Source organism: Malus sylvestris, chromosome 15 (genome assembly GCF_916048215.2).
Source record: "Malus sylvestris chromosome 15, drMalSylv7.2, whole genome shotgun sequence".
In the NCBI taxonomy this organism is placed as follows: domain Eukaryota; kingdom Viridiplantae; phylum Streptophyta; class Magnoliopsida; order Rosales; family Rosaceae; genus Malus; species Malus sylvestris.
The window spans coordinates 42256900-42328988 of record NC_062274.1 but is presented as its reverse complement, the minus strand read 5'-3'; the positions used below and the strand labels follow the sequence as shown (position 1 = coordinate 42328988).

Here is a 72089-nt window from a genome sequence, read left to right as displayed (position 1 = left end):
TAGAAATCTATGCCTTCTTCTTTTGTTTGGCTTAACATATACGGATTCGAATATATTTCATTTATAATTGATGATAATCTGTGATGGTAACCCCAAACTGATAAGAACTGGGACATGTAAACACTTGAAAACAACTTGGATCTCCAAAATGTGGACTGTGGGAACTGCTGAAAAAATAGTCATGTTGCCTCGAACTCATGAATTTGGTTGTTTTGTTTTTATTGTGCAAGGAACCTTCATTCTGGGATAAGCCAGCTTCAACGAAGAAATCCTTGCAAAAGCTTCCACGAACCCTAGATCTGTGTATCTAGGATGTAAGAGTTCATAACCTTGCAAGTTTAATTGTTGTAGATCTGGTAATAAAACTGTACTCAGTTCTGTGATGTATGAGTATGTAATTTAACTGTGCTCCTTATCCATGCGTTGTAAAACTGAGTTGCAGAAAATAACTCCTCAGAATTATGCCGTGATACCGGATCTGCAACAATCACCCCCAAACTTAGCTATGTGAATGTGCTCATGTTAATTGCTTTAAATTCCAGCATAGTGTAGATGTGGTTGATGTTAATGTAGACTTGCTGCTGGGTGCATGATTCCAGTATAGGATTCTCTTTATTTTCTATGTATGCACCCTGCAATTAACCAATATGCGATAATAAAAAATAAAATCAATTAGTTAAATAAAAAACGAAAAGCAATGGTTTTTTGGATTTTTTTTGTTTTGTTTTTGTTTTTGTGATGATATGAAAACTTAGCTATGTGAATGCATCTAGAAAGTCAAACCAATAATAAAATTGAAAATCAAATGAAAAATAAAATAAGTAAAGAGTTTTAAAAAATTGGGTTGCCTCCCAATAAGCGTTTTATGTTAAGTCTGTAGCTAGACATCGCAGAGGTCCAGTGGCTAGCTCACTGGTTCATTCAGAGTCAAAGACTCACTTGCACCAATTTTCCGTATGAATGGTTTAAGTCGATGTTTGGTAAACCTTAAATGTGAAACCTTTGCTCTCAGCCTTGATGACCATGTTACCATTTTGAAAAACTTTAGTAACTAGAAAAAGGCCTTTCCACCAAGACTTTTGTTTCCCTGGAAATGACTTGAAATCTGAACTTAACAACCACACTTTTTTACCCGATTGTATTTTCTCACAACTTGGACTGCCTTGCATCTTTTATTCTTGCCTTTGACATTTGGATGTTTTGGTCAATCGGGTGGCCTGGATAGTTGTAAAAAAAGTCGGTTCTGTTTTTTATTTTTGCACTTCGACTAGCTGAACATTGTGTTGTTGTGCTTTACTATCACACTCACGAATCACATTTGGGGTCTTTATGGGCAGATCGTCAGTTCATAAATTTGGCACGAAGCAAACCATCTAATGCATCAACACGCATGCATTCATGTTTGTCACCTGGATGTGTGGTGACTTCAAACAAACTGAAAACAATTGCTTGATCCTCAACCCTTAATGTTAATGTTCCTGCTTCAACATCAATAAGAGTTTGGGTTGTTGCCATAAATGGGCTGCCCAAAATGATGGGTGTTGTCAAATCTTCATCCATGTCCAACATCATCAAATCAGTTGGTAAATATAAATTGTCAACCTTAACAATAACATCTTCAATGATTCCTCTATGATGGGTAATTGAGCGGTCAACCAATTGAATAATGTTGGAGGTCTGCCTCAGCTTGCCTTCACCTAAACGTTTAAAAATAGAATAAAGCATTAAGTTTACACTAGCACCTAAATCAATTAAAGCACTTAAAATCACAATTTCCAATGGTGCAAGATATAGTAAAACTTCTTGGATCTTTCTTCTTTGGAGGCAATTTGTGTAGTAAAACTGTGTTGCATTGTTCTGTTAGCATAATTTTTTTTCTATTTCTACTAGCTTTTTCTTCTTGGTGTAAACATCTTTCAAAAACTTGGCATAGGAAGGAATCTTTTTAATGGCTTCAAACAATGGTAAATTAAATTGAACTTTTACCAAGGTCTGTATGAAATCCTTTAACTGCTGATTCTTAGCTTTCGATATTAAATATTCAGGATATGGTAATTGAGGGTCATAAACACGCTCAGAAACTTGTTTTAGGACGGTTTTTACATCGGTCATATTTTGTTTTGCCGCGGAATTGGCAGGTTCGGTTGATGTTTCTGTATAATTTTTCTTTGCTGATTGATCGTCTTTAGTGCAATTTTCATGATTGTCATAAGTTTTACCACACTGTAAAAGCCGTATTGCACAACAATCCTCTATACCTCTTGGATTAGGCACCATTTGACTAGGAAATCTTCCTTTTTCTTTGTCTGAAATTTGGATAGCTAGTTGTCATAATTAATGCTTTGATATTTTGAAATCTTTGATTGCTGCCATCCACGAATGTTTATGTTGTTGCTGCTAGTTTAGCCAGTTGATCTTCCAAGGATGGTTTGGGTGGCACAAAAGGTTTTTGTGATTGTTCTTGCATTATTTTGATTGTCACCCCATTTTAAATTAGGATGATTTCCCCATCTTGGATTATATTGATTTGCATATGCATCATTCCTTAGCCTTTGATAGTTGTTCATCATATTAACATGTTGCTCAACTAGCTCTGGGTAATATTCCATATGCAGTCAGCCCATTATGTCGTGTGTAGCCATATTGCAGATAGTGCAAACTGTTGCTACATGTGGCTGCTGCTGTGTAGAATTTGCTATTTGTTGTAAAATAATGTCAAAATTTGCATCAATTTTCTTCTCCATTTTTTCAATTTGTGTAGACATGTTAGGAAAACCTACTGATAATTCAAAAATACCCCTTTTATGTGATTATTCTGCTGCCCATTGCTGAGATTCTGTGGCTATCATATCAAATAGTTCAAACGCCTTTCTTGCAGATTTATTTGATAACTATCATCCAGCTGAAGCATTAACATGGCTTTTAGATGTAGGATTAAGCCCATCAAAGAAAATATTCATTTGTGTATCCAAATCAATATTTGCATGTGGACATTTCATGTACATCTCTGCATCTCTCCCACGCTTCATGAAACTTTTTGTTAGGCTTTTGAGTGAATGTCATAATCTCCCGCTTGTAATTCAATGTTTTGGATGCTGGATAGTACTTGTTCAAGAACTTCGTATGTACTTGTTGCCAAGTGGTAATGCTATTAGCTGGTACAGTGAATAACTAAGTTTCCGCCTTATCCTTCAAAGTAAAAGGAAAAAGACGTAACTTAATAGTCTCGGCAAAAAAACCCCTGATCAAAATATTTTTGTAACCCACAATAAATTTTGCAATATGTATGTTTGCATCCTCGTTTGGCAGCCTACGAAAGGTTGGTAAAATTTCAAGCATGTGGTGCTTGATCTTAAAAGCATTGTCATCTTCCTAGGCATGATACACAATACAATTTGGAACATCGTTTGCATAAGCAGCCAACGACTCTCTGAGTGGTCTGCCTGCTGCAGGTAATGTTAACGCCATTTTAACCTCGCTGTCCACAAAATTAGCGAACAAATCTTGCAGAAATGTGTTCTGCAGTTAACAGTCCCACGCCGAATTAATTTCTCGCCACTGTTGTCACAGTGTGCATTCTAGTTTTGGATCAAACTGTGCAATCTGGGTAGTTCTTGATCTGGTCTAGATCATGTACTGTGCAGATTATGCAGTCAAAACAAAAATAGTAAAATAAATTGAGTTAAAATAAATTCTTTTTTTTTTGATGAAAAATAAGAAGTCAGGAAAGTTTAATTGATATGATTTTTACCGTATATGCAAATAGGGTCAAAGTCACATGAAATAATTGCAAGAATACAAGAATGTTGTAGTATAGATGCTCATGCAAGGTCGTTCTCCTCAAGGACTATTTTATTAATTTATGTAAAAACAATTCCTAATTAACTACTTAGAATTAAAAATTGAGAAAAGAGATTTTGGAATTGGATAATATTAAAAAAAAATTTTAATTAAAAATAAATATGATAAAAGAAAAAAGTTTTATATACCAATTTAGACAAAGCACTAGGGTTCCACCATCATCTAGCAATCGTATGCATTTTTACCAATTATTTATGATCTACACATGCCACTTTGAAGATTAGGTTTTCCTAATATATATCCTACTTGGAACCTCCAACATAGAACGTAGATCTAACATGCAATCCGTCCGGACGTTCGAATCAAATTTGAACATGAGAGACTCATTATGCTTTATGAAAACCCTTTGAAAAATTATGCAACCCTTAAGACGTGGTGTTCATCTTAAGTGAAATTACAATTATTAATCACAAGAAGCCAGCATCAATTTCAAGGAACCTTCCAACCAAAATTGCATCACGTTGCTTTTCTAAAGATCCTAATGATGATCAAGCATTAAGACGATTAGATAGTTTTAATCAATTACATATTCATGCTAAGGCTCAAGGTTTCGCCCTAGCAAAACGGTGTAGATGGCTACCTTTGATGAGGATTCTTGGCGAATCTCAGTGTAGATGACTACCTTTGAGGGTATAATCAATATCCACTCTACTGTACTTTACTTATGCTCTGACGTTATGTGTGAAATGGGTTCATTCCCGTTCACCAGCGCACTCTTGTATTTAAGCACTTTTAGGTTTAAATTTATTCACATTTTCCACATCACTACACTTTATGGCTTCGTCACATTCCAGGTGTTGGTCAGCACAGCTCGAATCAGAGTCTTAATGGACATTCCGGGTCGGGGTGTGTCATTAGATGTCATCTTGGGCTCCAAAAATGCTATTCAAGCTCAAAACGTCATTATTCCAACACTGCGCATAGCTCCTTATTCTATTGCCATAAAATAACCACTTGGTGGAAAAATCTGATATTTTGACACGATCAAGGCGAGAGACTCATGAACGTCTTCCAACTAGAATTACTCTAAAATTTATCCATATGACCATGTTTTGCTCTAGAGGAAGTCGAAAATCTTATATTGAAAATACAATTCAAAGTATCAAAATTCTTCTAAAATATTAACCAAAATATACTAAGAATAGGGTTAAATATATAATATAAAATATACTCATCATTAACTAAAGATGCTCAAGCATGGATGGATAAGTTTCTATGCCAGATTGGGAAGAAGAAGGAAGGAACTCCTGGACCTAGCAATTTTCATGTGAACACCTAAGTACTGTCAGTTATGTTTTGTGCAGAACCAAATCAACCATCAGTAATGGAGGATGATTATGTGGCACAAAAGCCAATGATGGCACTTGTAAATATTGAAGAAGTTTGTAAGGAAGAATCAAGCTTGGCAGACTTGCCCGATCCTACGCAAAGAGAACCCGAGAAGGTTTATTCTGACAAGATGGTGTTAAAAAAGCCAAGTCTAGCCTTAGCAAACCATCTAAAGCCCATATATGTGACAATTCATCTAGAATGAGTTCCTTTCAAAAAGGTGTTGATAGATGGGGGGCAGCAATTAATGTGCTACCACTTAAATTGATAAAGAAACTTTGCAAAGGTGAAGAAGACATAGTGTATAGTTTTTCTGGAGTCATCACCAAAACTCATGGGATACTGCCTTTAGAGGTAGACTTGGGATCTAAGAAGATTATGTTGGCATTTTTGTGGTAGATAGTAGCTCTACCTATGGGGCTTTGCTGGGAAGGGATTAGATACACCAGAGTCTATCTGTACCATCTACCTTGCACCAACAAATTGATGTGTATTATGAACCCCCCCCATTTCAGAATAATGATTTTGGGAGATAGTAGAGGCTAAGTCATGACCATTTCTCCCCACAACTAATGTTATTGAGGCTATTTTCTACAATCCCAATGTTAGGATCCTGCAATGTCTAGGTGTTGATCAAAACGGCCGCCCTACTAAGATGACGGCCCAAGAGGTCTTAGAACAAGGACTCTCTGTCACCTAGGAGGAATGGGGCATGCCTCATATTATCCCTGCTAGCCAACACCAATTATGACATACCAAAAGAGAAATGACCAAGTGATAGCAGTCAGGTCCTTAATCAAGAGACTGTTAGACTATAGGAAAGAACAAAGAGAGATCAATGAGAGCTTGACCAAATAAATGTAGAGTGAGGTGAATAAACTTCAGGCGCCAAAGATGACCATGAGAGGGAAATTTTGGAAGAAGAAGTGAAGGCATCTATCTACATCGTAGAATGTATATATGACTTGGATTGGCTAAAGGATAAGCCCGAGACTTCGAAATCAGTAGAATTTTTGTCTACGGAGCCCGATAAACCAGCACCTAAAGTTCAAGGCCCCTTGGAAACCATTAATTTGGGAACTGAGGAGGATCAGAAGCCAATACAACTCAGTGGCCTGTTGAAAGTCAAAGATCCAGCAAAGATAGTTGAACTTTTGCACGAATTTAAAGACGGTTTGCCTGGCATTACACATAATTGCCTAAATTAGACTCCAGTTTAGTGGAGCACATAATGCCTATTAAAAAATGGTATAGACCTGTGAAGCATGCACCGAGGAGAATGTCGAAAGAGATAGAAGAAAAAGTAAAAAAAGAAATTGAGAAGCTAGTAAAGGTAGGCTTTATTAGACTTGAAAAATATATAGAGTGGTTGGCCAACATTGTACCTATATTGAAAGCTGTAACTAATGTCATTCGATGTTGTGTCGATTATAGAAATATTAATGATGCAACCCCTAATGATGAATACCATATGCCTATGGCTGACCTATCCATCGATGCAGTTGTAAAGCACAAAGTTTTATCTTTCATTTACAAAGTTTTATCTTTCATGGATGGAAATGCTGGATATAATCAGATAAAAATGGCTAAAGAGGATATACATAAGACAACATTTAGATGCCCAGAACATATAGGAGCTTGTGAATACGTTGTCATGCACTTTGGGCAGAAAAATGTTGGTGCTACTTACCAAAGGGCAATGAATGCTATTTTTCATAATTTAATTGGGCACAGCATGGAAGTATACATTGATGACATCGTGGTGAAGTCTAAAACTGAAGATCAGTACCTGGAAGACTTTAGACAAGCGTTGCTGAGAATAAGAACCTACAAGTTGAAGATAAATCCTAGAAAGTATGCCTTTGGGGTTAGATCGGCTAGGGTTCCTGGTCCATCAAAGAGGTGTAGAAGTGGACAAGAACAAGGCTAGGACTATAATGGAATCACCAACCCCCATACACAAAGTGCAATTGCAGAGGCTGCTTGGGAAGATTAACTTATTGAGGAGAATCATTGCTAACTTTGCGGGCAAAATCCAACTGTTGACTCATTTGTTGAGATTGAAGAGTCAAGAAAAATTTGAGTGGGGCCCTCAACACCAAGATACATTTGATAAAGTGAAGACTTGCCTAGCCTCTCCTCCAGTGCCCATGCCTCCCCAGAAGGGCCCAGAAGGGGAAGCTTTTAAAGCTATATATCTCAGCATCCGAGAAATCAATAGGAAGTTTATTAGCTCAGAATAATAAAGGGGGAAAGGAGCATGCAATATATTACCTCAGTAATATCCTCACTGAGGTAGAAATAAGATATACCCAATTGAGAAGCTATGTTTAGCCTTGTACTTCACTGCCAGCAAATTAAGGCACTATATGTTGCTTTGCCATATCCATATAATTACCAAAACTGATTGGAAGAATTGGGAAATAGATCCTAGCACTATCAGAGTTCAGTTTTTAGTATATACCTTAGAGGGCAATGAAAGGACAAGCAATTGCAAACTTCCTAGTTGAGTACCAAGAATCTAAGGAGAAACTTGTCAACATCCCCAGAACTTTGGAAGTAGCTAGCCTCTGGATCCCACCTAGTAAAGCTTATTCAGGCAAGGACGAATGAATTTAGCAAGAAGTAAAAAGAATAACTAACCTAAGGATTACTCATTGGAGGTTATATTTCGATGGATTTTGCACACAGCATGCTGCAGAAGCTGGACTTGTCATCATTAATCCAAAGGGGATTTAGCATTGCTACTCATTCTTTCTGGATTACAAACATACTACCAACAACAGGGCAGAGTATGAGGCACTAATTATTGGCTTAGAAATTCTAATAGAGTTGGCGACCGCTAAAGCAGAAGTATATGGTGATTCTGAGTTGGTGATTAATCAATTAAATAGAGAATACAAATGCAGACATATCACAATGGCAAGGTATTACTTGGCAGCTACTAAACTATTAGATTATTGGGGTAATGAATAACAATTAACCATATTCTTAGAAAGGTGAATGTGATTGCCAATGAACTGGCGCAGAAGGCTTCTGGAGCACATGTTTAAGAGAGAGGGCCTGAGATGAAAGTAGAGTTCCAATGGAAAAGTCTTTCTTATATCTTTAAGAGAGGATTTAGCTTGGATGTAATGACTAAAAAGCCTAAGATAAAGCATTGGTGAACATCTATCATCTAGTACTTGGAAGACCGTTTTTTTCCCACTAGTAAGAAGATCAGACAACATGCAACTAAGTTTGTTATGTGGGATAAAACTTTGCTGAGAAACACTCCAGATGGGCTTTTGTTGAAATGCTTGGGTCTAGAAGAATCAATGAGGGTGATGGCTGAGGTACATGAAGACATTTATGGAGCACACCAAGCAGGAACAAGGATTAGAGGGTTGCTGAGAAGATATGGCTACTTCTGGCCCGACATGGAGAAAGATTGTAAAGCTTATGCTAGAGGATGTGAAGAATGTCATAGACATGGACCTTTCCAGCACACGTTGTTAATGCCCTTAAATCAAGTAGTAAAACCATGACTTTTCAGAGGCTGTGCGATGGACTTTATCAGGCAAATATACCCAACTTCCAGCAAGGGAAACAACTTCATAACTGTGGTGACTGACTACTTTACTAAATGAGTTAAGACTTCAGATGTGAGGACTATTAACTTAGCTATTGTGAGGAAGTTCATTGAGACCAAAATCCTGCATAGATATGGGGTGCCTGAAATAATTGTTACAAATAGTGGGCCATCATTTATTTATCTTAAAAGAAGAAGAGTTGTAACAAAGTTCAAGATAAAGATGATCCAGTCTAGCCCTTATTATCCACAATCTAATGGTCAAGTAAAAGCTAGCAACAAGATATTGGTGAACATCATTAAAAGAATGGTGGAAGATAGTCCAGAAAGGTGGCATGAGAAGTTGGGAGATACACTTTGGGCTTACAGAACCCATGTGTCAAGGAATTGAAGATATGGATGTTGCCCGAATTGAAGCTTTAAATAAGATCCAGTAAGGGAAAGAGGTTATTGCTCGAGCCTACAACAAGGGTAAGGCTGAAGACTTTTAAAGAAGGAAAATTGGTGTGGAAAGTAGTTCTGCCATTGGGAGCTTAAGTTAGAGGTTTTGGGAAGTGGAGTCCCATTTGGGAAAACCCGTTTACAATTATCAAAGTATTAGACAGATGGGGGTATTACTTGGCAGATTTAAAGGGAGACTTACAGAAACATCCAATCAATGCCAAATTTCTGAAGAAATACCACCCAACCTTTTGGGATGTTAGAGACTGTTACATTAGTGAAGTCTAATACTTAGAGAAAAAATGAAGGCCCTTTTTGTATGTTTGAAGCGGTTGTGCATGTTAGAAAAATAAATAATTAAGGAAACTAGTAAAGCAGTGAGAGATCTTTTCATTCATTAATTGAGAGAAGTGCAGATGCCTTAGCTTAATAGATTTACATCTTTAGCCAAGGTAGCTATCCTAAAATGATAAGTCTGCATGATGGTGAAAATATGACTCGACTCTTCTAAGGCTATATTGCTATTGGCTAACTGATATTTGAACTCCTCTAGTTCATGGTTAACTCTCTTCACTTCTTCGATTTTCTTGTATAACTTGTTGGAAACTCAGCCTTCAACACAGAAAGTTGCTCTTCTAGCTTTTGGATTTCAGCAGCTACCACCATTATTCGATCTTCCATGGCCAAGCTCTCTTCCACCAAGTACTACAGAGTAGTAGAGCTCTTGATGTGCTTCTCCTTGGAGCATCTCACTCTGTTTACTTGCTTCTCGGCCTTGAGATGTTGATCCCTCAAAGCCCTCAGGTTTTCGAATAAGAAGATGAAAGACTCATACTGCACCTTTGTCATCCATTGGGCTTCATATAAGTCAATGAGAGCTCTCTCAGCATCTTGAAGAGTTTTGAGGCAGAAGAAAGAAGAGAAGTCCCTCTGCATCCATTCTCTAAAGATCCTATGTTGATGTTGGAGGTGCTAAGGCTTAGAGGAGTGCCTTGGGGATCTCAGCTTTGTCCTGATATGCCTGAACTCTCTAACTAGTTTGGGCAAAGAAGCTGTAGCTAGAAGAGAAGCCAAATGATAAGGCATCACACCAGCACCACCAGAGGTAGCATCGACATAGATGGAAGGGAATGACTCAACAGCAGTACCCTTTCTAGGTCGAAGGATTGGGATCTCTGAAATTCCAAAAGCTCACGGAGGCCAAGGAATGACTACCCTACTCATAACGGGCTGAGGAGAATTGCACGAGCCCTCATCAGAGACTTGTCAGAACACAAAAAAAAGACAAATTAATATGGCAATCTGAACTAGAAGTTGGAAAATACAAGATTGCAAGTATGTTTTTACTTGAGAATAGCCTTATACTTTGGGAGGATGATGTGTTGTTGCAGCTGCCTCAGATGGAGTTGGTTGGTTTGTCTGAGTAGGGGGAAGAGCAGCTTTGGGATTGGTCACCTCTGATACAACTGGTATCTTAGGGATTATAGGCTCCTCAGTAGTTGGTGTTGGTTGATTGGTAGTCTCTGGCATGGGGGAAGACTGGCAAAGACAAAGTACAAAGCATAAATTCAAAGTAAAAAGACATTAAGAACAACTAAAAAATGGCTTAAGCAAAAGAAAACTTACATAAGCATTATAATCTTCTACAAAGTGGAGCATCTCTCCAAGAGGTGGGAATCACCACCATTGCTGGAGGAATGGAATAAGAAAGAGTAGCAGGTTCTTGCCCGACCTGAAGAGCTAGAGTGCCTCCCCTTACCTGGAAAATAGCAGAAGTAAAGTCAGCATCTAAAACATAGAAATATAAAGTTAACAAGTTTTTAGAAGGAGAATTTTACCTCTGAAGGCTCAGCCCGAGGAAGAGAAAGATGCATAGGTCGGGCTACAGATGAAGAATGCTCGGTTTGAGAAATCCTTTATGCTTTAGAAGCCGATTTTGGAAAACAACAAAAAACTAGTTAAGTACAAGACATGGACTTGAACATTAACTAAGTGCTCAAAGTTTAAAAAGCTACCTTCAATTCCTCCAAAATCTTGGCAAAGACCTCCTTATCATTTTGTTGCCCTTCCTCACTTGCTGGCATCTTCTAAGGAGAATGATTGGGCTTTTTGCTGATAACCGGTCCTAATTACAAGAAAATACATGATTAACTCATAATTTAAAGAGATAAAATTGAATAAAGAAAACCAAGTTTAGATCAATTATTGGCAGACTTCTGTTTTTTCCTACTCGATTCAGCAGGAAGAGATTTGGGGGCCTGAAAGGTTTGAGACCTGGTTCTCTTCTTAGTGGGAGTGGCTCTTAGAGTAGGAAGATTGAGTCTAGCCTAGGGTCTCACCTCGGGCACAGAGTCAGAAGATTCCACAACAGTAAATCTTGCTTGATGAGGAGCCATAGTCTCTGCTTCGGGCCCAACTTATGTCTCTGACTTGCTGAACAACGCAAAGATGTCCCCAGTATCCTCAGGAACATGGCTAGAGCCTGCTTCTTACCTAGCTGTATCCGCAGCCACCTCCTGGAGAACCAAGGCATCATTAACCTCTTCTTCTAGCCTGACATCCACTTCATTAGGGTTGCCTTGGGTTGCAAGATCAAGAAAAGAGTTAGCAATCACAAATCATGAAAATATAAAGTAAAGAAACAGATAGTAGTGTAAATTACCTATCAGCAGAAGTTAGTTTTTTGGTTGATGACCTCATTCCAACTTTTAAATTCTTTTTTCTTTGGAAGAGACTTGAAGAAGACCAGCCCGAAGATCCTATCATGGGCTTCTTTGAGATCTCTATCATACTTCCTAGACCACTTGGCCTCCCACCAAGTGGTGAACAGAGATGTACACTTGAAGATGAAGGTTGCGGGCTTGTGGGCTATCTTGCTCATCACTTCTATGTTGCGTCTTAAGGCTGGGGGCTTATGGCCTCCCACCAAGTGGTAAGCAAAGATGTACATCGGGACCAGAGTCGAGGCATGCTGGCCTTCACCCGAATGTGACGTAACTAAAAGTGTAAGTGATGTAAAAATGTGAATAAATTAAAATCGAAACTAGAACTTATTTAAACTAATAAAGTGAGTGCACGGTAGTGGTTAGAATCCATAGAATACAAATATTCAGAGCATAGATGACAAATGAGTGTACAGTCGAAACAAGTTAAGTACTTAATACACAATGGGATAAGTTCCTACACTTAAATAGGGATATGTCAGAATTGCTGGCTAATCCTCGTACGCCATAAAGTAATTCAGCTATCTAGGACCTAAAGGGGCGAAAAACAGAAGGGTGAGTGGGCAAAAACAAAGGTTTATAAAACACATTTATTTTCCAAACATACTAACCCCTCGTTGTAAAACATGTATAGTTTCTAGAAAATCATATTGCGTATAAGTATGAAAACTGTAAATCAACAATAATGCTAGAAATACACCAAACCACAATATCTCAACAATCGTATAAAGAAATCAGGTGCTCATGAATCTACACTAGCACACGAGTTCATGTAGCTAATTTCTGACATGAACAGGACTGGGTGTAATGTATATGTACGCTCTAGTAATACAATCACATGAAGATTGGTGATAATCGTGGTCAGATACGAGTTGAAGTTGTCTAATGCAATTTGTACGACAAGACTGTCACCTACTTGGATCCAAGGCAAGTGTACGGTGCAGATTTGAACATACACGTGAAAGATTGGCCCTGGCCTTAGCCCCGAGCGAGCACTCACACCAGCTGCAGCAATGATGAGCAGGTAAAATATGTATGAAAATAACTAAACTAATAAATTAAATAGGACATATTAAAAAAGGTTAGGTAAATCTCCCATATTTGGCTCAAACGGAAAGTTTAAATATATGAAAACGTTCTACTTGACATCACGGACCCGTACTTGTCAAGCACGCGCCGCCTAGACCATGGCCACATGCGCGCCCATACGCAGGCCATGTGCCTAGCAGAGATGAACGGAAACCAGGAATATTCCATCAAACTTGATGACGTTACCTAATGCAGTTAGAATATTCCGTCAACTTTGATAGAACATTCTTCGTCTTCTCTGGTAGAACACCATCGTCTGCTGCCGTCTAGTTTCATCGGAAACTGGAAAACTTCGTCGGTTTCTGGGGAAAAATTCAAATCTTCATATCTTCTTCATTTCTCAACCATTTTCGATGCACTTTCTATGGAAATGAAGCTTATGAAGAGTAGAACATGATTGTACCTTTCAAAAGTCCAAAAAGTGGATGGACATGGCTTGAAAAAGCCTCGAAAGGTTCGGCCTATTTTTTGACTCCTTGAAAACATGTGTTTTCACGTTGGTTCCAACTCAAAACTAGCCTAATGGCCTTGGGGAGTTGACTAGGTGCTTCCATAACCTTCAAAATGTCGTAACTTAACCGGTATCACATCAGAGCAAACTCGTCCAAGTCGGAGCTTCCGTGTAAACTCGTCCATTTGAGAATCGGTTGGTACGACTGGGTTTGAGTTTAAGATGAGTGTGATGATGTTGTTTTTAAGCTCGATCTGTAAGCTTTGATGCATGTTCTTGGTGGTTGTAGAAAAGAGAAAGTTATGGTGAGGAAAGAAGAGGAAGAAGATGAGAGAGAGAGGGGAAAAGTGATTTCTGATTGGTCTAAAAAGAAGGACAGAGAGGGATCTGATTGGGTAAGTGGAAATGGGAAAAAAAAATCAAATTGGTTAGTGAGTGTAATGGGGAACTCGGGACAGATTTTTAAAGAGGAAAAAGAGATAGGGTTGTACAATTGAAATTCGATGTAATCTTACGTACCCTATCACACCGATAGATTAGCACACACAATTGTACAAATCTACCAGTTGTTAATGTACTTTAATTAAGTGTAACTTTTTCGTTACAAGTCTGATCTGAGTTTAACTCACGCTCATGTTTTCGTAACAACAAGTACTATTTAATTACGATAATAAAAAAATAATTAAAAGCCGAACAACTACGTCCACATCACTTTGCGAACAAGGGCATAAATATCATATTACACACTCGGGAAGAAAATTACATAGAAATTTAGGGACGGGTTGTCATAGGTTGGTGCCTTGTCATCTCGTAAAGAAGATGGTAGAGGTGTGCCAGGATAAAGGCACCGATGGTGACATCATCGATGGAATGCAGCGTTTCCACCAAAGGGATCCATTCTAGCTTCATTCCTTTGAATTTATTGGGGAACACATGCTTATTCAACCAATAGAGGAGAAAGTACATGTGTTCCTGAGTTGGGTCAGCAGTGGGAGAAGACAAGCTGAACATCTTCTTAGCAAATGGAATGAAGCCCGACAAGGAGGTCCCATAACTTTTGAAAGTAGTGGAGTTGTACTCCAAGTTAGTAATGGATTGAGAGGCTTCTGAGCTTTCAGCAACATGACGATTGGGGGATGACCAATCATGTGTAATGTTTACACATCTGGCTGATGGTCTTAGACCAAAAACCTAAGCCATATCAAGAATTGTGGGAGTCATAGGGCCCACTTTGAAATCGAAAGTGTTCGTCCCTGTGTTCCAGAAAAAAAGAATTGTTGAGAGAAGCTCGTGCTTGATTGGGATGGTGGTTTTAGACATCACGATGAGCTCATAAATACCATTTTTCATCCATTTCTGCTTCCATATGGGCTCTAGTTCATCCACCCACTTAGACCAGGCTTCATCCTTCATTAAGGGGAAACCCCTCTTGAAATTGGACCACTTTGAAGTAGAAATTCCAGCCTCAGTCGTGTAAGGATTGGGGGTGAACCAGTTGGTAGCTGGCATGTTGTTCTCCACTACAACAGGGACTTGGGTAGTCTAACTAGGCCCCAGTGAGTGTACATCTTCTTCCTCAAAGAAAATGGATAGATTGAGGCCAACCTAAGGGCGATGAAGGCCATTGAGCCGATGACTCAGAGTGACGATTCCTTTTCCAGACTCACATGCAGGGGTGATTTATGGGCCATTGTTGAATTTGAAAGAGAGAAAAATGTGAAAGAGTGGCTGGGAATTAAGGCAAGAAAGGGCTGCAAATTCAAGAGATTTAGGAGCTCAGAAAGTCAAGTTTGCTGAAGAAGGTGGCCGAGAAAAGTTAAATGGAAGTTATTCAACAGGTAGGCAATTAACTTTGGAAATCATGGGTTAGTGCAAAAGTTTGTTTAAAACGGCTAATTAAGTGGTGCTAATACCCAGTTTCAGCATGCAATTTATTTAATCATTATCAATGTCTTGATTAGCGGACTTGACAATGATTAAAGAGGGCACTATTTAAGTGGATATTTAATACTGGTCTTAGTGAGAGTACAGGCCCAAGAACACAAAAAAGCAAAGGGAGGATTGGGCTTGAACATACAAGGCAACAGCCTAAGAAGAATTAAAAATCATTTTTGCCAAAGAATAGGTAATAGGCCTATGAGAGAAGTGACACTCAAAATGGCATCTCACTCCCAGCAAAAAGTACTTTTCAAGGGTATGGATGGGTAAATAAGTGGTGACTCACCATGTTCTGGAGGATATCGCCAAAAGGCAAAGCTTGGACGGTCAGGCTAAAATGTCTATAAAAGCATCCAGGGACCCTAGAGATAGGGACACTCAATCAATCAATCAAAAGACATCCCACTTTGCTCTCAGACAAGCAAGAAACTAGGAAGCTTTAGTTTGTCCAGACTCTATTCTTTTCGTCATAGATTCACCATAAAAAGCCATATTTTGTCAAGATTTAGAAGCTATGCTACTTTTCCCCAGTGTTGTAGTATCGAATCCCTTTAGTAAAACTTGTTTTACCTTTCATTCTCCAAAAATTACAACAATTGTAAAACACAAAGGGAAGGGGCTGCAAGAAGATGAACCTTGCAGACAAGGTTATAATCTTGCGTGAGTCTCTTTTGTTTGTACTTACGTAAAGTAGATCTGTTGTTTAATGCATCTTCCTTCATGTTTTAATTCATTTTCAACTGATTTTCGTTCAAAGTTTTAATTTGATGATTAACCGGGCTGAACTAATTAACCTTGAGTCTTTGATGTTAATTGTAATAAAAAAAAATAGTTGAAAGGGTCCTAAACTCCCTTTACATGGACATATAATATCATGAGTAAAAGTCATTGTTTACAAGGCAAGAAAAAGAACCTTATACAGACTTAACTCATCTGTAACAATCCAGTAAGATCAAAAAGTCTAAGTAACTTGTGACGCAAGTAATCAACCCAATTAAAAAACCAAAAAGAACAATCTGTTATACAAAGATAACTGTGGCAGGCTTAGATCTATATTAGTTTTGATTGTGAGTCTCAAGGCCTAACAAGGGCACCATTCAAACTAATAGCAAACTCATATTGGAGCACACTGTTGCGAAAATTAACTTAACACATAAATTAAACCCTCTTGATGTCAAATTGTAGTATAAATGCAAGTAGGGAATGTTCTAAACCGGGGATTAGGAGGGCTTGCTAAAACCTCTAAACTGACTTAAAAACATATAAACAAAGTTAAAAACACTAAACTAGACTCAAAGAACTTAAAACAAACTCAAAGGACTCAAAACAAGCTAAAAACGCTCAAATCTGCCTAAAAACACAAACTGGACATATTTGGACTCTAACACACCTTTGGGACACCTAAAAACACAAATCAAAATAGATTTTGACCAATAAAACACTTTAAAGTCAAGGGGGTTTTGGTTTTGACGAATTTGAAAACAAAACAAGTAAATTAAAGAACTAATGAAATCTGCACGAATTTGAGTAAATTGAATGGATGGAAGGCTAGCTAGGAGGTTCTTCTCCACACATGACATACTTGCACATAAACCAATTTTCAGTTGTTCTTTCGATCAATCATGTAACTCAACACCCCAGGTTAATTAAGTCCGCTTAAATTAACCTTCAAGTTCTCCTTAAGTTATTGAATTGGATGGGAAAGCGCATACAACAATTCAAGCATTCTTCAAAAGTTCTTTACGTGAACAGCACAATAAAGATATAATCAAAGATCATTAAGCATTATGAAAACTATAAGTATTAACGAGGCATTCGTTACTATGATGAGCATGAAACTCCTGCCAAGAATTTATTTAACGCGATCGTTTATAAGCGACCTCCACTACTTATGAATATAAGTTTGTAACTATTAGGTGAAACTCCCTTATACTCTAGCATCATATTCATGCATGCAAACTAAGTGTGCACTCTTAATAAACATACACGAATAAGTTATCAATCAAGCAGTTAAACAAATTGAATTCACAACTTATGAAATCAAAACTGAAGGTAATCAAATCATATTGCAAGCATGAACATGGTTTCGAATTTCCCCCTAGCTAAGGGGGGTTTAGTTCCTCATAATCATAAAGCAAAGATAAATAAATTTAGACATTGAAAACAAAAGAATGAAAACACCTAAAAACGCTCCAACAATCCAACTTGAATGGCAAGCACGTCCAAGGGTCCTCCTTCTTCTCTTTGTTGCGGCACAAGGTGTGGTTTGATGGATAAGTGGTAAATTATGGTGGTGGATGGATATAGGTGAGTTATGGTGAAAGGTGGATGGGCGGATTGTGTTCTATTTTTGGTTGGATGAGTGTCATGGCAAGGGAATGGAATTGTATGTGTTTGTGGGATGTGGGAATATATGGATGAATGTAAGGTCTTTTGAATGGATGGCTAGTTATGGTGAAGGGTGGATGTATTTATAGGATAGGGAGAGGAGTGTATGGAGTTGTAATGAGTGGATGTAATGGGTGTAGTGGGTGAGTGTTGTTGGGTGGTTGAAATGAGTGGATGTAGTGGTAGGTGAATGTGTTGGGTGGAATGAGTGGATGTAGTGGTACGTGAATGGATGTGTTGGGTGAAATGAGTGGATGTAGTGGTAGGTGAATGTGTTGGCTGGAATGAGCGGATGTAGTGGTAGGTGAATGGATGTGTTGGGTGAAATAAGTGGATGTAGTGGTAGGTGAATGGATGTGTTGGGTGAAATGAGTGTGCTAAAATGGTTATTTATAGGGAGAGGATGATGCACAAACTTCAAATTTCGTCCATTCCTTTTGTTCCAAGCATATGCTATCCATTCCATGCTAAAAAATGCTCCAAAATGCACCTCTTTGCCACATTAACCCTTTGGACGTACAAACACACGAAAATAGCTTAATATACTAAAATAACTACGAACTAACAACATAAATGCCAAGAAACAAGCTAACTAAGTCGCATAAATATACTCTTATCACACACCAAGCAGCAAACCTTGCCCAATAGGCAAGACCCCGGGGAGCTGTGTGAGGGACGGATCTAGCCTGAACACAAAATACTCAAATATGATTCTAAAAGGCTTGTTTGTTTGTTTGTTTGTTTTTTTATTTTATTTTATTTTTTATCGCTGATAAATTTATTGATTGAAAAACTTAATTGTACAAAGAGTAAGGTAGTAGCTAGTAAGGCACCCTATAATTTTCGGAGGACTCCAGAGCAAGCGTAAAACCAACTAATAGATATGCCACAACATTATCATCTCGAAAAACATGAATAAACCCAGCCCTTGCGTACTAGTTTAATATAGCACACAAGCATCATCAGTTAATCTCCCCAAAATTGAAGTGTCCTCCTTCTAGTTGTTAAGGGCCTTGATACTTTTATTTTGTTTTTTTGTTTTTGATTTGTGTGTGTGTGTGTGTGTGTGTCAATTTTAAGGACCTTGACTGGTAACAGTACGTCTGTAGTGCTTTAATTAGCTAAGCGCAAACCCTACAAAGTGCCAAGTTTTTATCATAAACCAAATGCATAAAATTTGATACTAAATTTTTTCTACCAGATTACAAACAACAATATTTTGGTATCATGTTCATAAGTGGATAAAAAAATATGAACTATATATGTAGTTCCTAGTTCGATACACATTTGTTGCTAATTATAAACATGGTATATAGTAAGTCACTTAAGTTAGCTAAAAAATGTAAGGTAATAAGTTAGGATGAGGATGTGTATATTAGTATATAGTTCGATTTATTTAAATTTGACAAACAAAGTCGATACGTAATGTTTACTAATAAAAAATGTTCTTATTAATTTGAGCAAAAAAGGTATATAATGTAATGTTGTATGGTTAACATTGACGATGTTATAACATAATGTGCTAACTAAAAACAATATATATGAACAAGTATGACGTATGATCCATCGTTCAAATTGACGATATGATAGAATAACACTGACGTCGACGATCTCACTATTGACCTTCTAAATTAAGATCCGAACTTTACTAGATCATGTAAACTTTAGATCAAATTGGTTAAATGTACAGCCTTTAATTATTTTTGGACAGAAATATTCTTTTTTTTTTCTTTCTTTCTTTCTTTATGAAAGATAATTTATTATTATTATTATTATAAGATAAATTACAATTTGCACCCTTAAGTTTAGTTGCAATTTCAATCTCATACAACATCTTTAAAATATTTCAATCTCATACAATTACTTATATTTCATTTCAATTTCGTACAACCGTTAGGCCATCTCCAACCGAAAAGGGCTATGTTTAGCCCCCCATCCAGATTATAGCCCTACAAGAAATTATTTTTTAATGAACAGTATCAGATCATATTTATATACTATTACCAACCAAAAGGGACTAATTTTTAGCCCCCTCAATAATTTATTATTTTAAGTTTGTTCTTTAATTTTATTGGTTAATTGAATTAAACTACCATATTAAAATAAGGTTTCCGGACATATTTTGAGGCACAGGTCGCTAAATGAATAAGGCTCCGGATTTCTTATCTTTATATAATCCTAATAATTTTTCCCTATAGGATTTTGAGTGACACGTGCCACTAAAGTGAGTAACTCTCCATATTTCTTATCTTTATGTAATCTTAATAATTTTTTAGATAGGATTTTCGAGTGCCACATGTCGAGATGTAATTGGTTATGCAAATTTTAGATAGGATTCTTATCTACGTGACACTTCTTATCTTCAACTTCCAATGTCAATAAATTGGCTAGATATTGGGGTCGAATTCGCACACCTTCATCTTTGCCTTCTTCAATATCTCATGTCATTTTCTAAAATTTGTCATTTCAATTCAAGTTTGTAATGGATTCCAACTTTGGATCCTCTTTGCATTCTAACTGGGGATCCTCATCCAATTCTGAGTTCGTAGATAAATGGGCGGAGCGGAGACGAGAACATGAGGAGTCCAATGAAAAGGATGAAGCATGGTGCAACACAACATTTATGGCAACAATGGCTAAGGCCATGGCTTGTGAGGAAACTCAAGAACAACCTTAATGGGGTGGCTCGGTTGTTGGTCTCTCTTACAAACCACGACACAAAACTGGTAACATCTCTTTAAATGAATACATGAGGCATCATAGAATGATACGTTCGCGTACCACAAACAAGTACCTACAACAGGATCTTGTTGCACATCTTAGGGCCAAAAGAACAATGGAGTAGTCGTAATAAACCAAATGTTGTTTAAGTTTCAATAACTCCCACAAGTAGTACTAGGGTGGAGATTGGTGTCGTTATTTGTTAAATGTTTTTAAGTTTCAATAACTCCCCGAAGTAGTACTAGGGTGGAGATTGTATTATTATTTGTTAAATGTTGTTTAAGTTTCATGTTATTAAATATTTTAATTTTACTTACATGTTAACCAACTTAGACATAAATTCAAAGATCACAATTTAATTGAAGTATAACTTAATTGGAATACAACTTCTTGAATTAAAGACTACAACAACTTAAATTTAAAGACTACAACAACTTAAATATTAAAGATTACAACAACTTAAATATTAAAACTACAACGACTTAAATATTAAAGATTACAACAACTTAAACATTAAAGACTACAACAACTAATTATAATAATGATCTTCATCCGCCATTGTAGGAGTATAGTCGGATGTTGTAAACAACTCCCGTTGGGCCATAATTTCCCTATTGTTCCTTTTAAAATATGCCTTACTCATTGGAGAATCATTCATAGTGTCCTTTTCCATGTTCCTATCATCCATCTCTTCTTGTATTTGTTATGCCTGTTCTTCATGTCTACACTTCCTTTCTTCCGCGGCAATGTTATTTTGGTCCGCCATTAATCGCAATGAGAAGGCCATTTCCTCTCGAAAGTCTAACTCCTCCTTTTCCTTGCCTTTTTCCTTCAGTTTTCTAGCCTTGTGTCATCCCATAGCCCTGGGTATCGAAGATTGACCTGGAAACAGATTTTCTAGCCTTGTTTCTTCAATGATAGGAGATACTTCTTCATCGCCAACTGTATTTGAGGAAACATTTTTGAACACTGGCGTATGACCAAATCTTTCTTGAGGCGGATCTTGAAATAACACCCACCCTTTACAAATTTCCCAACAACCTTGATGAGTAAGAGGATTTTTAATGTCATCCATATACAATTGCTCCTCTTGGCGTTCCTAGAAAATATAATTACAAAAATTAAAGAAAATTAATTTATGGAATTAAATGTAAGATAATTAAATACATAAAAGAACTTGAAAACACTTACTTTGTTGTATTGATTGGCTCCGCTTTCATGTCTCATTTAGGCCGTTATCATGGCTTGATGCCATTTATTCAACCTTGGATGAAGATGTTTTTTCCATCGTGAAGAACAACTCTCGTGGATTTTGGGCTTCGGTGGAGTGGTGCTTTCATAGAACTCATAGTACTTTTTGGACGTACGAGTCCAAATGCCTTCACTTGTTTGAGAAATACCCCTTGACACTATCTTCCGATACCCATCTATAAGCCTTGCATATAGTTTCATCTTCTTTCCGGGTCCAAGCCTTTCCTTTGGTTGAAGATGTGGACATTTGAAATTTATTGAAAACAGTAAAGGAAAGATTATTAGAAGAGATAAGAGAATAGAATGTGAAGAATTGAAATAAAATGAGGTAAGATAGTATAGAATGATGAAAATAGTGTGAGGAATGGTGTAGAAATGGTTTGGGTATTTATAGAAAAATAATTAGAATTAAAATTTCTTTTTTTTTTTTTAATTTCGTCCTTAAAAAAATTAATTCAAATATAACGGCTAGATCATGACATCAGCTAACGAAGTGCAGTCACTGGTTTGGCCCCACCAGCAAGCTAGCTAACTGGCTTCAATTGCCAGCCCGATGGCCATGGGCTGGAATTTGGCCTAGTAGGTCCCCTTTTTCCTTTGGCGTGGACCTCCATTAGACATGGGTTTTTCCTCATTTCAAACTATAAAAGTGCCCATAGCCCTATGACCTGATTCATTAGAGATGGCCTTGGTCAATTCATTAAAAACGATCGTTAAGTAATGACGTGTCAGTTAAATTTGTCCAAATAAATGAAACCAATATAAAATAAATTTTTTAATAAAAAAAAATTATGCCTAGTGTGCCCAACCCCCTTCAATGAGTTCAATCATACCCCTTCGTAAATCTCCGGCTCCCATTACAACCCCCATCCCATCTTCCCATCCCTTCTCCCAAATCCACAAACCCACCTATAAACACTGCATTACGACGGCATATGACACTCCTTCGAGGACTTCACGCTGCAACGACGCATGTCGTATTTCAAGTTTGCCCATTTTACCGCCAACCAAGCGACACTCGAAGCGACGGAGATAGCCACCAAGATCCACATCTCGACTTCGGAATCGTACAGGGGTCCAAGGGGCGACGTTGCTGTAGTCCATGGCGACCCGCTCCACTTGAAAAATCGTCAGTATTCGGATCTACGGCATACGTGCTCCTTCTATTGGAGATTCTCTGGCAGCCTTGCTATTTGCCATTGGAAATCTAGCCCGTGAGTTCGCGAAGCTTCTAGAGCTGAAGTTAGAGTTCGAAAGGGGAGGAGAGGGAGAGAGAAAAGAAAGAGAAGAAAAAGATGCTCTGATTAGGTCGGACTAACCTAGAATTAAAAAAAAAAAATTAGGGATTTTGTCAAGCGGCTGCTGCTCTGCGAGATCTACGGGAAGAAGGTAGGGTGGGGCTCGCTTTTCTTTAATTTAGTTTGCTTTTACATTGATTTTTAATATTTAATTATTTTTATTTGACAAATCATCAAAATATTTGGGCTTTATATTTGCCATGTGATTGCTTAATGATTAATTTAAGGGAACTTTAACGAAAAGCACCCGGTACTGTTCACTTTAACGAAAAACCACATTTTTACACTAAAAAGTCAATCCTGGTACTATTCACTTTACCCTTTATTTTGTCCTTATCATTAAAACTCAAAGTTTTCAAGCCCTTTTCATTAGTTTTCTTTTAATTTAATGGATCGGTTGTGCAAAACTGAAATGAAATATAAGTAATTTTATGAGATTAAAATGTTTTAAAAATGGTGTATGAAGTTGCAATTGCACACAAATTTTAGAGTGCAAATTGTAATTTACCCTTTATTATACCTTAATCCCCTTTCTTCAATTCTTGTTGGCATGGACATGTAACCAACTAGCTTCACGCAAATCGGATCGAGGTTTGGAATAACATATTGATGATCAGTACATGGTACGAAAGCAATATAAAATACAAGCCAAATGGTAAACCCACAATAATTATGTGTTAGTCATTTAGTCTAAATACACTATAAATTTCAAAATACAGGTTGACATGAAACTCATAATACAAAAATAGAAAGTTCTTATATAAATTTCCAAATTTTACAACAAGATGAATGGTGATCCCCCTCAATATTGTTTGGGACTACCATATGAGGGTAATTATGAGCAATATCCTCATTACGGAAGTGACCATGAACATGATGGTTGTGGATGCAAATTTCTACATTCTTTTTGTTGGACAAAATTGCACCTACAAAACAATTAACACCTTTGATTAATGTCAAGAGCCTCACACGCCCACGATGAATAGGAGGTGGCTTTGGCCGAAGAACCTTCAATGCCAAAGTTAGAATTTGAGGGAAAAGTGTTTAGAGAATTTGGAGAATTTTGCAAGAGTGTTGAACTTAGGTTTTTGGAGAAAATAGGGTGGTATTTATAGGGGTGTGGCCAGCCCTTTTGGGATAGATGGGAACCGGCCACTTTAGTGGTTTTTTGGGTGTAATTTACAATTAATTAGCTAATTAATAAATTAATTGAGTGATAAATTAATTAATTAGCTAATTAATATAATTTAGGAGAAATAATTTGGGAGTTACCTTGTGAGGGAGATTTGATGAGGATGGATGAAATAGGTTTTGATTAAATACCTATTTTGATCACTTTTGACCTTGATTGTCCGCTACTTGCGCGTAGAAGCTTCAATGTGCCTCGAGGGTAATTTTGTCTTTTTCTACCCCTAGAATCCACGTGTCGCCTCCATATTTTTCTTGATTATTTTTAGCTCCACAAATGCCCCCACACCTATTGAGCTGCTTCCAAGAAAGGGCAGCAAGTGTAGAGATCTTCAACTTTGATTCAGAGTTCTACTTGGACTTGGAATTATATTCTTCTAGGAAAGGGAAATAAATCGCGTCTAAAGCCTATTTAGGCCTACCTTAAGCAGGGGATTAAATCAACTTCAAAGGGCAATTATTTATCCCTACAAGAAAGAGAGAAAGTTAGAGGATATTTGTTCCCCTTCCCCTAACACTCTTCTTTACTTGCCCGTGCAAAGAACCGTCTTTCGTAAATTTCTTTGTCTTCTCCATGCCACACCGATGTAAGAAACACTTAATTTTCCTTGTCTTCTTCTTGGGTGGTGTTGCCATGGGGTAGCCGTTGGGGTTATGCGCCACGTTAGCTAGCAGGGGCCAAGAGTCGTCTTGGCATGGGCCAAGGAGGAGGTGTGGAATGGGCCATTTGCTTATGTTGCTCGGCTTGGCTGAAGCCAAAGACTGGCTTAGCATGGGCCGATAAAGTGGCGTGGCATAGGCCACAGTTTAGGCTGCCACGTCCGAGTTGCTTGCCAAAAATGAGGAAACTACTGAGTTTGATTTTTCAGCTGCCATAGATGAAGCAGTCAAGGATGGAGCTACCAAGATCGTAGATGTTGAAGATAAAGTGTTGGATGAGAGAACTATTAAGTGCAAAGTGGCTGCTGCCCCTTGATCATTTGCTGCCAAGTTTGTCTTCAAGCATTTGATCTTTTGAGCTATGTGGCCTTCTCACACTGGAGAGCTTACCCAGATAAGCATTAGGGAATTAGTTTACCCTATCACACTGGAGAGCAATTAGTTTACCCTCTTGCACTAGAGAACTTACTCATATGGGTGTCGGGGAATTGGTTTACCTTCTTGCACTGTAGAGCAATTAGTTTATCCTCTTGCACTGGAGAGCAGACCTATATAGGTGTTAAGGAATTGGTTTACCCTTTCGCACTGAAAAGCAATTAGTTTATCCTCTTACACTGGAGATCTTACCCATATGGGTGTCAGGGAATTGGTTTACTCTCTCGCACTAGAGAGTAATCCTATATGGGTGTCGGATAATTGGTTTACCCTCTCGCACTGAAGAGCAATTAGTTTATCCTCTCGCACTCGAGAGCAGACTTTTTTGGGTGTCGGGGAATTGGTTTACCCTCTCACACTGGAAATCAATTAGTTTATCTTCTCGCACTTGAGAGCTTACCCATATGGGTGTTGGGAAATTGGTTTACCCTATCGCAAGACCCACATAAGGGTTTGAGCAGTTGTTGTAGACAGTAGTTGAGTCAGGCTTATGAATAACTTCTTGAATCTTCATTGAGAATAAAGAAATGAATAAATTATGCTGGAAGGTAGAAACTGCATAACAAACTGGATATTTGGAATTTGCCAATTACTGAATATTTGGAATTTGCCAAATCATAGGATAACATTAGAGTCCTAATTGACATTGATTTCTTGTCTAACCAAATAAGACCTCATGATTAATTGTACATAATAAGGACTCCAAATTCAATCTATACTAAAAGAGAAAAACGCTTAAACACTGTTCATAAGCACAGTGTGATGTCGATTTTACCCCTTCTTGATTTGTTTAATTTCATTTGTGCCATGTTTCACACGTGTTGGTCATCGTGCTCCTTTAGTTTTGGCTTCTCTATAATGAATTCTTAGTTTTGCGCCATGAGTCCGTCTGCTTCCATAGGATGTCGACGCGTTGGCCTTCTGGAGCCTTCCATCCTTTTCGATCCGTGTCTCACAAACGCTTTTCTTCCTCTCAATCCTCACGTTTTCTGGCTCTGATCTCGAGTTCTCCGTCTCTCTCTCGCTTTCTTGCTAAGAACAACGAACCAGTCAAAATTTGTGTAGATATTTTTCTGGAAAAGTAGAAACGATGTGCTGTTCTTCCTTCCTTCTTCCTCCCCATCCGTTGGACAACATCTCTTTCATTTTGACCTCTCCCTTGGAAACCTATCGGAGATCTCTTCAGGTTTCTTTGTAATAATCTCTGGAGAAAGAAATTTGAATTTTTTTTTAAGCTTTTGGTTTGTGGGTTTTTAATTTTTGACTTTCTGTGCAGGTAAAAGAAGAACCCATAAGATATATGTTCAACTCGATTCCTCGGGTAAAACTCATCTTCTTCCCTGATTTGGATGGGTTTTCGTTTTGCATCAATTTTGATAAAAAATTGTGAAATTTGGGATGTGAGTATTGATGGGGTCGATTTTGTGCTAGCCGATAACCTTTGACAACTCGCTGGAACCGAATGTCGCCATTGTTGAGAGCTAAGTTTCATTTGTCAAAGACGATGGTGAATTTAGGGATGTTATGTATTTGGGGTATTTTAAAGTTTATTGTTTTTGGGTAATTAAGTTGAAAAGAATTGTAATATTGGGGTTTATGTTTGGATCTTGCAATTTTGGATAGATTGAAGTTTGCATCTTCACATGAGTGGATGAAACATGAAGGCGCAGTGGCAACAACTGCAAAGGTAAGCTCTCTGATTAATCTTTTAATTCACTCTTTATTTGCACTGTTCACGATGCCGATCGGATTCAACTACAGAGCATGCACCATCCCCTACAGATTCCCCTCCGACAATCCCCGCAAGCCCACTCCCACTAAGCTCTCCTGGATCGACCTCTTATACAACTCCACCCCCTCCTTCAAGTGATAATCCTCATCCTTTCCCCAACCTCCATCATAAACCTTAATTTCTTGGGTTTTTCGTTAATGGTTTTGATTGGTTTTCGGTAGGAAACGAGCTGAGTTCGACGCATCAGTTCCCGATGCTCCAACTAGAGCTAAGAAATTTGCTCAAGGGTACACACTTTACTGATTGTTTTGCGATGAGTGAATTGGGTTTTCGGAAATGCCTGCAATTTGTTTTGGGGGTTTTGATTTGGTCATGATGTTGCAGATTGAGACAAGCTTTGGAAAAGAAAACAAATTGGAGTTGATTTTGTTTGAGTTTAGTGGGGAAGTTCTCTAGCCGATTTGGTGTGGGTAATTTTGTGTTTAGAACTGTGAATTCTGTGCAAATTTCATTTTTTCTGATTTTGTGGATTTTATTTCTAGGCTAGAATGCCGTCATTTTCCGAAGCCCTCTGTACTCAAGGTAAGAAATTTAAACTTTTGGTGGATTTGGAGTTTTGATTAAGTTTGATCACATTGTTTCAGTATAATAATTTACATTGATTAAATTGGAGTTGCATCTAAGTTCCATTGTGTTCTCGGATGAGTTGGTTTGTTCTAAGTTTCAGATAAAGAATCATTCCCAATTGGGTATACATACATTCAACTTCAAACATTATATAACCGAAGGTATGCAAGAATCAATGTTGATTTAAATAGACAGCATTATGTATGTATTAAAAAATATTTGACACCAGAGTAAACTTATTTAACCATTGACTTATCAGTTCTGAACATTTTTCTCCCCTCAAACAAAATGCAAATTTAACTGTGCAAGGTTAGGAATATGCACCTCTCTCCGTGGGGTTTTCAGTGATGTGTTTTAAAAGAATTATAGATTTGAGTAATTAGATATTTCAGTGCAGTTATTTTTTTAACAATTTATGATGCTATTTGTAAAAATTGGTAAGGTGTTTTTTTTAACAACTATAATATCATTTAATTCCAATTCATAAACACATATACCTCTAATACACTCACACTAATCAAGCATTAGTAAAAGGATTTATGATTACGAAATTTGAGGATTCAACATCAACTACTAATTTTTCTGACTTCATCTCTATGCCAAATATTGCAAGGAAGTGAGGGACTGAAAAGTTATACAAAATCATATAGTCAGTTTTATTCATCTAAATTTTGACAGAAAGAGAAAACTTTAACTAAATGTTTTCTAATTGCAACACAAGCTTATAATTCCACAATCATCGTTAGATAGAATCTGATTATATTAGGTTTTCACAGTTAATACATAAAATACAAGGAGAAATGTATAAGCTTCAACACTTTTGAGTAGATAAAGTATATACAATCTTGTCAATTTCATGTTTAACTGTACATTGATTTATAATTGGACTAAATAAGAAAACACTTTTGAGCAGATTAATAATCCATCAATAACATTAAATCACAAGTTCAATTTCTTGACAAAATAAGGAAAAATTAATAAGCAAACACTTTTGAGCAGAAAATACGTATTAACTCATCTGGATTTAAATCTAGTCATATTGCATTTATCAGTTCATTATTGATATAAAACAATAGTGATTCAAACTAGAATTTCCTACAAGGTTAGTTGCATATAACAAATAAAATATAAACAAGTATGATAATGTACATTTTATCTACCTAAATTATGCAAAATGATGAGTGTGAAGCCCATAACATATTATTTCTCTCACTTGGGTAGACACTCAAAATTGCAAGATTGTATACTAGAGGAAATGATTTTCATACAACAAAAGATAAACATGTTTTAATGTCTAATTAACAACCAAAAGTGCAAGTAAGTTGAACCAATAAGGATCAAACACATATACTTTTCCAAACATAAATAAAAGTTTCATAAACAAAAAAACATATCAATGACTACGATTTTTATTTTATTTTAGTGTAGATGTGTCGTTTAACATGCATTAATCAAAGCATAATGTGCACTAAGAAACTGTGCAATTGTGTCATTTTTGAAAAATTACAAATATATTCATGTCTGAAAATAATTTCTTGAAATATATGCCTTGAGATCCTTCTTTATTGTCTCGTTCAGTCACAAATTAAAATGAATTAGAATAACACCGAATCAAGAAATTCAAACTCAATTCATGTTTTCTAAAATAAATTAAATTAGAACAAACACTTAGTTTAGATATCTCAATAATATTCAATTATTCTAACAATAATTTTAATCTAATTAGAACTCAAAGAAAATTAAGACAAAACATTGGCAAATTTACCTACTCATTCTTGATTTTGCAAGATTCACCATGGATGTAGTCAAGTTGTCAAGGATAGAACTACCTATAATTTGCATGTATGTTACACCTTTGGATAGAAACATATTATGTAAGGAAAATACCTTCACTGCATAGCCAAAACATAAAATACACAAAATAAATATAGTTTCAACAGCTTTCGCCAGGTGAAATATATTAGAAATATTTTATGGTTAGCTATATATACTAATTTATTGTTGATCAGTGGTTCCTAAAATTCCCTTTGGGACAAAGTACTCACAACATATAAATTAGAATTCTTAGACACAAGAATATGCCTTTATTGAACAGTAAAGCCACTAGTAGAAAAAACACTTTGTGCGACGGAAACTTGCGCGACGCAGCCAAATTCGTCGCGCAAAGTATGTTTGCGTGACGTTAAACACAAAACGTCGCGCAAACGGCCTTTGCGTGACGGCATGTTGCGCGATGGAGACCGACGTCGCACAAAAGTGTTTTGCTCGACGTAAGTTCACTTACGTCACGCAAAATTGTTTGGCGCCAAATCTAGATAGCTTTGCCGCTTTTTTGGTTGACTTTGTGTTACGCAAGGCCACCTACGTCACGCAAAACAATTTTGCGTGACGCAACCTACGTCACGCAAAACAGCTTTGCGTGACGTAGGTGAACATGCGTCACACAAAGCTGTTTTGCGTGACATAGGCGGCGTCGCGCAAAGTCAACGACCTTTTCTTACTTCACTTAATCAGTTTGGGAGGTAGAAACTGCAAACTAGTTGCAGCAGCTACCTCCCTCCCCCATCTCTCTTCAAAACTTTCTCCAATTCTCTCCCTTCCTCAATCTTTTTCTATCCGGTAAGCGATTTGATTTTGTATATGTAACTTTGAATTGAGAATTCAAACTAAAACTACTAAATTTGTTTTGTAAAGGATTTTTGTATACGATTATCATTGAAGAACGAATTTGATGGTATTTTCTTCATGTTGCATATGTGATTTTTGTATATGTACCTTTGCCTACTTGCTATGCCCTTTTTTGGTAATGGTTTGAGTTTTGTGAGATTGAATTTTGAAGTAATCTTTATTAATTTTACCTATTAGGTACCTTTGCCTACTTGCTATGCCCTTTAGTCTTTATTAATTTTGCATATGGGTTAACTTATATATTTACATAGAAGAAATTGTAAGAAATGTTGGTTTTCCCTTGAAATTTCCTTAATTTGTGCTATATGGTTGAATTGAGGGTAAATCCAATGCACCGTAGGTAATTAAGAATTATATAGAAAACCTACAAAAGCCATGAACTTCAAAGCTAATCTTATCATCACTATTAAATTCTCAATGCTAAGACAACATGTTTTAGTTCAATAATGAGGGGGTTGATTTTTGTGAGCATATGCCATACTTATGTAGTTAAACAATGGCTACGATTCTCCTATTAAATCCTTGTAGAAAATTAATATCGTCTTCCAATTTTAATACAAGTAAGTAATTCACGATTCATTTTCAGTCTCAATCCTTTGTAAACTTGAAGACAACCAAAACATCTTTCAATAAGATTTTTTAAAACCAATATCTAGCCAAAATACGCGTACACTTGTGTTCATATTCTAACAATACATTTATCTCACCACCAAAATTACTCGAGTGTAACTAACTAGAATATGTATATTCTATGATATAATTAATATAAACAAATAAAAACTAAGGCCATCAACATTATAGTTTAGAAGTATTAATATTTTGTATCTATTTTATTTAGTTTCACTAGTTATTGTGATTTAATTTATTTGTATGCACATATTTTTGTACATCACGTACAAAATTGTTTTGTGTTGTACGAAGTTAATACTACTTAACTTCATACACTTTTGTCAAGAAAAGCTTAGTTTCCCGTTTGAGAATTAGTTGGATTTTGTGTATGGATGCAAAAGCATGACAGCGGTCCAATTAATTCTTGAATTGTCCCATTTTTTGGATAGTTTGGGAATGCATAGTTATGTGTTGTAGTTTGCGGTTCACGGATTAGGTTTCGATAGTGGAAATTCTTGAATTGTCCCATTTTTTGCGCGACGTTTTTTTGACTTTGCGCAACGAATGACCTACGTAACACAAAGTATTTTTTGTACTAGTGAGTCCTCAAAAGATGAAAATGTGTTTATTCAGTTATCCGATAAGGACCAAAATGATAAATTTGTAGACTGATGTCATTTTCTAACTTTGTCTCAAAAGACAATGGTCGTCATAATCAGAATTGATGACCAAACAAAATATTGGTTTGAGAAAAATAAACTAGTAAATCACCAATCAAAATTAATCAATGTTACTTAATAAAATTCATTGGTATTGAGAATTTGCATAAAATAAGGAAAAATTGGTACAATAAATTTGTCAAATAATTGGTACCATTAAATGTGCACAAATCAGTGAAAACAATATTTCAGAGCATAACCAATTGTTTGAAGTCATAATATTTAGCAATATGTACCACCTTAGTTTGAAAATTCACTAAAAATTCTCTTTAGTTTGTCATGAAAATTTTTAGGTATGGACTAGACATATATGGCTACTTATTCGAAAAATTTCTTAATTTTTAAAATTTTATAAGTGTACCAAAAGAAAATTCGAAATGTGATGTGCTGCAGAAATGACAGAAATTCTAGTCCATACCCGAGACTAAACAATTCACCAAATATTCATTTTTCATCCAATGTGCATGAAAATTTTCAAAAATGAAGTAAACATATAGATTTACTATTGCCCAAAATTTCATTATTTTAAGATTTTACAAGTGGGCCAAAAATAAAATCGCAATGGCATGTGTTGCAGAAATTGCAAAAATTATGTAGTACACATTTCACCAATAATTCATTTTGTAGTCAACGCTCGTGAAAATTTCCAGATTTGAAATAGACATCTCAATGTATATCATACTATAATTTCATGAATTTAGGAATTGCATAGGTATATCAAAATAATCTCACATATGTTGCAGAAGCGCATAGAATTCCAACAACATAGCATCACCTTTTAAAATTTTACCATAAACCTATTTCTTGTCAGAAAAAAGTGAAAATAAAAAATAATATCAGCGTTTAGAATCCATTCTATATTACAACATGACAGGGTTTCATAAAATTGGTGTTAGGGAAGACTATGAAAAATAGAATGTCTATTAGGCTAGGTTAGCGACAACATGAATGGTTTTCCTTTTTATGTGAGTTTCTTACCCTTTTCCACATATCACATTTTTAAATTGTAGAGTCATTTTATTGATTCCTCACTCCAAAATATATATTAATAGAGAATACTTATGTGGAGCAAAACATATTAAGCCTAAATTAAATCCAATAAACCACATGTAAGACAATTTATACTAAATAATCAACATAGTATTAGGGTTACCGTTGACGTGAATCATAAGTTGTCATAAGTATTCATAGTTTGTTATAGGTAATCAGCCATACGAAATATGCACTTAACAAGAGTCTGCAAAAGATCGCCACAATTTAAGAATCGAAAGCCTAGAAATACTCATATAAATAAGGTACATGAATGTCAAATTTGTCAACATAACTAAAGTTTATCAGAATTGCAAGATTTGGGATTAAAAAAAAATCTATTTCTTTTTAATTATCTATTAATATAAGGGAAAAAGTTTAGCATGAGTTTTGAATTAAAGGGAGGAAATAAACAGTTGAGTGCAAATTTGTGGGAGACAAGAATAGATTTCTATCGTGAAAAAAGAAGAGTATAAATCCAACCTTTGAGCAATCAGATCCAACCTTTGAGCCATCAGACAAGATCACCAGTAAAATATTAGCCAAATACAATACCTAACCCCTTGTATATTAGACATCTATGCAATTGCGTCCCTCAAACTACACTTGAAAATTAACAACAAAGCTTCAATCATTTGGGCACATACGAGGATTAAAATTTCTAAATCATCATATCATAAAGTTCAAAGAGATAACTGATGGTAAGTAGATAATCTTTTCGCCCAAATCGAAACCCTATCTGAACCAATTTTTGAATCCAGAACACCTTGGGAATCATTACACCACACTAAATCAGAAAACCCGAAACTCAAAAGTAGATCAATAGAGTTAAGAGGAGATATCAAAATCTATCCACATCCCTAAAATATTTGTCAACAACTTCAAAATCGACAAAACAATTCTTAAGAACAAATACTCAGGAATTCACAACCTCCAAATATAATCCTGTCCAAGCTTTTAAAATTGTTAAAAAAACAATTGCCACGAATCCAACCAAACCCTGGAAACACACTGATAACACTAAGAACGTAGAATCAATCATTCCCAAACAGATGAATCAAAACCGGTGACGCAATCCAAAAATAAAAAGAAATATATAAGGGAATTTAACCTTCAAGCATAATTAAATCGAAAATTTAACCTGGCAAGAAAAGTCTTTATGGCCACAAATCCAAACCATGATCATTGACACCAGTGCTTGTAACTTAATTATTATGTAACTTTATACAGAATTGCGGAAGCATGTTTATGAAGTCTCAAATGATTGATTAGAAAAGATATCGAACCGAATGATAAACACAAATTATGCTTTTGTAGTATCAATTATCTACAAAATTTCAATTTAACAAATTACCTATTAATCGGACCTAAGCTTTTTGTGTTGCTCTAATACCATATTAAGATATTTCTAAGATTATAAGAATAACAAGACATTTGGATCACGAATTCGATAAACCAAATTGACATAAAAAGGAAATAAACTTATCTAATGAGGAGGAAAAAGAAGCCATGATTGCCAAAGTTTCAAAAGAGTCTTCTACTTTCAGCAAGCAAAAGTGTTCTAGCAATAATAGGGTTTGGTCGGAATCGAACATGTATTTTGTGAAAGCAAGGCCTGCCTATGTATAGTGAAAAGACTCCCACTAATCCGGCCTTTTACTGATTAGTGGGGATTTGCCAAATCATAGGATAACATTAGAGTCCTAATTGATTAGTTGCACAAAATAAGGACTCCAAATCTTAATTAAAACAAGATTCCATAATTTCCTCAACACCAACTAACTCGTTAACCAAGTTAATTGATTAACAAGAAATCAATAAATCATATTTATTGACACTCACATGCTTATGTGAACACGAAAAATTCCTGAAACGAAAGACAAGAACAACGTGCACAGACAAATATTTGTATTTGATGATTTAGGGTTACAATCTCTCTCTATTTTGATCCTCTGATTCGATCTCCGTAAGGTGTTGATTTGTGGATGTTTCGTTGATCCAAGGGCCGTTGAGGCTTGATCTTGGATGAACTGTTGGAAGTTTCTTCAAGGGGCCGTGGGCTTGATCTTTGGAGGTGGATTTGAGCGGATCTTCAAGGAGCCGTTGGGGCTTGATCTTGAGGATGAATGTTTCTTCAAGGGCCGTTAAAGCTTGATCTTGAATAACAGTGATGAACGGATCTTCAAGGGCTTTTGGGCTTGATCTTGAAGAACAGTGATGAACGGATCTTCAAGGGCTTTTGAGCTTGATCTTGAAGAACGGTTGGATGTGTGGATTTGTTGATGTTGTTGATCCAAAGGGCCGTTGGGGCTTGATCTTAGGATGAACGATGAACACTTTCTTCAAGGGCCGTCGAGGCTTGATCTTGAATTGGTGGAAGTTCTTCAAGGGTCATTGGGGCTTGATCTTGAAGGAGGTTTTGACGAAGAACGAAGAGGGCTTTCTTGATCCTTCGGGATTTGCTTGAGAGCTTTAGAGTTTCAAAGCTTCAAGGATTTTGGATGTGTGGGGAGTATTCTCTTCCATTTTGGGAGTAGAGAAATGTATTTATGAATTGGTTCATGATACCTTGATGTAGAAGCCTATTTATAGGCTTTGAGAATGAATCACCACCACAAAATATTTTTTTCTTTTCCAAGCACCATTGCCTAATTTCCCACTTAATACAATTTTAAACTTGAAGTGGTAATTTTATGGCCTAATTTTCCACTTAATATCATTTTAAACTTGATATGTGCACGCTTTGTCATTGCCCAAAATGAGAAGAAAACCTTGTTTTGATCTTCAATGGATTGAAATGTGCTTGCCTTGTCATTGCCCAAAATGAGAAGAAAAACTTGTGTAATCCTCCAAGGGTATTTCTTCTTATTTTGTTGAGTCACACACCATGTGTACAATTTGTATGACACGTGGCATATGCCATGTATGCCCTGACACGTCAAAATTTTAATGCGTTGGTGAACATTTATTTCACCGCAATTTCGATGTCTACAAATGCCCCCACTTCAAGGTGCGTCGTATACATGTGCTTGTCACGTGTAGGAGATGCGTTTTGAAGTCCCTTACTGTAGATGTCAATCCAACGGCCATCGAGGCTTGATCTTGAATTGGGCTGGAGATTTCTTCAAGGGCCGTTGAGGCTTGTTCTTGGACTTTGTTTGAAATTTCTTCAAGGGCCGTCGAGGCTTGATCTTGAAGGTTGAAATTGGACCACAATGAGCTTCATGTGGTAGATGATCTTTGGCTTTTGTAGTGGATGAATCGGCACGTATTTGTTTTTTGCGCTTTGTTGACTTTCCATAGCTTTGATCTTGAACTGGGTTGGAGGATTTTTTGGATTCCTCCAATTGTTGATTTTCCACAGCTTATTCTTGAACTAGATTTGATTCAAATATGGTGGACGCTTGATCTTGAATCGGACTTGTGATTTCCTCAAGAGCCGTCGAGGCTTGATCTTGAATATGGTTGGAAGCTTCTTCAAGGGCCGTTAAGGCTTGATTCTTGAAGGTTGACTCAAACACATGGCAAGCAGGCACGAGGTGAATGTGACGACTTGTTGCTTTGTTCAATCTTTCTAATTCACACCTGAGCAGTTTGGTCAACGGTATGATCTTCAAGATTGATGGGCTCTTCTTCCAGTTGGTGACTTGATCTTTAAGGATTTGATTCAAGGGTGGTGAAACGGCACATGCAGTCCACAACGCCTAGTAAGTCGACCCAAGAATTTGAGGGTCAAAACAAGTTCACCGTCCAGAGTGATTGCAACCCTGATGATATGAGATACTTTTGATTTTGAAGAAGTAGCGGATGAATCAGCACGTGCTTTGTTGCACTTGTCTCCACATGCTTCAAGGTATCATTTTCATTTCCTTTATCTGTTCCTCAGGCAGATGTGGCATCTTCTCGAGTTCCTCATCTCAGACTCCTTCTGCTGAGTTGACTGTGCAGGCTGCATTCTTCTCTGCTTGTTTCTTCTGCACGTTGTCTCCACATGCTGCAAGGTATCATTTTCACTTGCCTTATCTGTTCTTCAGGCAGAAGTGGCAGCTTCTTTGGAAGTACAGCAGCAGTGGGAGATGAGTACTCGAGAGCAGTGCTAAGTAGGCAATCAGGGAAGGGTTCCAAGTAGTCGGTTCCTTACCCGAGTTTGAGTGGAGGTTCCAGCATATTGTTTTCTTTATCCTTGTCTTTGCAGGTAAGAACAAGGACAAAGGAAAGGACGGGGAGAAAGCATGATATGAGATACTCTTGCTTTCTACCCTGTTGATATGAGATACTTTTGCTTTGGTGTCATTTGTTTGCAGAGGTACCCCAATGAATAAGAAACACTGAGTAACTCGAGAGGCTTCGTTGGGAAGGCATTCTCGGAGATGAAGAAAGGTTCTCGGAGATGAATAGAGGTTCTCGGAGATGAAGAAAGGTTCTGTATGTCTGCCTTGCTATGGAAGGTGAAGGTGGATATTTATATGGATTAATAACCGGTACTGTTCTTTCACTCTTGTCGGCAACCGTTGGATGATTAAACAGTAAACTTCACGTGTTTTCTCTTTCACCGAAAATCTTCAACAAATTGCCTGTGATTTGTGCAAAGTTGAGTGTGCATATGACAGGTGTTGACGCGGCTGAAAAAGACTGGCGCCTCTTCGATATTTGGGATCGGCGCTTCGACAAATTGCCCGTGATTTCTGCAAAGTTGAGTTTGTGTGTGACGGGTGCTGACGTGTCTAGAAAAGCAAGATGCCTCTCTGATTTCTGAGCTTGCCTCTTCGATTTTTTAAATTGGCCTCTTCGATTTCTGAGCCCCGTCGAGTGCAGAGGTTGCATATGACAAGTGCAGACAAGTCTGGAAAGGAAGATTGGCTCGTGGTTTTCGAGCAAGCCCAGCTTTTGAGGAAGCTAGCACCTCTTCGATTTTTGAATTGGCCTCTTCGAATTCTGAGCTCGCCTCTTTGATCTCTGAAATCCCGTCGAGTGCTGATTTTTTATAGAGGCACGCAGTTCGTTTCAAAGCACACTTGAATTTTCGCTTGTAGAAACTCCCTTCTTGTACTTCTAAGATCTTGATTTATCCGACCTCTTCTTCCTTCAACACCCTTGAAAATGTCTGGACCCTCCGACCATCATTTTAATTTGAATCTTGGTGAAGAGGCAGTCCCTCATTCTCCAGACAACATATGGCGCCCATCCTTCATATCCCCTACTGGTCCTCTTACCGTTGAGGATTCGGTGGTGAAGAATGATATGACCGCTGCGGTGGTGGCCCGAAACCTTGTCACTCCCAGAGATAACAGACTACTTTCCAAACGGTCTGATGAGTTGGCTGTTAAGGATTCTCTGGCTCTCAGTGTGCAGTGTGCAGGTTTTGTGTCTAATATGGCCCAACGCCTATTTGCTCGAACCCGTCAAGTTGAATCATTGGCGGCTGAAGTGACGAGTCTCAAACAGGAGATTAGAGGGCTCAAGCAGGAGAATAAACAATTGCATAAGCTCGCACATAGCTATGCGACAAACATGAAGATGAAGATTGACCAGATGCAGGAATCTGATGGTCAGATTTTACTTGATCATCAGAGGTTTATGGGTTTGTTCCAGCAGCATTTGCCTTCGTCTTCTGGGGCTGTACCGCGTGATGAAGCCTCAAATGATCAACCTTTGGTGCCTTCTCCTCCTGGGGTTCTGCCGAGTGGTGTGGCTTCAAACAGTCAACCTCCGCCGCCTCTCATTTCTGGAGCTCTGCCGAGTGGTGAGGCGCCGCCTGATCGTCCTTGAAGATCCCCTCTTGTAATTTTGATTTGATTTGATTTTTTTTAAAGGTATGTATAATGCAAATTTATGTAAAATTTCCAGAAAAATAAATAAAATGGACTTCTATTTCTCTCAATGCATTTGTTTTTTTTTTTTTTTTTTTTGTAATGAAATTGACTTTCATTAGTCCCTTGAATAAAACTTTTTATTTATTTTTTATTTATTATGTGACTGAACTCGAAGTTAAATGTTCAAGCTGCCTATGTACCCTTCCAAAGAAAGAGATCAAGTCAAAACGTAGTTCGAAATACATTTTTTTTTTCTGGTATTTTCTTTTGGTGCCGTTTGCAGTTTCAGCTCATGCAGGCAAAGAGCATTGGTGTTGCCTTTTATGCTCGTGCAGACCAGGAGTGTTGATGTTGCCTTTTATCCTCGTGCAGACCAGGAGCTTAGTGTCGTGCAGTTTAGGCTCGTGCAGGCGAGGAGCCTCGTGTCTTACAGTTTAGGCTCTTACAGACAAAGAGCTTTGGTTCGTGCAGTTTAGGCTCGTGCAAACAAGGAGCATTGGTGTTGCCTTTTATGCTCGTGCAAACCAGGAGCATTTGTGCCATGCAATTTAGACTCGTGCGGGTGAGGAGAATTTGTGAATTTTGTCAAGCAATCCGGGATAGTTGTTCCTCGCAATCTTCATAGCAAGGAGCCTTGACTGAGTAGTTGAAGAAGTCTTCAGGAAAGATGTCACACATCGTGATGGGGATGGATGATCTTTGTGTCAAAGTTTCATTATCTCCAACACTTTCACATTGTTCTGGAGGTTGACGAAAGCTGCTTTGCCCCCTTTCTGATTGGTGCACTTGTGGAGAAGACATATGCTTCTTGTGCAGTTTCTTCGGAGTGACATGAATCCATCCTTCAACTTCGCTTGGCTTGACTGGCATGGTTTTGGAGCATGCCCCCGGAGGTTGAGGTAAAAATTTTGAGTCAGAAGAGCCAGAAGTGATGGTGGTATAGTTTGACTTCACCACATCGTCAAGATCTAGCTCGATGATTCCTTTCTGAGCCAGCTTCATGATGAGATCTTTCAGCACGAAGCACTTTTCTGTCGGATGACTGATGAAGCAGTGGAATTTACAGTACCTTGGACTGTCGGTGCGATTCATCTCTTCTGGCTGTTTGCACTCAGGCAAGCTGATCACCTTCTTTTCCAGCAACTCTTCTAACATGGCAACCACATCAGAGTCGGGGAATGGATAAGTTTTCTCCTCAAGCTCATTCAAAGTGCGTCTACGCATCTCTTGATCACGAAAGCCTTCGGCTTGAATTGCCTTGCCTTGTGTAGGGATTTTAACGGGAGTTATGTTGACTGTCATTGCTTCCTTGGTGGATTTCCACGCAGTCTTCTCCAACTTTGGCCCAAGAACTTTGTCGTTCTTGTAGTCGACGATCGGTTCTTTCTTCCCATGATGGGCGATGCTTAACTCCATGTCATGGGCGCGGGTGGCCAATTCCTCGAATGTCCGTGGTTTAATGCCTTGAAGGATGTATTGCAAACCCCATTGCATGCCTTGGATGCACATCTCGATTGAAGAGGTTTCCGAGAGCCTATTTTTACAGTCGAGGCTTAGAGTGCGCCATCTGTTGATGTAGTCAATGACTGGCTCGTCCTTCCATTGCTTTGTACTTGTGAGCTCCAGCATGCTTACAGTGCGGCGGGTGCTGTAGAAGCGGTTAAGGAATTCTCTTTCCAATTGCTCCCAGTTGTTGATGGACTCAGGCTCTAGGTTCGTGTACCACTCAAAGGCGTTTTCTTTCAGCGAGCGCACAAACTGCTTGGCGAGGTAGTCTCCATCCGTCCCCGCGTTGTTGCAAGTTTCGACGAAATGTGCAACGTGCTGCTTTGGGTTTCCTTTTCCATCAAACTGCATGAACTTTGGTGGTTGATATCCCCTCGGCATCTTTAGGGCATCAATATTCTTTGAATAAGGCTTTGAGTACAACCAGGAGGTATTTGAGCTCCCTTCGTACTGTGCCTTGACGGTGCTGGCAATCATCTCTTGCAACTGCTGGATAGAAAGAGATCCCATGAGTGCCGCTGCTTGGTTTGGCTCCAGCTTCACATCGATTCTCTCCACCGTAGGCTCATCTTCTGGGTTAGGGTTCTCGCCGTCCTGTGGCTCCAGTCGGCTGACAAGTGCAGCGATTTGCAAGTCTTTTTCTTCCACAATCTGTGTTAGCCTTGCAATCGCTTCATTCATTTGAGCCAGTTGTTCTTCGATGGAGGTAACGCCGATAATCATGACTTGTGCGACCAATAGACGTGACTTTCCTTTAGACATCCAGGATGCTGATGAAGAACGTCGTTGTCTACTTTGGGATGTCATCTTGTGTGCCTCAGCATCATGCTTCGGTGCCCCCAGCGAGGTCAGGTTGATGATGGACTCGCGCCTTTGATGCTCCTCTTGCTCCTTTAACGGCACCAACTTTGAAGCGGCATGTTGAGGAGTGGTTGTGGCGCCAATGGATTGTCCGTTTGCGGCAGAAGTGCTTAGGATCCTTCCCTCAGTGGTTGCAAGAACGGCTTGTCCCTTGCTTGATGCCATTGACTTTAAGGTGTGTTTGGATTCCTTGAACGGAGAAAGAGATGAGAGGTAGAGTTGTCCCACCAGGCGTGCCAATTTGTGAACACGAAAAATTCCTGAAACGAAAGACAAGAACAACGTGCACAGACAAATATTTGTATTTGATGATTTAGGGTTACAATCTCTCTCTATTTTGATCCTCTGATTTGATCTCCGTAAGGTGTTGATTTGTGGATGTTTCGTTGATCCAAGGGCCGTTGAGGCTTGATCTTGGATGAACTGTTGGAAGTTTCTTCAAGGGGCCGTGGGCTTGATCTTTGGAGGTGGATTTGAGCGGATCTTCAAGGAGCCGTTGGGGCTTGATCTTGAGGATGAATGTTTCTTCAAGGGCCGTTAAAGCTTGATCTTGAATAACGATGATGAACGGATCTTCAAGGGCTTTTGGGCTTGATCTTGAAGAACAATGATGAATGGATCTTCAAGGGCTTTTGGGCTTGATCTTGAAGAACGGTTGGATGTATGGATTTGTTGATGTTGTTGATCCAAAGGGTCGTTGGGGCTTGATCTTAGGATGAACGATGAACACTTTCTTCAAGGGCCGTCGAGGCTTGATCTTGAATTGGTGGAAGTTCTTCAAGGGTCATTGGGGCTTGATCTTGAAGGAGGTTTTGACGAAGAACAAAGAGGGCTTTCTTGATCCTTCGGGATTTGCTTGAGAGCTTTAGAGTTTCAAAGCTTCAAGGATTTTGGATGTGTGGGGAGTATTCTCTTCCATTTTGGGAGTAGAGAAATGTATTTGTGAATTGGTTCATGATACCTTGATGTAGAAGCCTATTTATAGGCTTTGAGAATGAATCACCACCACAAAATATTTTTTTCTTTTCCAAGCACCATTGCCTAATTTCCCACTTAATACAATTTTAAACTTGAAGTGGTAATTTTATGGCCTAATTTTCCACTTAATATCATTTTAAACTTGATATGTGCATGCTTTGTCATTGCCCAAAATGAGAAGAAAACCTTGTTTTGATCTTCAATGGATTGAAATGTGCTTGCCTTGTCATTACCCAAAATGAGAAGAAAAACTTGTGTAATCCTCCAAGGGTATTTCTTCTTATTTTGTTGAGTCACACACCATGTGTACAATTTGTATGACACGTGGCATATGCCATGTATGCCCTGACACGTCAAAATTTTAATGCTTTGGTGAACATTTATTTCACCGCAATTTCGATGTCTACAGCTTACATGGCATCCTTTTTTATACTATAGCCAATGAAACTCATCATACCAATTGGAATTGAAGAGTTGAGGAACTCCGGTAAAAAGTCTTTGTGGAAAGGCTTTTTGAATAGGCCGACAATACTCTCTTTTTAGATAAGCTTTTTAGACTTGATCTCAAATATTAGGCTCATAATCTGACATTGAAGGTCAAGTTCCAGGATTCGCTGGAATATTAGCCAAAATTTTTGTAACTCACTTTCGTTTGAACTTGAACTACCCAGATTGTCCATGGTAGTATTTGTACATTGTTTCCTATAATATCGTAACATAATTGTATAATTTGAAGTCTACTCCAATTTTGTTGCAGATTACGTAAATTTGATAAACTCATACAAACCAATCACAACACAAAACTTAACTCATTCAATAGTCTAAATAAAAACTTCCATCACTTTATCAACACACACACTAAAACACACATATCAATTTATCTAAATAAAAACCATACGTTATGATCCACATCAATCATCAAATATAATTATTGACAAAGAAACATTTTTTTAACCAATTCATTAACAAATATTAGAAATTAATGTGATAAGTTATGAAGAACTTACTTTGGAATTTGAAGGATGAAATTTAGGTGGTCGTCAAAATGATTGTCAAAGTAGAGTGGTAGGAGTTTGGCTTTTGGCTGTTAGGGATTGAGCTTAGTAGAATTGGGATTTGACAATTTGAACTAGAATTGGTTTTCTTAATTCTTGGAGTTTGATGCGGATCTGTTTTTTTTTTTTTTTCTTTTTGTTAAGACAATTTTGGTATGGTTTTTTGGTAAAAGATGTCTTATATAATTTTTCAATTCTTTCTATAAAGTAACTTGGCCCAAAAAAACGTTGTTTGGTCCAAGTATACTAAAAAATAATAAGAGTGGAAAGGTGCGGCAAACAACATAGGTGTTGTGCGCATAACATCCATGTGTGTTGCTGGCAAATCCAAGCCTGCCCTGCTGCCCAACAACCCAAGCTTCTATTTGAGGCATTTTATCAAGCAATTGGACGGCAATGTATGAAGAACAACTCTAACCTTTAAAGCGACATCACCCAAGTCATTCATAGAGATTCACCCCCTTGCCCCTAAGTGGGTCTGCCCATATTTAGATTGACTTAAATCGAACATAATACAGTTAGTTGATATCTAATCTATCCAAAACCGAACTTATTCCTCAAGTGGAAGTATGTGCACAAGAAATACTTATTCTCTATCTCGCTCTCAAACCCTAGAAGAAACCCCAAACTTTACCTTTTCTCCAACCGCAGGACTCTAGCTTTTACTTAGGGCCGATGGCAGGCACCCTTTCAACCTTTCTTGTCCTCTTCCTCCTTCATGTTTCTCTCATCCTCTTTCTTCCCTGCACCTGCGATGGCCCTAATTCCTGTCAGGGAACGGTAGAGCAACCCACTTTCCATGAATGGTGTGGATAAAGGTATGTCTTCGGTCGTTTTGTCCTTCAGCGCAACTGCGATGGCCCCGATTCCCATCATGGAACAGTGGAGCAACCCACCATCTACGAGGGGTGCGGATGGAGATTTGTCTTTGGGTTTTTTCCCCATGTTTCAAGGTATCATACCTTTGATTTGGGGCTTTGCACTCAAACTTTTCCAAAACGTTGAATCAACCCTCCAACCCCTCACACCCATCCACTCCAGATTTGGTGTATCTCATCTCAACACTTATTCACTGCTTTATCTGTGCTTCTATCCAATCTAAGACAGCTATATGTTGTCACCCCTACAAAGGTTTGGTATCTCTTCGAATTGGTGTTTACAACACCTGACCTTTTATGTTGCTGCTTGGTTCTAGGCATTCACATGCCTATTGTGTGTTTGTTTTAAACTGAGGACCAGAACTGTGGCGACTGGTATGGGTATGATTCTTCTTGATTTGCATATTTGGTTCTTTTTCACCAGCGTTGAGACAAAGATGGGTTTGAGTTTTGTTTTCTACAGAGGTTTCTCTTGGATTTTCTGTTCGCTAGTCATCTCCACCAATTTTGCTGTGGTGGAGGCGTTGGGTGAATCTTTGTTTAGGGTTATTAGGTTTTTTTGTACGGTCACTTTTGGCCTCTATGTAATTATTTGTTTGTGGTATAGGTGGGACCTTTACTCATACGTTGAATATATAAGTGGCATCCTGTTTGTACCTACCTATTTATGAGGCTGTTGCTTATTTCCTCACTTTCATCTATGGAATCTATGTATTGTATTCTTTTTAGACTTTGTTATAAAAATTCTCATTGACCAAAAAAAGAAAAAAAAAAGACTAATGCTTTAACTCATATCCCAAGAATTTGAGAAATTAACTACGAAAAAGAAAAAACCTTATCAATAAGGATTAATATTGTATAAAAGAAACGAAGACGGACTCGTTGCAACCTGAGAATCATGAGAAAGTCAGTGGGATTCAGTACAACATCTCCCTATAGTACAATATTTTGACGAAAAAACCACTGCAACGAGCATAAAATTTTGGCCACATAGCAAATCATGTTTTGCTTTCGAAGCATCAAGGAACTGTCCCTTAATATTACCTAGCTTCTCGAACGCCTAAGAACAAAGTTTTGCTTTTCTTGATATATAGCCCTTACCCTCGACATATCCATACACTGATCTATTAATCATAGACATCAAACGTGGACTACATTTTTAAATTATTAGTTCCTAGGTGTAAAAATGCATTTCATGTCACATAGGGAGCAGATAGGCCGCCCTTTCCATTTCTTGTTCAAAGGTGACGATGCTTCAATTGGATTGCCAATAACGTGTATGCTTGAATGACAACTAAAGTGTTTTTAAAATTGCTAAAATCTCTTTTGGGAAAAATGTTTTTAAAATCAATTCATTAGTAAGGATGCAATTGGGTCCTTAAAAAATACTTAAAATACTTCTTGTAAAAAGGCACATAACTGATGCTCTTTACAATAAAGACGGTATGTTTTTCAAACCTAAAAATATTACCAGCAAAAACGTTTTCAATGGTTTTCAACATGTATACTGTCCAGTAATCAACGGTTGTGGGTTGGATGGATGGTTCATTGGTTCTTGAAAAAAGTAGAAAAATGGATGGCTCATTTTCTTTGCTCTTTTGTTCTGGCGTTTGTGACACAGGTTGAGTAGCATATAGGACACCATGAGTCATGACAAATTGACATTGTTCACAGAATCTCTATCAGTCTAACAAAATCAAAACTTTCCACGTGTCTTTACATGAACGTGTACAACTTAAGATGAACAAATCAAGATGTTTCTTATTTCGTTGGTCGTGTTTTTTTTCTTCTCAAAATTAAAGATAAAGAAAACAAAAAAGAATGAAGTGATAGATTATTTTACAGGTGAATTGTTAGTTTAGTTTTTGAATTATCACAAAAATGAAAAATAGGTTTTTAAATTATTTTTTTAGAAAAATTAGTCATTGAATTATAAAAATCTGATAATTACATCTCTAATATTATATTTGAAACTATTATATTTTATTTTTCGTCAATTTAAGTTACGTTATTTGCATGTGATACATATTGGATGGTAGATTAATAATTTTGCATAAAGAGATAGTATGTGGAGTTAACTTTGGAGAATAAATTAGACGTTAGATTCACAACCTATATAAAATGTTAAGGGCTTATAGGCGAGAAAAATGACGGTATTACACTCTGAAGTGTGTCAAGTGACTTAAGTTAATGAAAAATTAGATAAAAGAGCTTTGAACGTAATAGTATGGATGAAATTAGCAATTTTTAATGAATTTAGGGACTTATTTTACCGAAAAAATAATTCAGGGAACTAATTTTCACTAAGATGATAGTTCAGGGACTAAATTGATACTTCACCCTATTTTATATAAACAATAAGATAATTTATACTAAATTTTATCTAAATTATCATAAATACGAAACTCGGATTCAAAGGCTAATGCCCTTAAACAAAAGAGTTACAACGTACTTGCATGAAGTGAATGTGATAGAGAAAACAGAAAAGAAGAATAAATATATAAAACAGTTCAAAAAGGTTATTTTAAGGACTATTTAAAAACCATTTCATTTTCAATATCTATTTAATGAATATTAATATAATATTAAATATTTACTATTAGTTATCTATACCCATGAGTTATTGTAGCGGTGTAATCTCGAGTCTGGTGTTAAATATGTTTATCCATTTTCAAGGGTTTAAAGTATAAGTTATTATCGTTATGTTAATATGTATTTTACATGTTTTCACTTAGTACTACGATATTTAAATCACATTATTACTAGCCTATTGTGAGGTTAAGACCACCCATTCCTTTTTAGTGTAGATAATATCGTCTGCTCAAAGAATATGTATTTTACATGTTATATTTTGCTTTTTTTTTTGTCCAATTAAGTTGTGTCACTTAGTATTTTAATCAATAAAAGGATTATGTATTACTTAACTAATATGTTTGACACTTATTTATATGAGATATAATAAATTAACTTTCATCTAGTTGCTAGACCCCAGCCCGTTGTCCAACTAGCGCCTAGTGTCTTTTAGAACAAAAAAATTAAAAACTAAGAAGAAATAGTTTTCACACCTTAGATTTCATTTATTTAAAAACTGGAAGTAGTGTAACGAAGTAATTATTAAAAGATCCTTCAATTGCATGCATTTTACCTTATTCTTCCAAGTGTTCCTTCATCTTATTTAAATTGAGGAATTTTTGTGCGTGTTACATTACATCACACTCCTTCCTCTCGTGGGTGTTCATCTTTTTTAATTTTTACATTAAAGAAGGGATAATGTTTGAGAAATCAAATTTTTATATCAAATTGGCAAATCAAATAATGTATCACTAATACGAAATTAGCACGTTAATTAACATTTAAAGAATAATCAAATCATCAATATCCATCTCGTTTAATTTATACAATTTGGTTTAAAAATTTAATCGATTGAGCATTACTCTTAAAGAGGATCTGCTAGCCGAAATAAAATCTGGAGACGTAAACAAATAGGTTATTTAAATTTTTATAAAAGACAATTAAATAATAAAAAGACAAGTAAAGAAGTGAATCGAAGAAAACCGAGCAATTCAGTTGTATATTTTATATTAACTTATTTAACAAGACAATTAAATAGTCAAACCAATTATAAAAAGAAGAAATAGTAAAATAAAGGCCAAAAGTCGATATGTTATTCACGTAGCAAACGCCAAACCAAAACATGTGAACAGCAGCCGTTCCCTGCCCTACCCTGCCTTGCCCTGCCCTGGCTCCCAAAACTCCATTCATCTCTTTCTCTCTGTCTCTCTCTGAACCTTCCGACTTCCACTTTTCAATGCCACAATCATCTTTTTTTTTTCTGCTCGTATTTGTTTTTGTCTTCCTCCCATTGCTGCCGCCTTCAACATCTCCAGCAGCCATTCAAGACCAAATTCGCGAACCCTTTCCGCGTTCAAAGAATCAATGGTACCTTAAACTCCCCCTTTTCTCTATATTTTAATCTTCCAAGTTCTCTGAGTTTTGACTTTTTCTTCTCGTTTCTATTTTAAGCTCATATTAATTTTACGTTAATGCGTCTATCTTGCACCTTAAACTTGTGTTATTAGAATCTGAGATTGTTTTATAATTCTGGATTCTGAAATGTTTCACTTTCTGATTAGTTTGTGCATAATTTAACAGTTCACAACCAATGAAAATGTAATCTTGTTGCTTTTCTGGTTTTTTATGTTTTGGGTTCTTTAGTGGAGGACACTTCCTTAGAGAAATGAGATTTGAGTGCTTATTAAACAGATTGACTTTGTTACTGCTTCTAATTTGATGTTATGAACCAACTTTTTATTGGGTCCCAACTTGTTAAATTTGCTACCTAGGAGTCATAAAGCAAAAAGATTTAGTCCCTTTTGGACCTTAGCTATAACCGGATGTCATTGTGTCAGTATCTCAAATTCATCAGGTCCTACTATTTGGGATTGTTGAAATACATGACAATGTTAGATCGGGCTGGGATTTTGTGATGATTTGTCTTTTGTATATCGTCTTACAAAGTCTTACAAAGACGACAAAAGCATATTGCATTCTGTATATGAACTGAAATTCACAAGGTTCGGTATTACAAGTTTGAAGAGAAACCATTGATTATCTGTCAAAATTATTATTGGGTTTGCTGGATTTAAATCGGTTTGAAGGACATTCTGTGATTTGTCTTTTTTTTGTTGAAACATTTTGTGATTTGTTTGGCACTGAAATTTACTTTATGATTCATTTAGTTGGTAGGCCCTTGCATTTGCTTTTGTTGGTGTTGTTAAATTGTGTGGTGTCACTGAAAAAGTTGAGCAATTATTATTTTTTCTGTGGTTAAACAAAATTCCGTAGTGTAATAGTACTCTTTTGTTGACGAAAAGCTAAGTCTAATTGCGTTACTGTATCTTCTTACTTGATGACAAGTAGAAAAATAAAGTGTACCTTCTCCCTGTTAGAGAATCAGTGGCATCATTCATAATTCTATAATCTTAATACGTAACGTAATAAATATTATCTGAATGGATTTACTTAGAGCTATAGGTTGTATTATTGTTGAATTTTGTGGAAATTTGACGAATGGGTTTTGTCTCTTTCTTTGTCCTCGTGTCATGGCTGCCAGAGCTTATGTATGAAGTTCTGTCATTATACTTCATATGTATTTTTTTTTTTTTTTGGTTCTTGAGATCTTGACTTATTCTTATTAAAGCTGAAGGAGTTGTCGCCATTTGTTTGTATACAAATCTTTGGATTATTTTGACACACGGAGTTGTTAGGCCTCCTTCCAAAGTACAAACTACAGCATTTCAACGCTTGTAGCACAGTAATTGCATTATTTTCTCTATTGCATTTGTTCCTCTCACTTTTAGCTCTCTGAATAATCAACATTCGGATTTTATTGTTATTATTTGTGAAGTCACTTCAAGAGAAATCAAGTGTTGTGGTTATGGAGGAAGGGTACCGTGGGACAAATGACACTGAACCCAGACGAAGCGTATCCAATGATCGAACAAGCAGTGCCACTTCTTCATTAAGGAGGCGGTCTTTAAGTTTATCACATGTTCAGCCTTCTCAAATAGATGATGACAATGAAAGTGAATGTGTGTCAGAGGCAGGAGATATTGGCGATCGGGCTCTTCACAGCAACAGGCACAGTGAGAGTGGCAGCGTCTGCTTGTTTCCTTCAGAGGATGTTCAACTGCAATCCTATGGATTCTGGGGTCATGACCCTGTTGCATCCAAAGCAATTTCCCCTGTCACTCCCTTGCCAGAGGAAATCATATCTCATCTTTCCACTGATGCGATCATATCCGAGGACAAAAAGCCAGTGAGCTTTCGGTTGATACATTTCATATTCTATATTATCTTTGTTAGAGATCCTTGAACATAAACAGGAGATTTGGTTTTCTTTTTCATTGATCATAACATGTTAAGAGTTTTTTCTTTTCTTTTTGTCGAATCATGCTAGTAACTTAAATTATTTTGTTTTCATATGCAGGAAAATACAACAAGGTTGCCAAAATTCTTGGAATATGGTTCATGCATGACTCATTTAGCAGTTTTTGGCATTCTTGGGGTAACACAGTTAACTCTGTTTCTTACTAAATACTGATGTACATCTTGTTTGAGTAATAATATGTGTTGGGTTTATAGTTGTTGCATTCGTTTGGCAAATTGTATTGCGAACTTTTTCTTGCTTTTTTTTTTTTTTTTTTTTTTTTTTGGTGGAAAATCTGTCTAAATGGTATGCTGACAAATTGTATCCAGTCTATTGTACTCTAAAATTTATAAGTTTTGTTTACGAAAATGTTTGATCATGCACTGGCATGTTCATATTTCTGTTTGTCTTGAGAAAATTGAATATGTCACTGTAATACATCTTCTTAGATCTTTCTTCAAATCTGGAAACCTAGATGACATGCTACAATATGCAGGTCTTATCGAGATATCTTCTGCAAAAATTGTTTGGCCCTGGAGTTGTAGGTGTAACAAGCGACAAAACCATTCTCTACCTTGATCTTCCTTCCAATATGGTCTCTCTCTCTCTCTCTCTCTCTCTCTCTCTCATGCACACGAACACACACACACACAAATGTATTATGCCCTTTATTCGGTAGTGTTGTGTTAATAAACATCTTTTCTATAAAGCTGTTACTTGTGAGTATTAGGAGGGACTTGTGATGCACACAGTACGATGATCACCGAAGTATTATCAAGTTTCTTAAGACCTTTCTTTCCATACTTTTTTCCCATCATCTTTTAATTTTTTTTATGTCATATTTCTTTAAGGGTTGTGATGCCGAAAATGTTGGATGATGTTCAAACTCAAATTTTTGTTTCTAATGCATTTTTGTAGGTTGGCTCTTTCTTGATGGGGTGGTTTGGTGTTGTTTTCAAAGGAGATATATCCTATGTGTCAGATTATTTGGTCATCGGATTATCAACTGGTTACTTGGGCAGCCTTACAACTTTCAGTGGTTGGAACCAGAAAATGATTGAACTCAGTGTTGAAGGACATTGGGCTTTTGCTCTGCTCGGCTTTTTGATAGGTAAGGTGTCATATTCTAAAGAATTGTTGCAGTAGACATGTAGAGACATGTAGATCGCTTTGGCAAGCAGTATATTTAAATTTCATTTCAATCTAGCTGGTTTCTTACTTTGAGCCTATTCAAAACTTATCCATGGGTAAATCACAAACCTAGTGTAGCTTAAATCGCTGGACTAATATGAGATCCTCTTTTATGTGACGGATGTCAGGTTTGTTTCTTGCGGCCTACTCCCTCATTTTTGGGGTAGAGACAGCAAAGGGTTTTCGGCAGATTCTTGAGAGGAACTCAGTCTGTGGTATTACCAGCTCTAGAAGGAGGTGGAGGGTTGACAGCTACAAGCGTCACTTGGTAGCTTTAGCAGTGTTGTTGCTGATGCTAAGTTCTCTATGGAGTATAGGTGGAATACAGTTAAGAGAGGAATTTAACAGTAGCAGCAGCGAGGCGCAACTATGGTTGGGTTGCATAGTTGGACCTTTTGGTGTGTGGATTCGGTGGTTCTTAGCCCGGCTTAATGGACGTGGATTAGGAAAGACTGGTTTGTTGAAATGGGTTCCATTTGGTACTTTAATTGCCAATGTTTCTGCAGCTTGTGTAATGGCAGCCCTGTCTACTACGAAGAAAGCCGTAAGCTCTTATGATATGATCTCTGTCCACATCCACTCCATGACTTCATCCTCACCATTACCTTTCGTTTCTTATTGTCTCGTGTCCGGCAAGCGTACAGTTCACATATATTTGTCATATTATAAACGGCTAAATTTGTTATTTTGGGGGGTTTTTTTTTTTTTCGTTGAGGTTTTAAAAGCTTCTTGGGGAATTCTTGAACTGTACTATTTTCTTTTGCAATGTTTTCCCAACTGCATTACCTTTGTCATACATTGTCTTGATCCATGCCCCCGGTTTTTTCCTTTTTAATAGAAAATCTGACGTGTAGAACTATTTGTTTGTGCAGGTGAATACTAAGACTTGCGACATTGTTGCAACAGGCATACAATTTGGATTTCTAGGTTGCCTGAGTACTGTTTCTACCTTCATTGCTGAGTTCAACGCAATGAGAGAAAGCAAATACCCTTGGAGAGCATACGCATATGCCATGGCTACGATATGCACCTCGTTTGGTTTGGGAATCCTGATATATTGTGTACCTGTTTGGACAAGGGCATACAAGTAGTAGCATGCTCAGGCCATTATTTTGATGTTTATTTTGTAGTTATGCCTCAGGGATCATGTTTGCTTAACCCTGGTCTTCAGGATGACCGAAAACATGACACCTTGGTGCTTCTTGAGTGTGTAGCAGAGTCTTGCGGGAGAGACACGAAATATATCCTCATCTATCTATCTCCGTCCTCTCGCGATGATGCAGATGCATGGGGGTATAGACCCGGTTTGATGTAAGTTTCAGCCATCTCGTAGAACTATCACCAGATTGGTCTGACCAGCCGCAACCAATGCTACCTTTAACACTGGCCAACTTCTTACCGTTCTACAGATGCGTTGGCATAACATGGGGAAACAAAAGTAATTGGGAAATCCATTTTTGAGTGTATGATTTCACTGGAATGATTTCTGAGAATTGCAGATGATGCAACAATTGCAGAGAAGAAAGCTAGTATCAGAGCTGAAATTTTCTCATTGGATTGTCATCCTCGCACCAAATGCGTGCAAAGAATATATTACAGTTAGGGGAGGAGCATCACACTCTCCATCACATATACAAAATCATCCTGGCTACTCAATCTAAGGTCACCTTATGAAACGTTTACACTTGTCCTGAGTTATGACTTAATGAAATCTAATCTAAGAGACCACATGGACTATGATCCAATGGTTCACATTAAATCCTAACAACTTGAATTAAAAACAATACTAGCAAATACATTTACACATTAACAATATTTACATTTACATTTCAATCGATAGCTTCATATATTGTAAATCTTTCAACTTCCACTATCATATACAACCTTGTGTTCAAATTATTATTTCATACTAATATGGTACTCACCACCAACAACTTCACCAACACAAAATAAGGAAATTAAAGAAAAATAAACAAAAATCAACCACTTCATAGGATTTATATATTCTAAGCACCAACAGTACTTTTTTTTTTCTTTTTTTTTAAATTTATTTATTGGGGAAGTTTGTTGATCTTACAGTAAACATAGTCGCTGTACTTCTTGGTCTTGTACTTTGATGGATTGTCGGCATTCACAAGCTATAAATAAGGACCTACGGCCTGGTCTGCTGGTGGCTCGAAGAACACTGGGCATGACATTCTTGTCTTGTCCTTGTTCACTGTGGTTCTGTGCAGGATACTCATACTCTTGTACTTTCCATTGCTCATTATCTACATCACCACCATCAGTTAATTACTTAATTAATTAACTTATTTAGCTTAATACCAGGTGACTTTTAACAAAGGAGGTTTGGCGTTTGGGCTATTGCTGATAAAGGAAGCGACAGAAATTTGGGACCATTTTCTGTAGGAGCACCGTAATACATGATGAACTGATTCATTTACAGTATCACCTATGTATGTTCGTCTACTCATGTGGGACCATGATTTTCCAAGCCACTGTTACCTCAAAAGTTCGATTATGGACTTACCAGCAAGGTTGGTCATGGCCCAGTGCAAACAGGGCGCCTGTCCAGGGCCCAAATCTGATTGGGGCACCAAATAACAGATATATAGGACTGCTTATAAAGATTCAAAGCTCAAAATTTCAAACTTCTATATACATAATACTGTAATTCGAGCATAGTAGAGTCTTATCGACGTGGGGTTATTTGATTCCCAACTCTGCATGCTTGCAGTTGCAGGTAGTTTACTAAAATGGAATATGATTCTCTCCCGTCCTATTCTCATTCCCTTCCTCTCCTCTCACATTTTTTTTTTGTCTTATTGTTTCTATACAAAAATCAATATAAAATGTTAACGTGATTTAATCGTAACCATTCAAGTAGAAGGGAAGAAAAGGGGAGATAATCCTCCTTTGGCTAAAAAAGCATTCGCTTTGCACTAGGCCTAGGCACGGCTCGGTACCGGGGTAGGATTGAAACTGAACCCATAGCTAAATTTTGGTACGGTTTGGTATGGTACGAATGGGTGTACCGACTTAGTACCGAACCTAATAGGTTGGGTTCGGTTCTGGGCTTTTAAAGAACAAGGCCTGTTTTTCAATTTTTGTAAAAAAAATGCCAAACTCAGTTTTTGGCCCAAAATTAACAAAGTTTACACAAATCTATTTTTGGCCCAGATTTACAGCAATAAAAAACACAAACAGATTTGGCCCAAAAAAATGCCCAAATCAGCAAGTTGCTTCCCAAATCTTTACAACAAGTTGCTTCCCCCAAAAAACGTGTGGGAAATAAAGTATCTGACAGCAACCATAAAAACAATAAAAACACAATCTTTACAACAGTCAACAACAACCATTCAAACTCATATGAACCTATATGAACCATTCAAACACAAACAGATTCAATTGAGTCTTTAGTCAACCATTCAAACTCATATGAGTCAAGACACAGATGTTTCCCAAATCAGCTCTTCCTGATATTGAGGCATTAGTACAAATTCAATCCCAATAACATCAAACATAAACGAATTCAATCCCTTCAACAATTCAATCCAACAACATTAAACATCAAAAATTCAATCCAACAACATTAAACATAAACAAATTCAATCCAACAACAAATTTCAAGTAAATGCCTTATGGCATTAGTACAAACTAAAATGAAAAATCAAAGTTCTAAGTCAAAGCCTTATGGCATTAATACAATCCAAATGTAATAGCAAACGTCAAACTAAATGCCTTAATAACTAATAAGTTCAATTCATATAAAATAAAAGCAATTACCCTTTAGGTGCCTTATGCTTGACACCCTTGGTGGTTAGAGGTTTGTGAGGATTTGAAGGGACCTTTGATTGAGCACCTTTTGAAGCTCGAGGAGGTCGGTTAGAAGCTTGTGAAGCGGATGCTTGAGAAGGCCGGGTAAGAGGTTGTGAAGACGACGCTTGTTGTTTCGGATTATTAATAGAGAGAGAAGAAATGCTTGATGTCAACAACTCTACATAATACAAAAATATACACAACTTATAAACACAAAGAATAAAATCTGAAAAATTACAAACAAGAACTAAGAAGAGAAATAAGAAATTTCCCGCTTCAATACTTTCGTAGAACTCTAAGTGCTCCAACGAAGGTGCATCATCTTCTAAGGTGATAATACCATCACCCCTCATCCAATTATGCATGCAAATTAAGGCCTCCACAGATTTAGGAGTTAAAGAACTCCTAAAATCCAAAATTACTCTCCCTCCAGTACTAAAAGCACTATCCGAAGTCACGGTAGATGCTTGAATAACAAATATGTCTTTTACAATGACCGCCAATATAGGATACTTGCAACCATTAGTCTTCCACCATGAGAGAATTTTAAAAGCACCCTTGGTTTCTTTGTCCAACTTCTCCAATGGATCCAACAAATATGAATCCACCTCATCTCCCACCACTTATTCCTCACTCTCTTCTACAAAATCAATCCAATCATCTACACAATCATCTTCAAAGGATTCAACATGTGAAGTAGAAGAAGACTCTCGAGAAGGTGTGGGGACCTTCATGTGCTTCCCCCCATCAACCCTTGGGGCATATTCCTTGTAAAGGGCATCCAACACATCTCTTATCTCCTTAGTTTTCAAATGAACATCAACTTCCAATAATTGTCTTTTAAAGAGATGAGTGACATGCCTTAACTTGAACCTTGGATCTAAAATAAGAGCAACCACTAGCAAATTGTTCAATTGAAGGTAAGAACCAAAATATTTGTCATACTTTGCTCTCATGTTGGTTGCCATTTGATTCAAAAGAACCTTCATTGGTGAACTGGTTTGCACATTGGGTGGGGGAACCAAATTCTTGATAGCTGTCTCTATTTTGATGACATCATGGAGAGCGGTATGAGCAAACACCTCCGCCTTTTCCCAATCTTCTCTGGTTGGTGGTCCAACCTTTCTTTGACCTTTAATAGCAACTATTCCATCTTCATCCTTTTCTTCTTCAAATTCTTTGAAGTACACGCTAAAAGGAGTATCACTTTCCTCTCCCATCCTAGCAAAGGCCTTCTTAAACTTTATGGCTACTTCCAACATATGAAATGTGGAATTCCACCTTGTGGGGCAATCTAAGCAAACACTTGCTTTACATGTTAACTTCTCCATAAACACGGCTTGCTTGAAATACTTTAACGTGTGGAGAGCTCCTCACAAATCTCACACAATTTCTTATGGCTTAGAGGCATTTGGTTAGCCTCTTCATCCCTTGACCCACAATTAAATTGGTTTTGTGAGCGATACACCTCACATGTAAATACTCCCCATGCAAAACGGCTTGTGAATTTTCCCACCTTATTCATCGTTGACCTAAGTTGATCCAATGCAACTTTATTTGCGGAAGCATTGTCCATCGTGATGGTGAGTAACAAACAAGTTTCAATCAACTTAGCTATCATGGCTCCCGAGTGGTTAGCAATAAGACAAAAATTAATGATTCTCTTATGCATATTCCATTCATCATCAATAAAGTGTGTGGTGAGGACCATATAATTGATGTTTTGAGTGCTTGTCCAAGTGTCGGTGGTAAGAGAAATTCGATGTGCATGCAATTTCTTTTTCAAACTATCCTTAGATTGGGCATGCATTATAAGGAAAGTTGTAACAAGAGTCCTCCTAGAGGGCACACGAAACAATGGACATGCAACACTACAAAATCTATTGAACCCTATCTTCTCAACGGTACTAAAGGGTACCTCATCAAGAACAATCATCTCTACACATGCTTCCAAACAATCGGATTGGTTAAACTCCTTATTAACCAAAGTTTTACCCCCTTTCTTCTCCTCATAAAGAAGTTTTTGATTTTTCCTCAAGTTGGCTTGATAATATTTACATTGTCGATTAAGATGTTTTCTCATTCCGGATGTACCATTAGTACTTGAATCAGTTGCATAGTCACCATCATTTGTATGTTTTGGGCAATAGACACACATTTAGCTCTAAGTCTTACATGTGGAACCATTACTAGTTCATCATTTTCATCTTTTACAACATTCCCTTCTCGATCCTTAAGGCTTACTAGGTCTTAACTTGATAAGGCCTAAAGTGCTCCCAAACCTTACTACGTTTACCTTGTAGGAGTTGGGAGACACTTACCTCCTCTTGATCTCCTTCACTTTTGGTCTCACATTTGCTTCCCCCCGATTCATATTCCAAATCAATTGCATCATCTACAGAATCTACACGGTCTAAAGCCTGCATCCAATCAATACAAAAACATCAATTACAATTACAATTACAGGTTAATCTAGCAAAACTCCTATTAATAATCATCAAAGATCAAAGCCCCCAGCGGCAAATTACCTAACCAAAACCATAAAAACACAAACTTTACAGCAGCAACCATTCATACACAGAGAAATGGAAGAGTAGAAATAAAAAGCCTCAAACACAATTTGAGGGGCCTTATCACAGGCGATTGTCTTATGGCCAAGGCAACATATGTTTTTTTCTAGTTTAAAAATAATTAAATAAATGTGGAAAATCATAAGATATAATTGTAAATTTATTAACAAAACAGGAAGAAATGATTAAAAAATATCACAAAGAAAAGAAAAACCCCACATCAGTATAGAAAAATAAAAAAATACAGTGCATTATGCAAATGCAGTAGGATGTCTCAAAGCAATAAAAAAAAAATACAGTGCATTATGCAACATATGCTTCACATTGTTTGACTAAACAAGTTATAGAAGAAATGTTCAAACATTGCATGACTTTATCCAATCCTGGATTGCTTCAAGAAGGTTCAAGGACACCAATCTTGTCTTGATTTTGATCTCCACCAATCATTCCATCTATTAAAATCCTCATCTCAACATCTTGTACAAAACCGATCACCAGATTAAAATCCTCATCTCTCTCTGTCTCCTTTTATCCCTTAACGGTTCCCTTTACCTGTTCTTCCTATCTTGCACATCGAATGGCAGTAAATTGACACCAGTTGTTGATATCTTTTGTGTTTCTTATGTTAAAAAAAGGGCACCAAGTTGGAAATAAATAAGAAACCTTTTAAAAGGTTTGATCTTTAAAGATATACAAAAACCAAAAACCAAAAACCAACAAAAAATAAACAAGTTAAGGAATCATATGCATATAGCTATAAACAAGTTAAGGAATAAAAAATAAATAGGTTTGATCCTTGGGATCCTCGGGCCCCTCAAACACAAACTTTACAGCAGCAACCATTCAAACACAAACTTTTTCTCTCTTTTGACAACTGATACATAGCCAAAAAGCAATTCCCTATCAGATACTTATTTCCCAGATAAATTTTCATTGGAAATATATGGGAATCTGATTCTCAAGCAAAAGTAGAGGACCTATTACAAAATGCATGCACCTCTTAGCGGCAGGTATATGCATATAGCTATAAACTACTACTAGATATATATACGTATATAGCTATACCTATTACATATATATGAAAAATTGAAAACCCAATTTCTAAACAACCAAGAACTCATCCAGAACCAACCAAGAAAAATGCAAGTGTATTAACCAATTCCAACCAACACAGTTCACCAATCGAATCTGTGAAAAGTGTAGTCATGAAAAATGCAACTAACAGAGATTAACTACATCAAAACTACAAAATCCAATGGACAAACTCAAAAGCCTAAGCATAATCTTACAATTTCAGAGAAACCCCCAATTCCAATCCCAATTTGAATCTAAAAATTAAAACCCTAATTTTATAAAATGCAACTAATAGAGATTAACTACATCAAAACTACAAAATCCAACGACAAACTCAAAAGCCTCAGCATAATCATACAATTTCAGAGAAACCCCCAATTCCAATCCCAATTTGAATCTAAAAATTGAAACCTAATTTTATAAATGCAAACAAATTCAAGAGGTTGACTTACCATGAGAGAAGACGATGCCACGAGGTAGTGGTGGAGGTGAGACCGTGAGAGAGATTGTAGAGGAGGAGGAGTGGTGGACGCATAGAGAGACTGAGAGAGAGACCACCAACCGGAGATACGAGTTTTCTTCGAGTGAGAAAAGTGAGTTTTCTTACCGCAGGGACTCAGGGAGGAAATCTCGTGTGAACAAATCCTTGGGAAACCAATAAAAACAAGCCACATGGAAAAACAATTTTAATTGAAAAATTGATCGGTACGGTTCAATACCGAATGTAAAACCGAAACCGAACCGACTACACAAAAAACCAAACCGATTTTGTACCCATACCAAATGAACCGAAAAAAAACTGAACCGACCAGGTTCGGTACGGGTTCGGTTCGGTTCTCGGTATTTTTTGCCCAGGCCTACTTTGCACGTTTGCAGCCGAGGCGGCCATTTCAAAGGTGGTGAGAAAAGCGCAGAAACTGGAAGAAGATGGCCCATCTAACCTAATTTGGTTTGATTAGCATACGACGTCGTCTTTTTGAAAGTTAAGTGAAACGTGCGTTTGGTCCTGAATAATATCATGCTCTTTTTTTATATATTTTTTATTTTTAGATAATATTTTGTTACTCAAAAAAAAAAAAATAAATAAATAAAACTTATGTGTAATATAATATAATTATATAACACTTACCAAGTATCTTCACCCAACCTCTTCTCTCACCTCAAAATTCCAATGAAATTTAAAAAAAATCTTAATCTAACTTGCTAGCTGCTCGTACCTTTGAATATATGATTATTTTTTTACTATTTTTTAACATCATTAATACAGATATTTGGAATTTCTATCTTTTAATCTTGAAACAGATGTTCTTCATGTTGAAAAACTTATAATCGTGAAGATTAGGGCTGGTTTGGTATTGATGTGCTTTGAAAAAAAAAATTGCTTCTGTTGTGTTATGAGAATAAGCAGTTGTGAAATAAAACAGAAGAGTGTTTGGTAAACTTTTTTGTATAAGTGTTTGTTGATGCACAAAACTGGATGGTTTTGGAACAACGTAAATCCGACCGTAAATCATGCAAATGCCCAAGAACACAAAGATGTATCGTGGTTCACCCCAATGTTTGGGCTACGTCCACACTGATGTTAATATTGTTTCACTCTGAATGGTGAATATATAAGAAGGCTAGAGGCAATGTGCTCTCTAGCCTATTTTCTGTGTTTGCCCTCTCTGAGATGTTTTCTCTTTTCCTGTGGCCTAAACCTTGACCCCCCCTAATGAGGAGAGTGAGGAGTCATTTTATAGAATAAGGGCTCATCACTTATTACATATTTACCCTTTTATTTATTACATAATTACATTTGAGTCCCTCGAGTATTTATACGAGGTCTAAATACGGAGGCCCTAAATATGGTACAAACAGTACTCCCCTAAGTCTTTAGTCAAAAGAGTCTTTTGGCTGGAGACTTGAAATTCAGTCCATGTGTGGGCCGAAGTAACTAGATGTCGTCTAGAACTGATACTCGATATGAGGCAGTGCTCAATGTGAAATGATTCTCAACTAGAAGTAGCACATGTTGCGAGGCTGCTCGGCTTGTGGCTTATGTTGCCTTGGTTGGCTCGGCTTGTGGCATTGAAGGTGAGGGAATCCCTTTTATAGAATAAGAGCTCGCTCCTCAATACATAAATGATGGGCTAGAATTGATACTCGCGTTGAGGCGGTTGCTCAGCAGGCGGCGATGCTCTCTAATGATGGTGAGGGAGTCTTTTTTATAGAATAAGGGCTCACTCCTCAATACATAAGTGATGGGTTAGGAGTGATGCTCGCAGCGATGCGGTTGCTCAGCTGGCGGCGATGCTCTCTAATGAAGGTGGGGGAGTCCCTTTTATAGAATAAGGGTTCGCTCCTCAATACATAAGTGATGGGCTAAGAGTCTCTCTCTAATGAAGGTGAGGGAGTCCTTTTTATAAAATAAGGGTTCGCTCCTCAATACATGAATAATGGATGCTCTCTAATGAAAGTGAGGGAGTCCCTTTTCTAGAATAAGGGTTCGCTCCTCAGTACATAAATGATGGGCTAAGTCCCCCAAGTATTTTTCATGAGACCCAGTTGCGGAAGCCCAATATATGGTACTTAGTGTAGTCCCCCAAGTTTTCAGTCAATAGAGTATGCTGGCTGGAGACTTCAAAATCAATCTAGGTATGGGCCGAAGTGGCGGTTGTTCGAGGGCGGTCTTTGTATACCATGCACTGAAGCTTTGTAGGTGAATCTTTGAAAGTGAAGTTTTATAGGTGAGGCTTTGAAAGTGAAGCTTTAAAGCTGGAGCTTTTGTAAATGAAGCTTTGAAGTCGGAGCTTTGTAAATGAAGCTTTCGAAGTTGGAGCTTTTGTAAATGAAGCTTTCGAAGCTGGAGCTCTGTAAATGAAGCTTTCGAAGCTGGAGCTCTCGAAGCTGGAGCTATGTAAATGAAGCTTTCGAAGCTGGAGCTCTGTAAATGAAGCTTTCGAAGCTGGAGCTCTGTAAATGAAGCTTTCAAAGCTGGAGCTCTATAAATGAAGCTTTCGAATCTAGAGCTATGTAAATGAAGCTTTCGAATCTAGAGCTATGTAAATGAAGCTTTCGAAGCTGAAGCTCTGTAAATGAAGCTTTCGAAGCTGAAGCTCTGTAAATGAAGCTTTCGAAGCTAGAGCTCTGTAAATGAAGCTTTCGAAGCTGATTGACATAAGTGATGCTCATGGATGTTGATATGAGTGATGCTTATGAATGTTGACATAAGTGATACTCATGAATGTTTATGTATGATTGACATGAGTGATGCTCATGAATGTTTATGTATGATTGATATGAGTGATGCTCATGTATGATGGTGATTGTCATGAGTGATGCTCATGTATGATTTTTTGGACGACGGGTTGTACTTTTGATCACTTGGTTGGTGATAATAACGGCAGGCTGCTAAATAATTTTGGAGTACTAGATGTACTTTTGATCACCTAATTGGTGATAATAATGGTAGGCTGCCGAATAATTTTGGAGTACTGGACGTACTTTTGATCACCTGGTTGGTGATAATAAAGGGTGAACCTTAAGTGGTGGGATGGAGGTTGGAGTTTGAAGCCATAGGGCCTGGCTTTTTTGGGCATATGGGCCTTCGCCCTCCACATAACATTTCAGCCCACTATTTTGGGCTTGCCAACATTTTGTCTTTTTTTTTTCTTTGGCATGCTGCCTTCTTTCTTTATTTATGATTGCCCTCTGGTGAGGTTATACAGATGTCTCTAAAAGATAAGAAAAGTAAATCACGTCATTCAAAAAAGCTGTTGGGACTTGGCAACAGCGAGATTTCTCCCTTCACATCAACCTCAGCGGTCCAGCTGTAGGAGGAAACCTTCACGTGGAGGCAGGTTTAGTTAGCAAGCATGGTCTCTCATACTTTGATAGTACAATCCTGGGAGCCTATATATATGACAAACTTTGTCAAAGCAAAATATTGTATTATGTGCCTTTTGTGAATAAATGATTTATTCAGTTTGTGTGATAAATCATATGTTGTATAAATCAACAATATATTAAGCATATAATATATATATATATATAGACACACACATGGCAGATAATTTTTTTAAGTGGCAGGTAACATGATGGGATATTAAAGGAGAACATCTTATCTTTCTTTTGAATTTGGTGGTCTGTAGCTTTTGATAAAGCTTCCCTGCATGTTCTAGCCTTGAGAAGGCTGGGAAGGTTGCTTTTAGTAGCTAGCAGATGTCAGAAAATGAACTCACTACAGGACCGAACCACTTCTTTCCACTTTCCTCCTCGACTTTTCTCCATCTCCAGACATCATTTTCCTTTTCTCTTTTCCACCACACCTCTCTCTCTGTCTCCACCTCCAGACATACTTTTTTTTTCCACCTCCAGACATCCTTTTTCTTTTTCTCCACCTCCAGACTTACTTTCCTTTTTCTCCACCTACAGATATCTTTTTCCTTTTTCTCCACCTACATATGGCTGTTTTCTTTTATATATATATATATATATATATATATATATATTATATTGTAGCAACCTCGGGAGCATCAACAATGTCAAAAGAGCATCAAAATAAAGCTGCAAGCGAACAACGAAGACGGAGCTCCTTGGAAACGTCAAGAGTAATGGCGGAGGAGGACGACGACTTAGAGACGATGAGAGTCAACTCGGGATTCGAATATGGAGGAGGAGTATTCTCTCGGAGATTCTCTCCCATCGCCGGAGTTCAGCTGACTAATTGGTCGTGCAGTTCCCTCCGGTCCCGCCGTCGGTTACCACCAATATGGGAAGGTTATACCCTCGACCAAGCTCATGTCGTAGAAATCAAGCCCGTCCGTACCGTTCAGCGTGAACTCTACAAGAGTAATAGGTGGCGTGGCTCCACAACCAGCACATTCGACTGTAGAAGACCTGCAGTCGCCTGTCAAGCAAGAGAAGTTGCCTGTGGTTGAATCCTGGGAGCAGAGCGTTCGCCCCCATAACCTACTGAACCACAAGGTGGGGACGGAAAACGTGTTGGACTCTCTAGGAGGCAAAAAGAATCCAATGGTGGCCGGTCGCTGGTCAGTCCTGTCATTAGACAGAATGGCCGGCCATATGGTGGTGGTGCACTTGTTTGCGATGGTGAACGTCGTCGGGTAGCCAACTATAATGGATTGAAGGAGATAGAGAAGGAAAATGAATGATGCATGAAAAACCTTGATGGGAAGCCATTGGAAGTGAAATGTTTTTTTTGTTTAAGTAGATATTGTGGGAGATGGTAGTTTTACTGGGAAGGGGAGAGAGTTGTGTGAGAGAATATGGGGTCGTAAATGTTTTTGTCGGGTTTCCATCGCTGCTGTCGTGACCGGGAGCTGGAGCGAAAGACATGGGTTTTGCAGTGACTCTGCAGGTGCTTGGTTCTTGGGTTTCTGCAGATTCACGGTGGATATTGTGGTGAGGTTTCGCAGTGGTGAGATGAAAAAATGAAAGAGAACCGACAGCTTTTCATGTTGATTCCCACATACGGCACCAAATGTTGATGCACAAAACTAGAAGGTCTAGGAACAACGTAAATCCGACCGTGAATAATGTAAAAGCCCAAGAACACAAACATGTATCGTGGTTCACCCCAATGTTTGGGCTACGTCCACACTGATGTTGATATTGTTTCACTCTGAATGGTGAATATACAGGAAGGCTAGAGGCAGTGTGCTCTCTAGCCTATTTTCTGTGTTTCCCTCTTTGAGATGTTTTCTATCTTCCCATGGCCTAAACCTTGACTCCCCCTAATGAGGAGAGTGAGGAGTCATTTTATACAATAAGGGCTCTTCACTTATAACATATTTGCCCCTTCATTTGTTACATAATTACATTTGAGTCCCCCGAGTATTTATACGAAGTCTAAATACAGAGGCCCTAAATATGGTACAAACAATGTTTATGGAAGAAAAAAAACAGTATTATAGTGTTTGATAAACTTATATGTAAAACGGCTGTAACTATGTGAAATGACAAAAAATGGCATAATACTAGATGTGCCATTAATTTAATTTTCTTCATCTGCATCGAGTAGTCTTTCTCACTACCCCACTACTAAACCAGACTTTCCAAAAACAAAAAACATCTCTCTAGAAGTCTCCCCCATAACCCCAATTTTCTTAGTTTTTTTTTTGCTCCATCTTCTTCTTTTTAATTTTTTGCTCCGTTCCTCAATCTCTCTCACCTGTCATTTGATTTGCAGTACATACATGGTCTAGCTGCTTGAGGAGTTCATTATATACATCGGGCAGGGCCAACGCTCCAGGATACTGGTTTCTTTCTTCTTCCGAGACTAATCATTTTTTCTTTTTGAAACTATATAGTGTGAATTTGATCATAAGAAGTAGTTTCCTGTATTTAATTTTGGTTTTTGGAATAATTGAGTTTTGGTGTTTGTCTAGGCAATTTGGGCTATCCTAATTTGCAGAAATACGAAGATCAGTCACTTGTAAGCGGTGCAATCTGGGAAATCTGGGCAAATTTGCGATGCCAAAATCGAATCTGGTCCTCGCTAGAAAAGATGGTGGTATTTCTCGGCGCGATTTTGTCGGCATGGGAGTGAGAGAGGACGGACAAGAGATGGGAGGAAGGACAGGCATAACCAACATCCTAGGGCATGGAATTCAAGGTCAATAATGGTGATTGTTGAAGCGGGGAGTGAACGATGTTGTGGGGGGATAGACAAAAACGACCTCCCAATTGAAGTCGGCAACGTTTTCCAGTTGGTATTATGTGTAATTATTTAATTGTTTAAGGTCATTTTGGGTGTTTGAAAGTTTCATTAAAGGGCTCAGCGCCTCTTGCAAATTAGGTTTGTGTAGAAGCTATGGAAGAAAAAAAAACCAGTTTTTCAAAGCTAGCTTTTGCTGCTTTGAACTTTTAGCTTTTTTTTCACCCAAAACTGTAAAAAAAAGATGAAGTTGAATGTTTACCAAACACAAAAAAGCTCCCAGCTTTTTTTGATACTCTTTTTTTTTTTAAAAGCACCTTAATACCAAACCAGTACTTATAATCTTGAAAAGCTTATTACATTTTTAAAACATTGCTGCAATTGGCAATTGCAAATAAATACACTTTGGGAAATTTTATTTGAACCCATGAAACCTCTTTCTACACCCAACTTAAACTTTGAATGTGAATTGTCTTTTTTACCCTATTGTATAATTACCACTAACTATAAGATGAAATTAACAATAAACTAAAATTTATCAATAAACCCACATCTAATAATCAAACCCTACCATCATAGAATCTTTATCCTACATTCATTCTAAGTAAAACCTAAGATGCTTTCATAAAGAAAAACAAGCTCTTTTTGAACGATGGATGGTGATTTAGAAGTTTTGAATTCTCCAACTAAAGTACGAATCAATTTTTGGAAGTTTGTTTTTTTGTTTGATTTCAATTTTTATTAGGATTTAGGAACAAAATCAGCACATTTTCTAAATCATAATTACTAGCAGAAACATATATATGGGATTTAAAATTTTGAAGTCTAGCAACTTGTGCGAATGTCATGCTTTCTTCTCCTTTCATTCGTGAAGGGTGGAGGCTATGCTTTGCTTGTAGTTTTGATGGCAGTGCATAGCAGCACTATAGCTACTGTTCTTGAATTTAAAGGTGTTGAGATCATTCTATCAAGTGAAACAAATGTATGTAGTCTCCAAAATGTTCCCCTTCTTTCTCTTGTTTCAATCAATATTGTTTTTCATAATTTAATTTGGTTGTTTGGATGTCGAAAATGTTTTGATTTCATTAAAATATAGGAACATGAGGTTCAAGTAGGTTCATAACATGAAAAATATGCCTTCAATTTTAGAGTTTAATTTTTTTATCTTGATTATGATAATTAAAACATAATCTTGTTTTGATTATGAGATTATTAGGTACCCTTATCGTCATTTAATGGGAAGAAACTGTGCTTCTCCTTCACTGCAAATTGGTGTAGGCCTTGCAGTTACCCTTTAGCATTACAAGAACATGACTTTATGAAATGCTTAGAGTGGAAGGCAAAGAGTTTAAGATAATCTTTGTCTCTTTTGGTTGTGGTGAGGTAAAAAATGAATACTTCAAGTGCATGCCATGGCTGGCATTGAACGAATGCTATTTCATAAAAGATTGAGTGACATCTACTGCATATAATGAGTTGTAGAATGCTGATTTTGGGTCTTTATTTTCTAAATGGGTGTAAAGATGAATTTATATATTGAATTTAGTTTGTGAGGGTAGTTTAGGTAGTAAGTTGGGTTTAAAGAGATATTGAGAATTTAATTAATAGTAATATGAGTATAGAGAGTAAGGGCTGGTTTGGTATTGCTGTGCTTTGAAAAAAAACTGCTTCTGCTGTGCTGTGAGAATAAGCTCATTTTTGTTGCTTCACATTTTCAGCTTTTTTTTCTCACTCAAAACTATGAAAATAAGTTGTTTTTAAGTGTTTACCAAACACATTTTTGAGCTCAGTTTTTTTATACCCACTTTTTATAAAAGCACATCAGTACCAAACCAGTACAAAGTTTAGTGTACAAAGAGGTTATATGGGTTCAAATAAAATTTCCCATACACTTTCTCACAACCTATTATATTTGAGAGGCCTAAATGTTTTCCCTTCTTGTTTAAAAAAATAAAATAAAAAATTTTGCCTTCTTGATGATAAGAGTTCCGTAAAAACTATCATATTTAATATTAAATTTTCAAACAAAACAAGAAAAAAAATATGCATGGGAGAAATGTTCATATTTTTCAAAATATAAAAGGGTACCTTTGTAGGCTTTGCTCGGGGCCTCCAAAACTTCCGGACTGGCCCTCTTCACTAGCTCTCGGTGTAGCTGTATTAGACGGATAAGGGTGCCACCATCACTCTACTTTTCCACTACATTCTAATATTCCAAGTTCTCTGAGTTTTGATTTTTTTCTTCTCATTTCTATTTTAAGCTCGTATTAATTTTACTATAATGCGTCTGTCATCTCTTTAAACTTGTGTTGTTAGAATATGAGATTGTTTTATAATTCTGGTTCTGAAAAGTTTCAATTTTTGAGTAGTTTGTGCATAATTTAACAGTTCACAACCAATACCTGCTAATCTGATGCCCATTCCGCCTCAACTGTAATCTATTTGCTTTTTTAGGTTTCTTAAGTTTTGGGTTCTTTAGTGGAGGACATGTCCTTAGAGAAATGAGATTTGAGTGCTTATGAAACAGATTGACTTGTAAATGCTTCTGATTTGATGTTATGAACCAACTTTTTATCGGGAGCCAGTGATAAGTCCATATTATATTATATATTTTACCATATTCTTAGTTATAGTTTAATGGTTATTTTGGTAGAATTTTGATACTTTGTTATGTATTTTCAATGTAGGACATTCGACTTCATCTGAAGCAAAAAGTGATCAAACGGATAAATTTTAGAGGGATTCCAATTGCAGGATGTTCGTGAGTCTTTCAAGATGATTGTACTAAAGTTCCAGATTTTTCTACCAAAATATTTGACTGTGGCAATGAAATAAAGAACCAGCGCGCGGTTTGCCCAGATTGACAGTTATGGACGTTTTAGATATTTTGGAGGTTAAGATGGCATATTTTGAGGAATTTGTTTTCTGAGGATTTGTTAAGGATGTCTTTAGCTTTCAAACGACATCTTTTGGGACCAAATTGGAGTTGATTTGGTCAGTCAAAAGATGGATTTTCTGAGAAGTTCGAATTTCAGTTTAAATAGGAAACCTTTTATTTCGTAGTTATTTTATTTTATTATGTTTCCTAGTTTTTAGAAGACCTTTTCTAGATAGGATTTTATTTTGTAGTGGTATAAATAAGGCTTTTAAGCCATTAGGGTTAAAAGAGGAGGGGGAACGCACGCACTACTTAGAAAGCCTTTGACGATTCAAGTTTGCTAAGACGAGGCCACGAGCCTAAGCAATAATATGTAGTTTCTTTTCGATTTGCTTATGATCTTATGCATGCAAGTTTTGAATTATTAATCACCGTGTTGAAGCTATCTAATTGTCTTGATGATTGGTTATCATTAGGATATTTAGAAAAGTAATTTGACGTAATTTTGGCGAAGGGCTGTCCCTAAAATTGGCGTTGGCTTCTTGTGGTTAATATGTGTAACTTCTTAAGATAGACAACACGTCTTAAGGGTTATATGGATTTTCAAAAGGATTTCACAAAACTTAATGAGTCTTGCTGTTCACATTCGATCTGGACACCACGAACGGGTTGCATGTTAGACATACGTTCTATATTGGAGGTTCCAAGTATAGCATACTTTAAGAAAACCTAACCTTCAAATATGCATGTGTAAGTCATAAGTAATTGGAAGAACTATGTATTGTTAAGATGACGGCGGAACCCTAGTGCTTAAATTTATTTTCATAACTATTTTATTTTGTTTTCTGTACTTTCTCAATTTATTTAATTTTTTATAATTAAATTCGTTTTTAATATTTTAGGTCATAAAATCAACCTTTTCCAAACTTGGTTTTCAAATAATTAATTAAGATTTGGTAAATTACATAAATTATTCATTCAATCCCTGTGGAGAATGACCTTGCTTAAGTTGCTATACTACAATAACCTTGTACTCTTGCAAGTATTTTTAACTATTTTTAACACTACTTTTACAGGTGGTAAAATTTCTATCAAGAAATTGGCGCCGTTGCCGATGATTGTTTTAAATAATTTGTGTTTATCATATTCTTAATTGATTATTATTGTACATACATATATTTTTAATTTAATTGCTGATTTTATTTTTTAGGTTGGTTTGTTGATTTTTGGGAGCAATTCAACGATGGGCTGGGATCTACCACTACCAAGAGGACCACCTTTATGGGTTTCTATTGCAAAGTAGGGTTTATGGATTTAAACCTACAATTTGTGCTCTTTGTTGTTCAAATATCCATGAAATTTTGCAATGCCCTGAAAGGAAATATTTTCCAGACTATGTGAAGGAGCATATTAATATGAGGAACGACTCACATTAGCCTTGGAACGATCCCACTTTTGATTACTACGCTCCAAATTTGAAAAAGCATCCTAGTTTTAGATGGGTAGGTACTCAACAACCTTTTGAGCAGCCTAATGTGCCACAAGATTCAGAGGAATGGTGTGTAATTCAAACACCCCACCGTGCAATGAGTTATGACTATACGCAGGAAGACACCAAAATTAAAGAATCACCAAGCGATGACTCTACCCCAATGAAGTAAATTACTGATCCTGGAATTTCAAAAGAATTTGCCGCTACCCAATTCTAACAGTGCACCAGCAAATCCAATCATAATTGAAGAAATTCGGGCCAAGTCCTACAAGCTAGCTAAGATGTACAAGCAATGGGAGAAAAAGTTTAATGGCAGCTGGTGCAGAAGTTGTGGGTATTAAATACAAGGTGAAAGTTAGTTCAACGAAGATACAATCCTCGCTGGAAGGGACGTTATTTGATTTCAAAGACTCATTCTCATATAAGGGTAGAAATAAAAGAGTCAGCCACTGAATTTAAATGCACAGTTCAAGTCACCCCATATCAACCATTGCTCTATGATGCTGCTAAAACGTGGTTGACTCTAAAAGAACAAGTGATGTGATCATCAACTTCTTTTCTTTTTATTTTCGTTCATTTTATTTCTTGTTTTTATTCCTTATCACAAAAAGCCGAAAAAAAATTACAAAATAAAAAAAAAATACAAAAACAGCAATTGGTTTTAGTTGATTAGTTTTTTATATTTTTTATATTTTGGGTTGTTATTCTCACCCGATTTTTAATGTGTTCTTGGCAGGTTGAATTCAGAATCAATTGGCCCTAAATATCCACCAAGCGCACATATTCGACGGAATCATGCATTCAGTAGCATTCATACACTCAACTCAGTACATTCATAATCATCATTCACCCACAATAAGCAAACTCCAAACGAATGCAGAAAAGATTGAGGCAGAGTTGAATAATGCTTACAGTGGGGTTGCCGAGAAAAGCCCTCTGCATTGTTTGGAATCCCCTTTCACTCACTCACTCACTCACTCACTCACTCTCTCTCTCTCTCTCTCTCTCCCTCTCTCTCTCTCTCTCTCTCTCTCATATTTTAATAAAATAATTGCTTTACATATAAGTTTGGGGGTGGTCCAGACTGCACAGAGGCGGACATTCAGCAAGCCATGTCACAGATCCAATATTGTGCACACCATTTTGACTCATCATTCATCACGTTTCATGCAAGCACATGGGAAAGCAATACATAAGCATATAGAAATTCACTGATCTAACACATGCATCAACATATCAACGAAGAGGGAGTCGGAAATTATACCTTTGGAGCATTTCTTGTTTTGTTTTCCAGTGCATCGCCGGATTTGAGATTTTGCAGCCATTCCGTTGTCTCTTCCATGGTATTAACGTCAGCTCAAAGTTCCTTGCACAGAGAAAGACCACATGCATGTGTTAGTTCTTTGATTTTCCCATGAAAATAAACCCAATAGAACTCATTAGCACCCATGAGGGATTTTTACCTTGGGGTTTGTTTTTTTTTTTTTGGGATTGATCTTCCTTCCGGAGTCTGCGCTTTCGTTTGCAAATCACACCATGGAGGCAATGGGGTTTGTGTTGATGTGAGAGAGGGTGGAGAGAAATGAGAGAGAGACCTATGATTTCTAAATTTAATCAGAAATGAGGGAGAGGGAGCCGTTTGGCTCTGGGCTCGGGGTCATCAAAAGTTGAGAGAGTGTGTGCACGGCTGCTATGGGTTTTTTTCAAAATGACAAATGCCGCTGCTACATTAGTTTATAATGTAGTTGTTGCTAAGGATTCACACACTTGTGGACTTGTACATGTTGGACAATGCCTCTGGTGCTCCTATCATGAGTTCGATCCCAGTGCCTGGCAAAATCCAGAGGTCCTGTCTTACCTTCTTTATCTTTGTTAGTTGTTTTAATGTTTTGTTTCCAGCGCCTTTCCCTAGCTCCAAAGGTCCTGTCTTCGAATCCCAAGTGTGTTCTCTTATTTTCGGTTTTATTTGTTATTTTATATTTTTTTTATTGTTTTCTATTTTTATTGTCCTAGTTTACTTTCTTTATCTTTGTTATGTTGTGGTCTATTTTATCTGACAAGGATAGAGAGGGACGGCGGCAAGGAGAAGAAAGAGAGAGAGATGTGTTTGTAGAATTGTAGGGGAATGTGTGTATTATTATCCCTCATACATTGTGCCTTTATTTATAGTAATATAAGGAGAGAAGATATTCATTCATCCCCAAGGAATATAAGATACAAAAGAAAGTGATAACTAGAATCAAATCTAATCTAGGATTTACACAATCACACTTAAACTACGAATGTTTACAACACTCCCCCTTGATTGTGTAAATACTCAAGGTAGATTTAGCACCATGCAGAAATTGAGGAAGTCGACTCATTGGCACTGATTCTAAGGAACAACGCTTATTCTCATTAAGGTAGGAACTTGCATAAGTAGTAAGTCTCACTAAAACACCCTAAGGCTATGGCAAAAACCCGAGCAGGGACAAAATCCATAGTTTAAGGAAAAATACGTGAGAAATGCAAAGTCAAAAGAAACGTCTAGATGACGTCATTAGGGATATGACTAGCCCAATGTGGGTGACTTGTTAAAACTTAGTTAGGTAGCAAAAACCCAGTGGGAAAAATGCTCCTAATCGTAGGGAAAAATA

General features: G+C 37.2%; 2 protein-coding genes, 2 long non-coding RNA genes and 1 pseudogene across 6 annotated transcripts; 2 read left to right on the top strand and 3 right to left on the bottom strand.

The window, feature by feature from the left end:
• The first annotated feature begins 26125 nt into the window (after positions 1 to 26125).
• Positions 26126 to 27942, top strand: LOC126606062 (uncharacterized). The gene is made up of 3 exons (XR_007617100.1): positions 26126 to 26530; positions 26621 to 26665; positions 26776 to 27942. It is a non-coding gene; the product is annotated as an uncharacterized LOC126606062 (long non-coding RNA).
• Positions 26568 to 27211, bottom strand: LOC126606063 (uncharacterized). Its single transcript, XR_007617101.1, has 2 exons — positions 27101 to 27211; positions 26568 to 27038 (listed from the first exon to the last, which is right to left on the bottom strand). It is a non-coding gene; the product is annotated as an uncharacterized LOC126606063 (long non-coding RNA).
• Positions 27943 to 47497: 19555 nt separating the features above from the next.
• Positions 47498 to 52635, top strand: LOC126605122 (uncharacterized). The gene is made up of 7 exons (XM_050272486.1): positions 47498 to 47778; positions 49247 to 49657; positions 49829 to 49906; positions 50265 to 50363; positions 50687 to 50879; positions 51088 to 51503; positions 51832 to 52635. The coding sequence occupies exons 1-7, from the start codon at positions 47776 to 47778 to the stop codon at positions 52048 to 52050; spliced, it is 1419 nt and encodes a 472-aa protein (XP_050128443.1). The 5' UTR covers positions 47498 to 47775; the 3' UTR covers positions 52051 to 52635.
• Positions 52636 to 54583: 1948 nt separating this feature from the next.
• LOC126605123 (zinc finger BED domain-containing protein RICESLEEPER 2-like) lies at positions 54584 to 59300 on the bottom strand. 3 transcript variants are annotated; one of them, XM_050272489.1, is made up of 3 exons: positions 58875 to 59300; positions 57100 to 57198; positions 54584 to 54956 (listed from the first exon to the last, which is right to left on the bottom strand). In XM_050272489.1, the coding sequence occupies exons 1-3, from the start codon at positions 59094 to 59096 to the stop codon at positions 54948 to 54950; spliced, it is 330 nt and encodes a 109-aa protein (XP_050128446.1). In that variant the 5' UTR covers positions 59097 to 59300; the 3' UTR covers positions 54584 to 54947. The 3 variants fall into 3 exon arrangements, with proteins under 3 accessions (XP_050128446.1, XP_050128445.1, XP_050128444.1); XM_050272488.1 differs by having other exon boundaries at positions 57075 to 57198; positions 58875 to 59292; XM_050272487.1 differs by having other exon boundaries at positions 54584 to 57198.
• Positions 59301 to 63126: 3826 nt separating this feature from the next.
• Positions 63127 to 63867, bottom strand: LOC126602988 (thaumatin-like protein 1; annotated as a pseudogene).
• Between the last annotated feature and the right edge of the window lie 8222 nt (positions 63868 to 72089).

Coding starts and splice junctions, on each gene's coding strand:
- LOC126605122 (XM_050272486.1), top strand. Junction 50,364..50,686: donor TTGATCTTCCTTCCAATATG/GTCTCTCTCTCT, acceptor GCATTTTTGTAG/GTTGGCTCTTTCTTGATGGG. Junction 50,880..51,087: donor TCTGCTCGGCTTTTTGATAG/GTAAGGTGTCAT, acceptor GACGGATGTCAG/GTTTGTTTCTTGCGGCCTAC.
- LOC126605123 (XM_050272487.1), bottom strand. CDS start 56,109: ATGGAGAAGTTAACATGTAAAGCAAGTGTTTGCTTAGATTGCCCCACA.